Consider the following 72,089-nt stretch of genomic DNA (forward strand, 5'->3'; position numbering starts at 1 on the left):
GCAGCGACAGCGGGGGTGAAAACCAGAGAGATGTCGGCTGTGATTCAGCCATGGCCTGTGTCACATTAACCCCCTTCAATCTGAGCCCATGGAGACCCTGCCATCACGGGGTATTTGTGCGAGTGTGAGCAGTTTTGTGCTTAAGAGGAGCTGGGAGGGAGGGAATGTCAGCAAATAAGGCTCAGGTGGGGCGTTGGGGTCACTAGGGTTGCCCGGGGCGATGCAGGAAGGGCTCTGTCTCAGAGGGGCTTGCCCCAGTAACCTCTTCCCCACCACGGTACTCCGCGCTGCCTTTTCTCCGCTGGTAAAACGCCAGACCTCCAATGATGAGCCAGAAGAAGAAGTTCACCCACACCGATGCCTGAGGTAATTAACAGAAAGCACATATATTATAACATACTTAGTACATTGTAGCTCATATTTAGGTGTAATAAAAACACAGTTATGTAGTAATCCACTATTCCTTCAGGCAACACCTCATCTAAAATGATTAACCGTGTCTTAAAAAAAAAAAATTAAGAATGAACTATCAGGCATTCAGGAAGGAAGGGAAAAATGATTTAAATCTACATGATGAATTCACACAGTGGCATGTGTAAATCAGTCCTCTCCCTTTAGGAACATTATCAGAGGGTTCCAGATCTCATCAAAATTCTTTAATTTGTCATCATGATTGTACATGATCTCCTAAGTGTAGTACTTTACCATTACTCGCAGCCATGTTTCATAGGTTGATAGTCACACTTAAAGGCTTTGTATACGCATCGAAAGATCAGTCTAATAAGGACACAAGTTTGTGCAAGACCAAAAGGAATGAACAAGCATATCCTCAGCAACATTGCTTTTTTTAAACATTGGTGATACCGTTAGAGCAAACCTATTAACCTTGGTCTTTCAATAGTATAAAGATGTAGTGTTTTAAACTATCAAGTTCTGTCTGATGTCAACTGAACAGTCACTTATGTTGGCCAGCCATTGTTTCCAGAGCCATTCACTGATCTCCTTGCTCAGCTCATTGACCCATGCCTGTCTGTGGTACTGAGGATTTTTGGATTAGCGGAGTCTCGTAAAAGTATGAGACCACCCCTCGGCTAAGAGGGTTTAATCATTGACTGCATATAGTGTCAATGGGTTTAAGCTGTTGATGGTGGCCAGGGTTCTATGCCATGGGATGCTCTGGTAATTGGGTGTTAATGTGTGGTAATGTGTTTTCTTGTGAATTCACGCACTTGAAAGAGAAGAGACGGCAAGATATTAGAATTCTATGCAAACTATACATACCAAAAATATGTATAGTATGTATAGTGCATTTAAATCACAGATCCAAAGTCACTCAAGCCAGGGGAAAAGGCATGATTTTTGCATAATAGACTGTAAGTAAGGGGTGGTTAGGATGATTCCATGGGCCTAGCACTGACATCCTCAGAGAACACTAGTATTATTATAATTATCATGACCATGAAAATGATGTGGCACTCCCAGGGTCGTGCGATGTATGGGGAAGAGTTGCACTAATAAAGTGGCATTTCCTGGGGTCATGTCGTCTATTGAGCACAGGACTTGATATATGAGTGCCTGCTTCCATTCTTCTTTGCCACATGTGTGTCAGAAGTGGGATTAGTGCCCCCCTTGAGGAATAGAGGGAGAGATTCTGGACCTACAATGACCTCTGGCGGTCGAAGGCCTAGCCTGGTGGAGGACGGAGCAGCTGATAAAGATTTCTTGGACAGTCCTGATGGTTCCTGCTCACAGCGTCTTCGTGGCAACCGAGGGACCAGGGATGCTGTGATCTGCTGTCTACTGCTGCATTTGTGTCGCCAACCAGTGGCAAGGCCACTTTCCCTCGCTGCTGCTGATGTCATCGTCATCACTGGAGAAGGGGGGTTTTCAAAGCATCGTTGATAATAGCCTGGGGGTGTTCTGCGTTGCCACGGACAGCCTGGGGGCGTTCTGCATCGTTGCCACTGGCCCGAGGGGCACAGCGTTGCCACTGACAGCTCGGGGGTCTTCTGCATCGTCGCTTCTGACTTGGGGGCTATCCTTGCCGCTGCCGCCAGCTAAGTGTCATAAGCTCAGCCATATCATTTCAGAGACAATTGTTCCTGATGGGACTGTGTCCTTTTGCATCAGTGATTGCAGGGGGCAAGGGTATGATAATCGAGCGAATGTGTCAGGGAAAGTAATAATCTTGCTATATTATCACTGTGTGCATTTCACATGTTAAATCACATGCTGCGGGGTCAAGCACTGAAGTGTCAGCTATATTCTTTGGCTACATCAATCGCCTTTACACACCTGTGCAAGTCCCAGGCCCACAGTGATGGGCTATACACACAGACTGCTCTCTGAATACCCTATCTGACACTCATTGGTGTGCCCGAATGATGCTGGGAAACCTGTAGCAAAACACTTACCTGATGACATTGAGGCCCTTAGCACCGTACTCTGTTCATGGAGTCTCTCAAGTGAGGCTTTTGGTCTGAGGAAATACTTTATTTCACTTGATGCCCCTCGTCCCCCTCACCATTTGGTTGAAAGTATTGCAATGTATTGATAACAGGAATGTGACACTCCAGTCAGGGGAAATCGCATTTGAGGTGGAGGGAGCCAGTGTAAAAGCACTTTGCTCTTCTCTGAGGCCTCATCGATTGCTCATCAAATGACGGTTCCACTTCATATTAAAAAAACAACTTGGCGAGAGAAGGAGGAAGAGGTTCCATGTTCCATGATGAGACCTCTAGAGATACATTTCAGGGGTAACCTGACGTTATCATACTCATAATTCTAGTCAGAATATTAGTCTGATACTGCTCCATTGGGGTGTGATTATGGGGTGTGTTTCAACCGAACTAGGAAAACAAAATGCCTCTTCGCTCAATTGGATAGACCTACAACCATTCAGAGCAAAGTAGTCAGCTGATGAATTAAACTTTTACCAAATCCCGTAGGCCACTTTTTTTCTGTTTCTCTTTCAAAATGATTGCGCTGTCGATGTCTTCTTAAACAGACTCGATGGCAGAATCTACACATCTCAGCTCTCCAGCGCCAGCCATGTTTGTTGAAAACGAATTCAACCCAAGCGCTCTTTGATGACGTGGTTGATAACGTTACTGTTGATCAACTGTCCATCATCGTATAAAGCCCGCCCTGGCAATTTGATTGGTACGACCAGCTCTGGTGCGGGCATATTTCTACCCCAACGGAGCAATGCCAGACCGAACTTCCCGACCTCAAATGTTGTGGGCGAGGCTAAATTCGGCTGGCACCCAGGCTAGGTCAGGGGGGTTAGGGTTAGGGTTAGGAGGACACAGCGTTTTTCACTGCCATGGACTGGAGCATAAGTGACTTGGACACTCGGTCCAGAACCGAAGCTAATATTGTCGAGGAATTTGTGGCTGAACGTAAAAGGTGGGCGGTTGAGTGACAGTAACTTCTATGTGTCACAAGGGACCTCATACCTCAGAGAGTGAAATCAGGCACCTCAACTCAATAATTTCTGCCAATTCCCCTCTGACTGTACCTTTCTTTCTCTCCTAAACGCAATTTCTAAAATTCAACTCCAGAGCAATTTTGGAGGGGTTTGCATTGCCTTTAGAATGTTTTGCACCTCCCAGCAGAGAGGGTATTTAGCAAACTGAAACTGAAACTTATCAAGAGCTATATGAGGTCGGCGGTGTCTCAGGAGAGGTTGAACAACCTTGCATTGCTGTCAATCAAAAGCAAGTTTGCTTTATCTGTAGGCTTCGAGGATTTCATTCATAATTTTGCTAGCAAGAAAGTTTGGAAGATGAAAATGTAAACGATATAACTGAACTGATCTTTAAAAAATCTATTTATCTAACATGGCATCACAGTTAGAATATCTTTACTGGTAAGTGAAACTAACCACCCTTTTCTAATTTGTATTATATTGTGTCTACACCGGATGTGAACCAATCACCCTCCGTGAACTGTGTTTAATAATTATAGCTCAATAGTTCTCTGAATGCACACCACAGATAGAACCATTACTGATCTGTCAAATCGAATGTAAATGAACATCATACATTTTGACGCACGAATCTCAAATGTAACCTTGATGACACAAAGGAAAGTTGAAGGGATAGACGATAAACTCAGAAATGGAGAACTAGGAGAAGAAAGGCAGGAAGGAAGGAGGAAATAATAAGGTGGCAATAGATGAAGGAACAAAAAGAATAGAACAGGAAGGAAGAGACTGGGAGAGCCGTTGAAAGATAAAATGCCACAGTTCCTGCTCGGCCAGGTTGAGTGGCGGGCCAACAGACAGAGAAAGAACTAGTGTGGCATACCATAACATTAAACATAGTTCCTGCTCAGGCAGGGTGAGTGCAGAGAAGAGAGAACTAAAGTATAGCATACCATAACCTTAAACATAGTTCCTGCTCAGGCAGGTAGAGTGCAGAGAAGAGAGAACTAAAGTATAGCATACCATAACCTTAAACATAGTTCCTGCTCAGGCAGGGTGAGTGCAGAGAAGAGAGAACTAAAGTATAGCATACCATAACCTTAAACATAGTTCCTGCTCAGGCAGGTAGAGTGCAGAGAAGAGAGAACTAAAGTATAGCATACCATAACCTTAAACATAGTTCCTGCTCAGGCAGGTAGAGTGCAGAGAAGAGAGAACTAAAGTATAGCATACCATAACCTTAAACATAGTTCCTGCTCAGGCAGGTAGAGTGCAGAGAAGAGAGAACTAAAGTATAGCATACCATAACCTTAAACATAGTTCCTGCTCAGGCAGGGTGAGTGCAGAGAAGAGAGAACTAAAGTATAGCATACCATAACCTTAAACATAGTTCCTGCTCAGGCAGGGTGAGTGCAGAGAAGAGAGACCAAGAACTGTAGGGAGCCGTACCTCTGCACTGTGCAGACTGCTGTAGAACTTGCTCCCACTGTCAGGACTCGCCCAGGTGACGTCCTGTGCCTCTTCACACCTGCAAACATGCACATACTTACTCACGACTGGACACTTGAAGCAAAAAAGAAACTGATGGATGCAGATTCTGCATTTAGACAGATTTACCATTATGCTCAACCTTTTGTTGTATTTTTTTATTTTAAATTATGTAATTTGTTTGTTGTCAACATTTAGTTTTTCCATTGACAATGGAATTCTAAATGCATTTGTTTAACATTCTCTCTCCAAGAAAGTTGTTAAGAATGGCCTAACAGACACAAGGTGGATTTAATGTGATGGAATACTGAAACACACTCTTTTGCATTTGTCTTTGGAATAGTTTCAGTAGATATATTGTATACATATACTTTTTTTACACCCAAAACTATGTACTGCATCATTAAAGCCTAAGATTCCTGATGTGGTACATAATGTGAGTAAGTATAACCTAAGGCCCTGGCGCGATTACATTCTTTCTGTATGCACAGAAACGGTTTCCTTCTTGATATCGCCTATCAAAGGAATGCTGAGAATGAAAAAATAACATCTCTACTTTTATACACCAATATACGCCAATACACCAGTTTGGATATTTCATCCTGGCTGAGATTGGTCACTATTGCCACAAACCCCATATACTATTATTGTATAACAATCATATAACTAACTATTATCTGATGAAAATTCCAAAGTGACCAACTGTCATCTTCTGTCAACAGGGTAAATATTTGGACATTGATTAATTGCTCCATACTGCCTCCTATTAATTTTGACGCCATGGCCACTGAAATAATCCACGAAAGGAGGACAGCAGACACCCAATATAAAAAACACAGCCTCTAGTACCAAATCGTGTTCCAATCAAACCCTGCATTACAAGCATCAATCTGAACCAAACTCTTCCCAGAAATACGCTCCAAAACCAATCACATAGAGTCCTGAGTTTACCTTTTAAAGGAGGAGGGCTGAATAGATTCGCATAACTTGTCTCTTCCTATCTTCAGGATGCATCCGGTGATGAGCAGGAAGAACAGGAAGACTCCGCACATTCCCAGGGTCACGTTCAACCACAGCCGCTCTCTGATGACACACAGGTTGGGAGGAAGGTTAAACCGACATCCACCTCATTTCTGCGCTGACCCATACCCCACGTATGGACTGACTTCAGCACTTCCATGAGTTTATGTTCCAAAATATGCTGAGGATAAGGTCCAAAGATTCAACACAACTTGAATGTTACTCCTATATTGAAAGAAAAAACCTTGCTTTTGCTGGCAAACACATTACTCACAAGGAATTGACACATTCTTTATACCTTTAAAATATAAATATAACTACATACTGTCTGCAGATTACAGTTAACAACTTTCAGTGGTCCAATTGGTTAAGAAACATATACTTAGGTTAGTTTGAATTCAGTGGGCCGTTGGTGTTATGGGCATTTAACATCCAACCATAATACCAGACAACTAACAAGTTAGTTATGTTGGGCAAAGAGCCTCTGTACATAGATATACTTGAGGACACATACCAACACATGTCTGAGTATGGCAATGGGAAGGCCTTCTCACCTATTGACTTCTCCATCCACACAGCAGGAGTAGACCCAGTAGAGGGTGAGTGAGAAACAAAAGATGGCAACACACACAGAGATGGCCGACACAAAGTAGCAGAGAGATGGGGAACTAGAGGACGTTACACTGATAACCTTGAAAGTTTCATTGTACTTTAGCGTACCATACAGCAAGCACTTTCCCCCGCTGTGGCCCTACAGAGAAAGACAAGAGGGTTGTAATTTCAACATTTTCACTGTATTCATTATTATTTTCTCATGTATTAATGACATTAATTATGAGGAATGTAAGCTGTCAAACTGCTCATCTCTTAACCGCTATAGGCTATAGTTGCTTAGATCATTTGCTTTGAAGGCCAACTATGTCAGTGAAAAAAATATCCGTGGGTAGGCTACAGTCTGCAAAGACAACTGAGATGGCAGACAAAAGGGGAAAAAAACATTATGGGAAATCCCCCTCTGAAACCGTTGACGGTTCACTGCCATCCTCGCACTTTAACCACTGTCCGCGCTCCTGTTCCTGTCTCATCTGACTCCAATAAGAAAAGCTAATTGGGTAGGAGGAGGCATTTAGTCACATGATCGACCATGAGCGCAAAGTCACTTTGGGGATGGAAGTCGAAGTTAGTTCCACATTTGTATCCCTTCCTCTAACTTGTAAAAATGGCTTGTTGCACCTCATTTATCATTCAGACAGGACTTCTTTAGTCCAGGCTTCTCAGGATAAAGACGTGGAATCTTGTAGCTTTAAATCAATAAGGTAGCAAACACGACATGATAGCCCAAGCTGTCTTCTGCAATTGACAGCGTCGGTTAAATTGAATCACCTCCTCTCTCTCCTATATCAAATAGTCTATCTAATACAATTGTCAACTTCAGATAATGTGGCTCATAGATGTAGTGACTGTCTTCTTCACAGCCCACCAATAGCCTATGCAGTAAAAGTGAAACTTCATAGTAAGTTTCGGAAAACCCACCAGTGATCATTTGTGTTGTTTTCAAAGTAAATTAGGCATATTAGTGGAACGCACTGATTTTAGTTATGTCTCAATAACGTGACATCGCAAAAAGAAAAATTCAGATTTAGCCTACTGAACAGTAGTGATCATGTGCAAAAGTTGAAAGCAGTCGTCATCAAGGTAGCAAGTCTCACCAACGCATATCAACTTTCAAGGAAGCACTTATTCGAACTAAAGGATGTCGGCTAAAACTAAAGTACAGTGAAAAAAAACAATGAATTTGTCCGCCTACCTGCACAACAGTTACCAAAGCAGCTGTAACAATCCCGCAAATAAAGCAGCTAGTGTATATCGCGAGCTCCAGTAGTAGTAACAGCGGAAGCGCCATTGCAGGACAGTGGGTCACATGTACGCGCGTACTTTCTCTTTATTCACACCAAACACTCACGGCAGCGCGCTTTCGACACAGTTTGCGTAGAAGCGGTATGTTAACCCCACAAAGCCCTCCTGTAGACTAGATGGCCAAATAACTCGTGTCAAAGGCTACGTCAGGTTTTTAATTCACTTGGTTATCTTCTGCGCATACACTCGAAACAAGCCATACTGTATTATGTAGCAGTCATCTGTGTTATGAAGTGTGGCATGCTGTGGCAAGTCGTGTAACGGGTATTTCAATTCTCATTTTGTTGTTAACCAAGGCCTGAGTTCATTGGTTGTTGTTAACGTTACGCTTTAAATTAAAATAGTTAATCAAAACGTGTCAAGTCAAAGGGCACTTTCACCAGTCAGTAGGCCTAATTCAGGCCACTTCTATGCGGCTAGACGTAATTGATCTGTGTCCCATAGCCTATCCATCTGATTACAGCCGAGGGACCATGCCTTCATAGTCATACTTCAGAGTCTCGTGCTCATTGTCAGGCGGTTAGACTTAGTTCAATCTGCCCGTCACGGATAATAGTTATGGGTTAGGTCAGGTGCCCTGATTTGGGCGCTCGTTGGTGATCTTCTTAAGGAGTTTATAAAGGGTCTAGTCTCATTAGTCATGGTGTAACCTCACGTAGCATGAGTTCATCACGTTTTATTTTAATAAGACAGTGAACAGTAGCATGACGTTGTGAATGACTTGTGGACTGGACTGAGATATATGCTTATACTGTACAGGGATATATGTTTATTCATAAAAATATGTAAGTGGTAACATTGACCCATCATTACGTCGTATAGATATATATTACAATGTATGATTAGATGACATTAAAGATGTCTCCACACAAAAATGCCTAAAGAAGCCATATGCTTTTAAAATGTATGTTTATTACACAGACTTTTCACATCAAAATTCACAGAAAAAAACCAGGCTCAAAAACTTGGTATAGAAACACCCATACATATTATTTTTTTGACAAAATGACAAAATGTGCTTTTTTGAAACATACAAAGCCTGCCAAATCACAAACGATCCTTAATAAATGCAAACAATCCGACAGTCGCATTGCTGTGATGATGCAAAATAGCATACAACAATGTCTTTCCACTCCTTTCAGTGAAGGGATAGAAAGTGCAAGCTCAAATTTTGAGGACCACAACACTCAACAGCTGAAATAAGACCATTGTTGCAACACCATAACTCAACATTCAATGCCCGAGCCCTGTGTGCAGCTGTTATATAGCAGGACTGAATGAAAAAAAGTTTCACTGACTTCAGCCTAAAACTTCTTGTTTGTTCATTTATATTTAAGATGGTCATAGGAAATACTGTGTCAAGTCAGAGACAAATTCATTTTAGAATTGGGGTCTGACAAGGTGAGTATGTGAGGATGCATGCCTGTACAGTATACGTGTGTGTGTGTGTGTGTGTGTGTGTGTGTGTGTGTGTGTGTGTGTGTGTGTGTGTGTGTGTGTGTGTGTGTGTGTGTGTGTGTGTGTAATGATGCCAGAGAAGGAGAGAGAGATTGTTTTTGTGTGCTAAAACAAGTGTCATATAACAAGGCCAGGGGTTTGTGTACATTCCCACGCCTCACACGGATCGATGTGTGTCTACAGGGCACCCAGGCAGGCGGAAGCTGTCAGGAATGGGGCTGTCCAGCTTACAGATGATCTTATAGATGGATTTCTTCCAGCAGGGGTCAGTGTCACGTCCACCATGGATGGCATTGAAGAACTCCCTCAAAGCCAACTCAGACACCTCCACAAACCTCTCAGGGACCTGTGTATGTGTTTGGGGGAGAGGGATGACAACATGAGCCTAAATCAGTGGTTCCTAAACCTTTCAATTGACAATTTGACAGTTTGACCACCACCACCACCACCACCATGCAAAGATGACCTGCTATTTTATTTAAAAAAAAAACCACACAGATGCCAATCAGCTGTTGCATACCTTTTCTTAAAAATTGTTTCTACATTTGAACAGTTAACAGTTTCCTTCTAACATATAGGCTATATGGTAGGCCCTGACCACACTAAACATGTACAAAGTAGGCTATAAAGACATAACTAAATAGGTTTGTTATACGCTACTATGCTGTAATAGCGCTGCCATACAACATTTGTCCGGAAGTTGGTTGTTTCAAGGCTGCTTGTGCCCCCTGATTGCTTTTGCAAAGAAAAAATGTGGCCATTCAGACACAAAAAACATTCAATTTGCACTTAAGTTACACATAAACAAAGTAAAAAATTGCACAGGCTCACATGTACAAACACACACCTGATAGTCATTGCTCTTGTTGTAGTGCATGTTGAGGATGCGGAAGAGCTCTGAGTTGCGACCCAGACGTAGTGGACCCTCCCTGGGTGCCATCACCCCGTCTCTGACTGCCTGTCGAGCAAACCGCTCCATTTGAATGTAGAAGAACTCACGAAAGTTACTGAACCATTTGATGAGCTGGGAGGTGACGCAGCGGTTGAACTGGAAAGGTAAGAATGCAACAGGTTAGTTTTGAGTAAGATGTCTCAGTTTATTCATTAAGCAAGTTTAGGATAATGAAGTTAAGGCTAAATATGTACAACTGATGTGATAAACATTTCACAATCCTTGAATATTATTATAATAAATAACTGAAGTACAGATTCCTAAGCTCTTAATTTATTATTTTATTGTGATAACTTATGTATGCCAGGTTGTGATAGTTAAAAAAAAGTACAAGTACACATAGAAATGAGAAATTCCTACATTATAAATGTAATAATATACAGTTTTCGTGCCTTTCAAACAGATCCTAGTATTTACCACAGATGCTTATTGATGTTTGATGTTTGTATCGCAGAGGTATTTATTTATTTATTAAGTGGTATTTTGAAACTAACAGAGAGATTTTTGTAGTGTGAGGACTGTATTCACAGGGTTCATGTGAGGTACCTTGACGTCAGGAAAGTAGGTTTTGAGCGTGTTAGAGCTTGGGTAGCGAGCGTAAAAGAACATCAGCTTAGCTTTCTTGAGGTGGCATGGTGACAGGCCCTCTTGAGAGTGGAGACAGTCAAGGATTTTTAAACAGAGGTAATTTGCTTTCACAAAAGAAGTTAAATTACAACATACAAACATAGACACAATAATTTTGAATCGCAGATAAATCTAGCATGATCTTGGCCTTTTACCTAATGGTGAATTGGGTTACTCTATGGCAAGGGAGAACCAGATCCTAGATTAAACCTTTCCCTTTTAAATGTTCCATAAAGGTCTTCTGGCAATCCTATAATCATAATAAGCTCTAAACGTATCAGCACGTCCCAATATCCCATCCCGACCCCTTCCAGCAAAGGATATGGATGCAGCGCCAAGGTAAAGGGATCCGTCTCCACCATCCAACCCACCCATCCCTCCTCCGCTCCCTCCTCCTCTTATCCCTCCATCTCTCCCTCGGCCGGAAGATGAAAGAGGGGGTTCCAGCTGCCCCAGCAGTGGCAGCGGTGGAAAGTGGCCATGAGAGCGGAAGTCGAGGAAGGATTCCGAGGGGATGGAGTCCTTGTGCAGAGGCATGTTGGAGAGGGAGCGGGCGAACAGGTGCTGCATGGTGTAGTGGAGGAGTGGGAGGGGGACGCCTGGGGGGCCGGAGGGGAAAGAAGGCAGGAAGGGCTCTTTGGCGCGAGGGGGTAACAGAGCTGGTAGAGGGGGCTGAGGGAGATGGGGCAAGTTGGGGTTGGAGTGGGGTGTCATGGGCCCTCTGTGGAGGTTGGGTGGGAAGCCTGAGTGGCCGTTGTTCCTTTTCTCCTGGTGTCTGCTGGGAACCAGTGAAGAGGCCTCTGATTGCTCGAGAGCTTGACTCAAGGCTGCCCCACTTGGCCTTCGCTGTTCTTCCTCTATATTCACCAACCCCGAGCAAAACCCACCATTCCGATGGTCATGGACGACCAGTGCGGCAGAGCTGGGTGGGGTGGAGTTTTCACTGTCAGCGTAGAGGCGGATCACCCGGTCAATAACTCGTGCCACAGCACTACCCAGCTCCTGTTTGAGGGCCTGGGCAAACTTCTGCCCCCCACCTGGACCCTCCCATTCCCCATGGACCAAACCACAGCCAACCCACACACTCCCTCTGTCCAGGTCCTGGTCCAAATCAACATCCAAGTCCATAGTTTCATCTGGGGAAAGATCACCGGTTCCATTCATATTTTGCTGGGAATGTTTCTTGGAGGCGATATGGCCTGTAGGAAGAAGGTCGTCTGTGTTGAAAGCATGATCATCTTCCTCTCCCTCCTCTAAAAACATCTCTTCCATCTCATCTGCCTCCTCCAGCCCTTTTTCTCCTTCACTCTTCCCTTTATCCCTCCTTTGATCCTCTTGTGTCTGTTGCTTGTCATAAGCTTTCCACACTTTCTTCTGGAGCTCAAGAAGTTTCTCCCTGGTCTCTTGCAGCTGAAGTTTCAATTCCTGCCGTTGCCGCTTCCTCCCCTCTCGGCTTCCCTTCCGTGGCTGCCCTCCACTTCGTCCCTCTTCTTCATCCTTACGCTGTGTACTCCTTGTTCTCCCTCTTTTCTCATCCTCTCCCTCTTGTGTTTCTCCATCTCTCTTGCCCATATTTTCCATCCTCAGCCTCTTCACCTGAAGGACATCCTGGCACCATTCTTCTGGCTCAGAGACAACCCCTCTCCTCATACCCCCAGGGAAGAGGTGAGAAAGCAGGGTAGGCCCTGCCATAGCAGCTGCTTGTCCCCTCACCAGCAGATCATCCTCTTGCTCTTGATCCTCCATACCATCCTCTAGATCCTGTTCCAAGGATGGTGCCTGGAAAAGGCCTGGGCGCTGCCGGTAGCCACCCCAACTCTGAGAGGCGCTGTTGGGGTGTAGCAGAGGGGACATGAGGGGGTAGGTTGGTGGGCTACCTCCTGGGCAGCGAGGTGCTGACGGTGCGCTCCCAGAAGGACTGCGGTAAAGGCCGAAAGGGCACATTGGGGATGACTGCTGACAGAACAGATCAGAAGGGGAATCCATTGCCCCTCCACTTCTCAAATTCCTGGGGAAGTACATATTGTTTCACATTTGAAAAAGACAATAATGGTATGAGGCATGTTCAAGTTCATTGTCCTAACCATTTCAGCATTATCAGCACCATCTACCACTCTATCTGTCCTCTTTTCCTGTTATCAGGCCATGGGCAGCTGTGTCCACTGTTTATTCAGATTGTTTATTTTATCACCTTCTCCCTCCCTCTCTCTCTGCCACACACAGATGGAGGGAGTGAAGGAGAGTAAATATTTTTAATGAGATTATTGTAGTCCTAGATCACAGACCACTAGTGTACAACTGTTTGAATTTTGTATGCACTACACTCATTCTACTGAAAGTAGCCGACATATTTTCCACGTTATATATGACCGTATAAAACCGTTGAAGTGGTAATAAAAAACTACTGAAAATGCGCAACCGTGAAAAAAAGAACAGCGGTTTGGCGATTATACACCGTTGTGCATCTGCATGCAAACGAACAGCTGAGTGGTTGAGTAGGTCATTCAGATAAATGAATGGATGAGGATGGTTGGGTGACTACAGACGGACAGACGCAGGGGCAGATAGATCTCTCTTAAACTGGCTTTAAGTTAAATGCTTCAGAGATAATCATGGTGCGTTCTTTTGGCACTTGAGCAAAAGAGGAGATTTAGGCATATGGGATAATACCGTTACAAAATGAACTCAATAATCCTGCCCCAAAATAGATTAATATCAATTATTCAAACATCATCTACTTCTCATTTAATACAACACAGATGGCGTGCGATTACGAGTAGATTACCAGCAATGTCGGAGGTGAAAAAATTATCAGATGCACACACATTATGATTGACCATATAAAAAAATACGTTGGCGTATGAAAAGTTTAAACTGGGTTTTTTTAAAAGGGAAGCTGCTACCACAAAGTTGCATTAAACATATTATAGGCTTCCTCGCTCGCTCGGACATCTGCGACGGAACTCTGATGCCGTTTATCTGACGCAAGGGTATTCATAAAATGAAAGCCTATAGCCTATGTCGCAGATGGATAGATAGCCAGAGACAGATAACCCCGTTTAAGCGCACAGACAAAACAACGCACAAATCAACCTTCACATCAAATATAAAGTAGGTTTTGAAAACTCACATGTGGTCTATAGGAAACCGACAACAACTCCACTCCGAAGCTTTGTTATAAGAGCTTTATATTCCACTAACCTATACTGTCACCCTGACCCGCTCGCTGTTGGTTCCTCTCTGTGCTGGTCAACACGGAAAGCGCTGTCGAGTTTCCTGTTATTGCTATCTGTCCTATCTCTCGTTATCCATCTCCCATCCTCGTTTACTATCGCGTTGTAACTGCAAAGTGGGCGAGAACATGCGTAGAGGTGCGGACGAGGGATGTCTGTATCTGAGTGTGGCCCCATCCCACACCATACATCACAGGAACACCCTCCCTCCGAGCACACACACGCACACATTACTTTCTCTCCCTCTCTCTCTAACACACACACACACACACACACACACACACACACACACACACAAAGAGACACACGCACTCCACGTGGGGTAACAACCCGGCAATGGGAAGCCTCCTCCAATCAGAATCAACTTCATAAAAAACTGCTTGCCTTTCCCAGCGCTGCTCCGTCAGTGCACGGCTGGGTAATGTTGAATCGCGCGGCCCCGCTGGCAGTTATGCAGGCAACAGAGACAGAGCATTTCGCATAACTCTCTCACCGTTTAGTTCAGATATTAGGTCAGATATTATGATAAAATGTAGGCGCAAAATTATTATTTGCTGTTTTTTCCCGACAGGCCTAAATGCAGGGGATCATATTATGTTTGTGTGGCCTCATGTAAACGTGCACTTTGTGTGAAGGTGGCATACACGGGTTGTTTTAATTTGGGCACAGTGCGCGTCCGTCGTGCTCGCTGTCTGTCTCTCTCCCTCGCTCTCTCTCCCACTCTACAATGCCCCCTCTCTCGTTGGCACAATACCTCACTCTCTCTCTCTCCCCCACTTCGCTGAAACAGCTACCCCCTCGGAAAACAACCAACCTGCGATAGCCAAGAGGTCGTCGTTGTTATGGAAACAAGAGATGTAACAAAGCCTATTTAATAAAGCGACAGAGAGCTGACAACTGGGAATCTGGATAAACTAACATGTAAATGGACAGAGACAGTCTGAAGGTTGAACGGGCACTGCAAAATGTATCCTATCCCTTGATACAAATGTGCTCTCTCCATCTATTCGTCACTCATTCGTGTAACGGGAAACTGTGACAGGAACTTCAGCTGCTGAGAACACAAATCTTCTGTTGTCCTTTTTTGGGGGGGATGTAGCCCACTCTCTAAATCAACCTTGGCAAAACCATGGCTACGTGCAGGTGGCTTACATGCCATTCCCTGACTGGAAACCGGTTACCTTTCGAAAGAGCAGGAAACACACACTGATTATTTGCATCTGAGGATCATTTAAGAATATAAAGGCCCAATTTTGTGATCAAATAAGTAATTACTACATTCTTTATTAGTTTGTCGTGCTACTAACCATCTAAGGTTATCATCTGCATATGGCCATGACACACTGTGATGGAGCCCCAGACTGATGATACTTTCACATTTCACAAAATGTCTCATTTATATGAGTAACGATTTGGCATATTTAAGCGATTCAAAATGTGTCTGGAATTTAAAAACCTGGCACCCACGAGGGAAGGACTGAACAGTAGGGGATAAAGGGAGGGATAGGAATGGCCAGAGAAAGAGAGAGAGAGAGAGTGTTGAAGGGATCGATGGGCAGCAAAAGTGTTTGCCCATTGATTTCATGTTAGAGAAAGTGTGTGTGTGTGTGTATATGTGTGTGTGTGTGTGTGTGTGTGTATATGTGTGTAAGGGAGGGAGAGAGAGAGAGAGAGAGAGTAGGCAACTCAAACAGCCTTGGGCAAGGTGACAGAGAAAGGCAGGCAGAGAGCTATAGAGATAAAAAGTGATTGAGGCCAAGGGTGAAGAGAAGAGAATGGCAGAAAAAAGGATGGTTGATGGTTGAACAAGAGAGCGTGGAAGGCACTGTAAATACATTTTATGAGCATGCGTGCTTTGAACTCACATTACCAGAAATCAAATAAATACAACATGGGAATGGAGTCAGTTCACATCTGTGATCTGTGCAGTCAGATCTGTGTATGTTTTCAAACATATATACAGTTACATATAAGCTTGCTAACAAAAGACATACAAATAATGGCATCTCCAAATAAATATTTATGGAAATTTGGAACCTATATATATATATATTTGAAAGTGGCATATACCATGCATACAGTTGCCTCCTGTTTCTCTTAATCATTTTGTATTATTATGTATTTTGTTAGGTTGAACATTGCTACAATGCTACATTTTTCCATAGTATAGATGTGTTTAAAATGCATATAATAAACCCTTACACCTGCGATACTCCATAGGGCCTGTACTGTATGTGTATCCATTAAATAAATGTATATTGTATATTTGTATTTGATGCTGAAAGGCTTCCATTTGGGTGTGAGTTATAATGGATGGCTAGATGGATGTCATCTGTCTTGTGTTCATGCATTTAAGATTAAAAAATAAATACTTAAGGAATTTATTAGATTACCTGTGTGAAGCAGACAGAGGGAAAACGTGAAAGAAAGGGTAGTAACGAGAGAGAGAGAGAGAAAGAGAGATAGTGAGTGAGTGAGAAAGTGTAAGGTTGGTGTATGGCGTGCAGGTTTATCAGGGAGGATCCTGGAGCACTCTCACGAGGGTAAACAGCTTCTTTGAACTCTGACCAAAATGACTGTCGCCCAGGACTAGAGACCCTTAACAGCATCATACATACAATGATGTGCTCTTTCTCTCGCTTCGCATGCGCGCGCACACACACGCACACACACACACACACACACACACACACACACACACACACACACACACACACACACACACACACACACACACACACACACACACACACACACACACACACACACACACACACACACACACACAGTCTCTCACTCTCTCTCCAACACTCAGGTTGCAATTATCCTCTTTGACTGGAGTGTTTTGATGGCATAATTGCCATGGACACCGAAGAGAGGCAGCGTTAGGAGAGTGGGGGAACGAGGGATGGAGAGGGAGTGAGAGAGGGACACTGAGCACTGACACTCTCAGCATGCTAATACCATAACACTCTCCACCATCACCTCCCTTTTTCTCTCTCACTCTCCATCTCTCTGGTCGAAAAATACACACATACGCCCACAGAGCAAAACCACACACGCATATACACACACACACACACACACACACACACACTCTCTCTCTCTCTCTCTCTCTCTCTCACACACACACACACACACACACACACACACACACACACACACACACACACACACACACACACACACACACACACACACACACAGACACAACCCTTTCAGTTTCCAAACTCTTTTATCTTCCTCTGGCTGCACTCTTTCCATTTCTCTCATGCACATATACACACACAAACATGTAAGCACACACACATACATGAAAAACAAAACAAACACACAAAAAAAAAACAGTGGGAGGTGAGGAAAAAAGGGAGGGGATTTTTTTTCTCCATCTGCAGACAATAAAGAGATCATCCATGCTTATCCTCTAATCACCTCTTTTCGCTTTTTTCCCTCCCGGGCTATGGTCTGTTATCTCTCCTATCAACAGACTCCATCCATCCATCCTTCCATCTATCCACTTTCTGTGGGCCAGCATAATAGCTCAGGTGTCTAAGTACTCTCTTAAGTGTGGATTTGAAGGGCACTGAGGATTCATCCATTTCTGATGTCTTGATCACAACTGAACTAATTTGGCCTAACAGGCACTTGTTCCACAGAGACACCTTGTGGTAGATTAAAGTAACAGCAAGCACAGTACAAAGCCTCTGATAATTCCAGTCTACTTCTCTTATTTACAAAATACCTTACAGCACAGAGACAAGAACGTATTTACAATGCCATTATATACAATGTGTAGGAATTTAACGAAGGAATATAAATTAAGATTTAGATAAATTAAGACGCTGGAAAGACACTCTTAGTAAGGCATTTTCAGAGTATGGAAGTCCCAGTAAACTATTTCAGTTTTTAAAGTACTGATTCCAGTCCATTCCAAGTCTTTCTTTGTGCACAAGGAATACTCACTTGCGCTTGATGGGGCCTGCATAGTGATATTATGTTACGGAGTAGATGAGGCGAGTGTTGGTAGGTGTGTTTGAGAGGCAACGAGTGTATGGGTGTGAGAATCATGGTGTGGGTGTATGCACTTTGGTGGAGGAGCAGAACGTATCACAGATAATCTGAAGTGTGTTTAGTGACTTGTGAGTGTAAAGATATCCAAGTTGGGTGAGCTTGTTTTACGTGTGTGTGTGTGTGTGTGTGTGTGTGTGTGTGTGTGTGTGTGTGTGTGGGAAAGTGTTTTGTTTTTTCTCTTCTTGCTTAAATCTAGACATGCGTGTGTGTGTGTGACAGAGAAAGAGAAAGTGTGTGTGTGTGTGTGTGTGTGTGTGTGTGTGTGTGTGTGTGTGTGTTGGAGAGCCACGGTTGTAAGTGGGGTCTGGAGAGGAGCAGCTCTATGTGTTCTGGTCCTGAGTGTGTGTGGGAGTGTGTGTGGGGGAGTGCAGGTTGAGCAGCGTCTCCGCATGCTGCAGGTACTGAGCCGTTCTCCTCTTCACAGAATCCCTGCGCTGGGGGTCTGGGTCTCCTGTCGGGGAGAGAGAGAGAGAGAGAGAGAGAGAGAAAGATAATGGTGATAATGTTTCAGACAAGGTAAGTAGTAGCCCAATATTAGGCCAGGAACAGGCTACATTTTGAAGGGGGAACAAAACGGACAAAGGGTAATGGAAGGGTATGGATGGCAAGAGTGAAGTTGGACCCATGTAGGGAACGATGGATGGTCAGGCATGGACATGGGGTGGTGAAGAAAAGAGTACATTTGTAAAGAAACAGACTTATTTGTATGTGCCTGTGTCATTACATTTAAAATTGGAGCTAAACAAAAACTCTCTTTTCCCAACAGAATAATACATAACAAGTCCATATCTGTCCACCAGCGCAGTGGCACTACAATGAGTTCCCCTGAGAGGCCCTCCACACTCGTTTCTATTCCACGCCATCTGTTCGCCCACTCTCTCTCTCTCTCTCTCTCTCTCTCTCTCTCTCCATCAACCTCTCTCTCTCTCAACCTCTCTCTTCTCTCACTCTCACCGTGTACACCTTTGATCAGAATATCGACCGCTGTTCTGTATTGCAGGATGGCCGTGCTGAAGTCCCCTTCCTTCTCCCTCTCCAGGGCAGCTTTCAGCTCATTGGCCGCCTGGGCCAGGTATCCCGCCTCCCCGGCCTTTTCGCCGCTCTCATTGGCCACAGGTATGGAGAGAAGCTCGGAGTTGTCGACCAAACTGTAGGGTTGGTCTGTGAGGAAGAAGAGACACTTTGTCAGTGCTCTTATCAGAGATACCCCTTGAACAAAAACACTGCTGTGTCTCTTCTCTGTAAAACATAAAGAGGTTTAAAACATGGCTGCCAGGTTTCTGTCACCCATTCCCCTTCCTGTAAGATCAAAGCTTGGGCATGATGATAAACACGGCAGACAGTCATGGAAAGAGAGCAATCTCAGTGCGTAATACCAGCACCCTCCTACAAGCTATTCATCTAATCATGCCCACCATGAGAAGGCAACATCATATGGATATGTTCATGGACACATCAGATAACCTACATGCCCCCTCTACTGGCTAATAATTGGAATTGCATACTGTTGTGAGAGTTTATTGATTTGTATGATTCAATTGTCAAGAGTTGTTGTTTTGAGCAGGTATTGAACACTATTGTAATGTGAGAGATGTAATGATGACCTTGGTGTAGCCCTTAAAGCGACAACAGGAAATAGTGGAAGAATTGCACCTTCTTTGGCACACGGATCAAAGATAGCCAGGTCAGTGTCAGAGAGGGGGGGCGGGGCGTTGTCAACAGGCCCCTCCCCTGACGAGTCGAAGAGCAAATCGAATTCTTCCTGAGAATCGCCCGGCTTCTCTGTGGTCAAGGCGGGTGGTGGGGGCGAGGCCTCTGAGTAAATAACCGGGTTAGAATCATATTAATTATACAAATTGTATTTATATTACTGAGTGCAGGTGAACAATTTTGCATGAGTGAACTCTGTGGCTGAACTGGTGACATTTCTAGAGAGTGCAGGCTTAATCAGAACTAAAGCTCTGCTCTCCCTGTGCTTTGGATGTAAGTGCCCGTCAAGGGTCTCGTTACAGGGGGAGGTTTCTTGCCTTACCTCTGGCAGGTGGTGGTTCTTCCGAGCCGTTGTTCTCCAGACTGTCTGTGCGCATTTCCATCACTTCCCCAGCAGGGGAGGCTGGGAGCGAACCGCTCTCTATTTCTCCGTACGCCTCCACCCCGACCTCGGGCTCGCCAATCCCGGAGCCCAGGTCGGAGTCCAGCTCCTGGGGCTGGATGGGCGCCTCCCTGCCCTGCTCCTCCTCGGCCTCCAGTGCAGAGGAGCCCTCAGGCAGGGGGATGAGAGGCGCGGGGAGGACAGTGGAGGAGGAGACGGAGGAGGGATCCAGTGGCCTGGTCACCTCTCCACCCTGAGTGACAGATCACAGAGAGAGAGAGAGAGAAAGGGAGGGAGAAAGGAGGAGTTGTAGAAGCGATGGCACTGGTTTGAAACTCCTTTCCATGGACAGAAAATGGAAAAGTTACAAGTGGGTACGGAAAGTATTCAGACCGCTTTACATTTTTCACTCTTTGTTTCATTACAGCCATTTGCTAAAATCAAAAAGGTTCAATTTTTTTCCGCATTAATGTACACTTAGCAACCCATCTTGACAGAAAGAAAAACAGAAATGTAGACATTTTTGCAAATTTATAAAAAAAAGAAAAACTGAAATATCACATGGTCATAAGTATTCAGACCCTTTGCTGTGACACTCATATTTAACTCACATGCTGTCCATTTCTTCTGATCCTCCTTGAGATGGTTCTACTCCTTCATTGGAGTCCAGCTGTGTATAATTAAACTGATTGGACTTCATTAGGAAAGGCACACACCTGTCTTAATAAGACCTTACAGCTCACAGTGCATGTCAGAACAAATGAGAATCATGAGGTCGAAGGAACTGCCCGAGGAGCTCAGAGACAGAATTGTGGCAAGGCACAGATCTGGCCAAGGTTACAAAAGAATTTCTGCAGCACTCAAGGTTCCTAAGAGCACAGTGGCCTCCATAATCCTTAAATGGAAGAAGTATGGGATGACCAGAACTCTTCCTAGACTTGGCCGGCCAGCCAAACTGAGCAATCGTGGGAGAAGAGCCTTGGTGAGAGAGGTAAAGAAGAACCCAAAGATCACTGTGGCTGAGCTCCAGAGATGCAGTAGGGAGATGGGAGAAAGTTCCACAAAGTCAACTATCACTGCAGCCCTCCACCAGTCGGGGCTTTATGGCAGAGTGGCCAGACGGAAGCCTCTCCTCAGTGCAAGACATATGAAAGCCCGCATAGAGTTTGCCAAAAAACACATGGAGGACTCCCATACTATGAGAAATAAGATTCTCTGGTCTGATGAGACCAAGATTGAACTTTTTGGCGTTAATTCTAAGCGGTATGTGTGGAGAAAACCAGGCACTGCTCATCACCTGCCCAATACTATCCCAACAGTGAAACATGGTGGTGGCAGCATCATGCTATGGGGTTGTTTTTCAGCTGCAGGGACAGGACGACTGGTTGCAATTGAAGGAAAGATGAATGCGGCCAAGTACATGGATATCCTGGAAGAAAACCTCCACCAGAGTGCTCAGGACCTCAGACTAGGCCGAAGGTTCACCTTCCAACAAGACAATGACCCGAAGCACACAGCTAAAATAACAAAAGAGTGGCTTCGGAACAAGTCTGTGACCATTCTTGACTGGCCCAGCCAGAGCCCTGACCTAAACCCAATTGAGCATCTCTGGAGAGACCTGAAAATGGCTGTCCACCAACGTTCACCATCCAACCGGACAGAACTGGAGAGGATCTGCAAGGAAGAATGGCAGAGGATCCCCAAATCCAGGTGTGAGAAACTTGTTGCATCATTCCCAAGAAGACTCATGGCTGTACTAGCTCAAAAGGGTGCTTCTACTCAATACTGAGCAAAGGGTCTGAATACTTATTATGACCATGTGATATTTCAGTTTTTCTTTTTTAATACATTTGCAAAAATGTCTACATTTCTGTTTTTTTTTGTCAAGATGGGTTGCTGAGTGTACATTAATGCGGAAAAAAAAATGAACCTTTTCGATTTTAGCAAATGGCTGTAATGAAACAAAGAGTGAAAAATGTAAAGGGGTCTGAATACTTTCCGTACCCACTGTAATGGAGGCTGGCTGGATTCAGTATGTTGGACAGGTAGTGTGCATTTCTGCTATAATGAATTCAACCTCCTTGATGGCTTCCTGGTGACTGTGATAGAGTAGAATGTGAGTGTATATAGCAAAGGTGTATTGGAGTAGATGAGAAATGTCCTCGTGCTTGTGCCACTAAAAAGATATGTTATCTTTCGGCTGTGGCAGTGTGTGTATGTTTTCGTCACCATGAGAAAGTGTTTTAGCTGAAGGGTGTTGCATTTAGAGTCGATGTGTGCCCGTGTGTCTCAACAAGAAGGGATCTCTGAATTGAAAGGCTGAAGGCTGAGAGAAAGAGAGAGCGAGAGACAGCGAGAGAGAGAGGCTGACCCTGAAAAACTCTTTGAGCTGAGGGCTGTTGTACAGTGCTGGGATGTTGGTGGTGAAAAGCAGCACGGACTCAGCAGCCTTCCTCCTCTCCTCAATCACCGCTTCATCAAACCGCCCTGAGAGAGGGAGGGGAGATGGACAGAGAAGGAGAGAGGGAGGGGAGATGGACAGAGAAGGGGAGAGGGAGGGGAGAGGGACAGAGAAGGGGAGAGAGAGGGGGAGAGGGACATAGAGAGGAAGAGGCACAGAGAAAGAGAGGGGGGCAAGGTAAGTCAGTTCTATTTACACATCATGATTCATGCATGCAAGTTATTTTTACTGCTTCTCAATGGAAGTGTAACGAGATTCAATTATGTCCAATAATATCTAGGAGATTCAATTATCTCCAATAATCACATCAAAAAGAGAGTGGGAATGGATTAAAGCAGCACAGATGTTTGTATAATCATCTTGTCACTAAATCTCTTTTCTTTATTCATCCTCTCCATTGTCTTCCATTGTTTTTACAGCCATTCTTGCAAGCACAGTTCTAACCACTCTATCAGATACTGTAAAAAGAATCAAAGTCCATGACATTTCCTCTGTGCCAAACCTGCCAAACCTATACCATATGACTCATTTGAACCACGTGCACACAAATAGCTTTGAAGTCTAAAAAATCTAATGAAGCTAATGAGGGGAACATCTCAGGTCTCTAAAACTGGTTGACAGCAGCTTGTTATATGTTATTTTTTGTGCCAACAGCTGAACAACTTTGTCAAGAAAAACAACGTCAAGAACAAGGTAGTGTCCCTAGCTTCTCTCTAAAAACAGGTCAGACTTACCTTCCTTCTATACATCATTACGTGTTTAAATGTGGCATTACGCCCTATGTGTTGTTTTTTTGGAACAGTACATACAACTACACAACTTCACTACAACATTCTACACTATACATAAATGCGACCTCCAGCAGGGTGTACCATTTTACACTACACATATATGGGACAGCCAGTGGGGCATACCAAAAACCTGTGCGCGGGGGAAGGGGGGAAACTCCTCTTGTCGTCTGAAGAGGTTCCTGTGGGTATAAGCCAGCTCCCCGTGCAGCTTCTTCAGTTCAGAGTACCTTCTCCACACCACCACCTGCCAATCAACGCAACAGGCTATGTCATTTTCAATTCATCATCATCTTCATCAGTGTTATGGTTTTAAAACACTTTCATAACCTGAAATTAAAACCCGAAGAAAATGTAAAGCTAAAACTAAATGAATGATTGCCGGGGGAAAAAAACTACACTAAGACCTACACTAGCTAACAAATGAAAGTAGTAGTAGTTATTATTTAGTGAAGAAGTCAGATAAGTCAGAGGAAACCTGTGAATCCTGTATGGGACTATTTCTAATTTTATAGTGAAAGCGGTATAAGCGAATGGATGGTTAAAAACAGGAAACGGCAACTGTGGCTTTAAAAAAAAAGGGAAAATTCCCCCAATCTTAAAGTTTACTTTTAAAGTAACCATCAACGGGAATACACAGACAGTCTATGTGAGTGTGAGTGATGCAATGTTTTTAACGACCTGTAAGTTCACACATGAGGTTTAGGGGGTTTTTGTCGACTATACTGGTAGGGTTGACCGTGATAATGCATGTCATATTGAAGCAAATGAAATAGTGAAATATTTAATCGTGTTTCTGCCTTTTATGTGTATTGATGGTGTCATCTGCAAATCTAATCCCATACACTGTTCCTCTGTCAAATTCGGCAAACTGCTCCTCTCAGAGGTCGTTTACAGCCTAGTTTGTCAATCTGATACGGATAGCTAATACAGATAGCCCTATCATACATACGAACACTCTCTATCCGCACCTTGTTTCCGCAACGATCGCAGTCCGGGGTAGAAAGTGAGTAGATTTGAATCGGTACGGGGGCTGGTGTTCGTCTGCACGGTTTCACGCAACCTGATGACGTCACTGCCCCACGTGATCTTTTCGCCAACTCCAACCAATATATATATATAACTTGTTCTCCCTCAAAATCTCACTCGTGGTGGGCCTCGAATTCACTAACATTAACCTAGTCTTCTGATTTTTGATTAGCCCCCTATCTTGATCTAATTCTTCTTATTCAGACGTAACATAACTTTCATGACCACAAATATAAATTGGCCAGCGATTTAATTTGCTTTTTTATTCATAAATGTATGTAAAATGCTCGGAGCAATGCATCATGGGAAATGGGATGACAGACATGTCATGTTACTGTTCCAAACTCTTTATTATCAATAGAAAAAATAATTCATTTTCGCATATCCTTTAGTCTGACCACTGATATTAACTATCATAATGTAATGTTGTTAATTGGAGCTTGAATGTCTTGTGTAATGTGTTTATCCTCGTGCTGTGAAGTACCTTCTTCTAGGTTTTTCACGTTTTTTCAGTTGTGTAAATAAAGCGCTAAAGCGCCACCCACAGGCGTGAGGTATGTACTACAGTCGGTTCACCACAATCTGCTGCCTCCGTGTTTACGCAAATCTCTCGTTGCCAGCCTCCGTATTTACGAAATTAAAAGATTCGATTGGTGTGAAAATTAAATCCGATTCGGAGGCCCTAGACTTCGTGTGCATAGCACCTCAGTCCTCTAGCTGTCTGTTCAGTATTTGCATTCATTAACTCTCTGGTGTTCGTACACAGTCCTGGCTTTGTGAAAGGGAACGTCCATGAAATGAAGACTAACTAAAACTAAATGGAAATTTACATTGAATACAAACATATTATCAAAAATATTGGAAAACTATAATAACCTTATATTTAAAGAAAAGAAAAGGTTTTCAAAGGCCTAATATAACTGATATCATATTTTATGAAAAGTTTTGGCAGTATACTTAGAGGTCTGGAAGGAAAAACTGAAACAAACTGCCGAACGTAACTGTGTACTTTTCTTGTAGCCTACACACTTTTCCAAAAATATAAATATAATATAAATTCTTTAGTTTTTATAATTCAGAACATCCTTCTCTGACCTACATAGGCTGATGTGAAAGTCCTTTATGTACTGTAGTCTATCTACAGGAAATGTACTCCAGTTGCCCCTGGGTAAAGCTTGTTGACACCAGCCTTGAATTTCTAATCATCACAAGTTGACATATTGAACCTTAAGTCATAGCCGTGAATTATTTTGGATCAATGTACAAAACACTACAGACAGTTTGTGAAACAAATACAACATGCTTTTAACATACCTCTTTCACATCTTCAGGCCTTCTCTTTGACACAAACTGTGGACAGAGATGGTGAAGAGTTAGAGTGAGTGGGGGACTTCTTACCCACCCCCCAACTAAACAATAAAGGAGCAGGGGGAGGCAAACTCGAGGCATCACGAGGTGCACCGAATCATGCTAGGGAACAATGCGTTATTAAGACCGACTTACAATTTTAGCAGCAGGCTAATGTAAGGTATTAACCATGTTAATGCATGAAAAATAAAAGAAAGATGTATTATGCAAGCTGAAAGTGACAAGAGTTGAATCAGGTTCCAGGGTCATAAATCTGAGAACCTGCTTGAAAGGTTAAGTTGACCATCAACAGAAATCAGGACATGCTGCATGATTGCAGTATTTAATGTAACACTTACACCAACAAGACGTTACTGATCAGCAAGTTAACTTACTGTAGCAAAAATAATCATTGGTATCATGCATTTATGTTAGCAGTACGATGTAGCTAGGTAAACGTTAATAGACTGGACTGACCCTCGCCAAAACTTTATATTCCGTATGTCCTTTCTCGTGGGTGCGTGTATCGGTGACGGAAAAGAACCGGTGATACTCCTCCTTTGCCTTCCTGGACATTGTTCATTAATAAGTGGATGAAATAATAATAATGTAGCAGTTAGCAACGGCAGACAGACAGGCGTGCGCCGTAGCCGACTGTCACTGGTTGTGTTTGGGTTTCTGTCAGGGTTACTTCCTGTTTGGAATAACGCGTGCGCAGATCCAGAAGTTCACGCCTCCTTTACAACACAACGAGAGGTCTGGGGTGAGGTGGGTTGCAGGTTGCAAAAGATGTGGCAGCAGGCCATTTATCCAAGTTTCCTCTAAACTTTTTCTATTGTATTTAGTTGTGACAGTAGTGTTTAGTTTAATTAAGTTCATATAATTATTTTAACAATAAATGTTAGATTTCAAATGTCTAGTTGGATTTTCCACATCTAACATTAGACTATTAGCAATTTATTTAAGCCTTTTAATTTAGGTCTCCCACCCACACGCACACTTGCTAATACACAAGAGCACTGTATGTACACATAGTGTATTCATTAATATTAGTTCAGTTTTAGTATGTAAGTACAAACAGTTGGCCTCTGAGGAAGGACCATCTTGACCTTAAGCTTAACGGCCCATGCCCTTGCCATTGGCTTCCTCTGTTGTACAATGTAGCCTAAAAGACAGTAATTGCTGTTAGACTGAAGTGATGCAAAGGGATTCATAAGGGGGGGATTCATAATTCACAAATTCACAATTCACAAAACATAATTTTGCATAAAAGAAAATTCTGTGAACATGAACATGAGTCTATTGTCTCTCACACCTGGCAGAATTTGTTTGTTTACTACTGACATGTATCTTGTATCTGTACGTATCAGACTATTAAGTCTGCTGTAGGGATGATGTCACAGTTGCTGCTTCCATAATTTTACTTAATATATATGGAAACTAAAACATAAAACTATATTTAAAATATGAGAATAAAATATTAAAACGTACCAGATTGTGCACCTCGGTATTAATGTCCATGAGGAATTGTTGGCACCCTCATCTAAGTACAAAACATGCTGTATTCAAAATGGACCACAGAGGGCACCGCCGACTCTAACATTTAAATACTGTACACAAGGACCCCTTTATAGTTCAGAGGAGAGAGTGCTGAATGGGAATGGGGTGGTTTTCAGGAGGAGGGTGGGAGGAGCTCTCCACAAAAAGTGGCCCAAAAGAGGAGGAGGAAAAAGAAACAATTCATGGGCTTTCAGCAGCAGCCACCTTTCTCAGTTGATCATCAGCACATACCAACTGCTCTGCTAACACGACCCCCATAATTCCCTGATAACACGACCCCCATAATTCCCTGCTAACACCACCCCTAATAATGCTCTGCTAACACGACCCCTAATACATCGTACAGGCTGTGGTGTAGGGAGAGTTTGTAAAGAAATTGGGGACAATGTACATCCACTTAATATCTTTTTATATTTTTTTAGCATATGAAGATGATTATGATATTAAAACTAAAAGCAGTAAATATCAAGTGAATGGAAGAAACAGGGAGAGATGGAGAAATTGGCAAAATAATACTCCCCTGTCCAGCCACCCAAGTATATCCGTGACTGCATGTGTGTTTATGTGCTCAATGGATGTTTCCGTTTTTGTGTGTTTAATCTGTGTCATGAGTAATAACTGAAGTAATAACGTTTGAATTAAACTTGCAGACTAAACCGCCCTCCCGGCCCTCTATGCTAAAATAGCTGCCCGAGGGCAGTGCAGCTCCAAAGGAGAGGCGCTGATTGTAATCCCTGTGGCCCTGGTGCCCCTCAAACTATTTGAAATTCTCCTCACCGAAGTCGCCGCAGGGGCCAACATTCTGTGCTCTGTCACGCGGGAAAACACTCCTACATTGTTCCCATCCTGAGAGAGAATAGCAGAGGGAGAATGAGTGTGTGTGTGTGTGTGCGTGCGTGCGTGTGTGTGTTTGTGTCGTCTGTGTATGTGTGTGTCAATGCGTGTACGCGCGCGTGTGTGTGTGTGTGTGTGTGTGTGTGTTTGAGAGCAAAAGAGAGAGAGAGAGAGAAAGTGAGAAACAAGGGGATCGAGTGCTTCATTGCCTAGCTCCAACTGGAAATAAGAGATGAATATTCAAAGGGGGTAGCCAGGAACAGACAGACAAAACGTGAGAGGGGAGATGAGGCAAGAGTAGAGAGATAAATGCGTGAGAGGGAACAGTGCAGTGTCCAACTGTAGAGTGCAATGGTCAGTTAGTAGTGAGATGTAAGATAAAGTTGTGGGAGTGACAGTGAGAGTTCAGATTACTTACATAATCTAGCACCATACCCAACACACACACTCAGAGATAAAGACACCGGATTTCTGACACTGGGTGTGGTAAATTGTCTCTTGGCAGACTTGTTGAATGGACAGAGAGTTTTCCAATGTAAGAAGGACTTTTACTATTTTCTTATTTCGTACAATACTTAGAAAAAAGGACATTGAATCAAAAGTGCAGTCACTGATTCTGGCAAAAAGTAACATTTGAGCTCAACAGCCATACAATTACACCTGTCCCTTCTGTGCTCCTGAAGAAAGCCTTGATTGGCTGGAATTGTGGCATATATTTAAAACACTTTCATAACCTGAAATTAAAACCCGAAGAAAATGTAAAGCTAAAACTAAATGAATGATTGCTGGGGGGAAAAAAACTACACTAAGACCTACACTAGCTAACAAATGAAAGTAGTAGTAGTTATTATTTAGTGAAGAAGTCAGATAAGTCAGAGGAAACCTGTGAAGCCTGTATGGGACTATTTCTAATTTTATAGTGAAAGCGGTATAAGCGAATGGATGGTTAAAAACAGGAAACGGCAACTGTGGCTTTAAAAAAAGGGAAAATTCCCCCAATCTTAAAGTTTACTTTTAAAGTAACCATCAACGGGAATACACAGACAGTCTGTGTGAGTGATGCAATGTTTTTAACGACCTGTAAGTTCACACATGAGGTTTAGGGGGTTTTTGTCGACTATACTGGTAGGGTTGACCATGAAAATGCATGTCATATTGAAGCAAATGAAATAGTGAAATATTTAATCGTGTTTCTGCCTTTTATGTGTATTGATGGTGTCATCTGCAAATCTAATCCCATACACTGTTCCTCTGTCAAATTCGGCAAACTGCTCCTCTCAGTTCTCTAGCTGTCTGTTCAGTATTTACATTCATTAACTCTCTGGTGTTCGTACACAGTCCTGGCTTTGTGAAAGGGAACGTCCATGAAATGAAGACTAACTAAATGGAAATTTACATTGAATACAAACATATTATCAAAAAAATTGGAAAACTATAATAACCTTATATTTAAAGAAAAGAAAAGGTTTTCAAAGGCCTAATATAACTGATATCATATTTTATGAAAAGTTTTGGCAGTATACTTAGAGGTCCGGAAGGAAAAACTGGAACAAACTGCCGAACGTAACTGTGTACTTTTCTTGTAGCCTACACACTTTTCAAAAAATATAAATATAATATAAATTCTTTAGTTTTTATAATTCAGAACATCCTTCTCTGACCTACATAGGCTGATGTGAAAGTCCTTTATGTACTGTAGTCTATCTACAGGAAATGTTCTCCAGTTGCCCCTGGGTAAAGCTTGTTGACACCAGCCTTGAATTTCTAATCATCACAAGTTGACATATTGAACCTTAAGTCATAGCCGTGAATTATTTTGGATTAATGTACAAAACACTACAGACAGTTTGTGAAACAAATACAACATGCTTTTAACATACCTCTTTCACATCTTCAGGCCTTCTCTTTGACACAAACTGTGGACAGAGATGGTGAAGAGTTAGAGTGAGTGGGGGACTTCTTACCCACCCCCCAACTAAACAATAAAGGAGCAGGGGGAGGCAAACTCGAGGCATCACGAGGTGCACCGAATCATGCTAGGGAACAATGCGTTATTAAGACCGACTTACAATTTTAGCAGCAGGCTAATGTAAGGTATTAACCATGTTAATGCATGAAAAATAAAAGAAAGATGTATTATGCAAGCTGAAAGTGACAAGAGTTGAATCAGGTTCCAGGGTCATAAACCTGAGAACCTGCTTGAAAGGTTAAGTTGACCATCAACAGAAATCAGGACATGCTGCATGATTGCAGTATTTAATGTAACACTTACACCAACAAGACGTTACTGATCAGCAAGTTAACTTACTGTAGCAAAATAATCATTGGTATCATGCATTTATGTTAGCAGTACGATGTAGCTAAACGTTAATAGACTGGACTGACCCTCGCCAAAACTTTATATTCCGTATGTCCTTTCTCGTGGGTGCGTGTATCGGTGACGGAAAAGAACCGGTGATACTCCTCCTTTTCCTTCCTGGACATTGTTCATTAATAAGTGGATGAAATAATAATAATGTAGCAGTTAGCAACGGCAGACAGACAGGCGTGCGCCGTAGCCGACTGTCACTGGTTGTGTTTGGGTTTCTGTCAGGGTTACTTCCTGTTTGGAATAACGCGTGCGCAGATCCAGAAGTTCACGCCTCCTTTACAACACAACGAGAGGTCTGGGGTGAGGTGGGTTGCAGGTTGCAAAAGATGTGGCAGCAGGCCATTTATCCAAGTTTCCTCTAAACTTTTTCTATTGTATTTAGTTGTGACAGTAGTGTTTAGTTTAATTAAGTTTATATAATTATTTTAACAATAAATGTTAGATTTCAAATGTCTAGTTGGATTTTCCACATCTAACATTAGACTATTAGCAATTTATTTAAGCCTTTTAATTTAGGTCTCCCACCCACACGCACACTTGCTAATACACAAGAGCACTGTATGTACACATAGTGTATTCATTAATATTAGTTCAGTTTTAGTATGTAAGTACAAACAGTTGCCCTCTGAGGAAAGACCATCTTGACCTTAAGCTTAACGGCCCATGCCCTTGCCATTGGCTTCCTCTGTTGTACAATGTAGCCTAAAAGACAGTAATTGCTGTTAGACTGAAGTGATGCAAAGGGATTTTTAACAAAACATAATTTTGCATAAAAGAAAATTCTGTGAACATGAACATGAGTCTATTGTCTCTCACACCTGGCAGAATTTGTTTGTTTACTACTGACATGTATCTTGTATCTGTACGTATCAGACTATTAAGTCTGCTGTAGGGATGATGTCACAGTTGCTGCTTCCATAATTTTACTTAATATATATGGAAACTAAAACATAAAACTATATTTAAAATATGAGAATAAAATATTAAAACGTACCAGATTGTGCACCTCGGTATTAATGTCCATGAGGAATTGTTGGCACCCTCATCTAAGTACAAAACATGCTGTATTCAAAATGGACCACAGAGGGCACCGCCGACTCTAACATTTAAATACTGTACACAAGGACCCCTTTATAGTTCAGAGGAGAGAGTGCTGAATGGGAATGGGGTGGTTTTCAGGAGGAGGGTGGGAGGAGCTCTCCACAAAAAGTGGCCCAAAAGAGGAGGGGGAAAAAGAAACAATTCATGGGCTTTCAGCAGCAGCCACCTTTCTCAGTTGATCATCAGCACATACCAACTGCTCTGCTAACACGACCCCCATAATTCCCTGATAACACGACCCCCATAATTCCCTGCTAACACCACCCCTAATAATGCTCTGCTAACACGACCCCTAATACATCGTACAGGCTGTGGTGTAGGGAGAGTTTGTAAAGAAATTGGGGACAATGTACAGTACATCCACTTAATATCTTTTTATATTTTTTTAGCATATGAAGATGATTATGATATTAAAACTAAAAGCAGTAAATATCAAGTGAATGGAAGAAACAGGGAGAGATGGAGAAATTGGCAAAATAATACTCCCCTGTCCAGCCACCCAAGTATATCCGTGACTGCATGTGTGTTTATGTGCTCAATGGATGTTTCCGTTTTTGTGTGTTTAATCTGTGTCATGAGTAATAACTGAAGTAATAACGTTTGAATTAAACTTGCAGACTAAACCGCCCTCCCGGCCCTCTATGCTAAAATAGCTGCCCGAGGGCAGTGCAGCTCCAAAGGAGAGGCGCTGATTGTAATCCCTGTGGCCCTGGTGCCCCTCAAACTATTTGAAATTCTCCTCACCGAAGTCGCCGCAGGGGCCAACATTCTGTGCTCTGTCACGCGGGAAAACACTCCTACATTGTTCCCATCCTGAGAGAGAATAGCAGAGGGAGAATGAGTGTGTGTGTGTGTGTGTGTGTGTGTGTGTGTGTGTGTGTGTGTGTGTGTCAATGCGTGTACGCGTGTGTGTGTGTGTGTGTGTGTGTGTGTGTGTGTGTGTGTGTGTGTGTGTGTGTGTGTGTTTGAGAGCAAAAGAGAGAGAGAGAGAGAGAAAGTGAGAAACAAGGGGATCGAGTGCTTCATTGCCTAGCTCCAACTGGAAATAAGAGATGAATATTCAAAGGGGGTAGCCAGGAACAGACAGACAAAACGTGAGAGGGGAGATGAGGCAAGAGTAGAGAGATAAATGCGTGAGAGGGAACAGTGCAGTGTCCAACTGTAGAGCCAGAAGTGCAATGGTCAGTTAGTAGTGAGATGTAAGATAAAGTTGTGGGAGTGACAGTGAGAGTTCAGATTACTTACATAATCTAGCACCATACCCAACACACACACTCAGAGATAAAGACACCGGATTTCTGACACTGGGTGTGGTAAATTGTCTCTTGGCAGACTTGTTGAATGGACAGAGAGTTTTCCAATGTAAGAAGGACTTTTACTATTTTCTTATTTCGTACAATACTTAGAAAAAAGGACATTGAATCAAAAGTGCAGTCACTGATTCTGGCAAAAAGTAACATTTGAGCTCAACAGCCATACAATTACACCTGTCCCTTCTGTGCTCCTGAAGAAAGCCTTGATTGGCTGGAATTGTTCATGGCCCAGTCCGAGCCACTATGTTTCCCTTCTTCAGAACCAGGACTGTGTGCCAACACAGGACTGTAAGTGAGATTTTATGAGTGCACACTCTAAACACACAGATAGAGGACTATGAGAAGCAATTCACCGAATTTGACCAAAAAGAGATAGATCAAAAAATGAATAGATCAAAATGTTTTTGCATCATTATACTTAGTCATATAAACACAATATTACAATAGTGACATCAAGAAGGTATTGTTTTGTAAACTGATAAGCCCATGCATGAAAAGGGCGAAAACTCTCACAAAAAGACATGTTTCAAACCACCCCTCAATTCCCCCTTAGCTTTCATATTGTTTGATTTTTTTCATGTTTTTCTGTGTCCATGCTGGTCTTTGAAAATGAGTTCACAGAGGGGGATCATCCCCCTCCACCCCTAAAGCATGCTTTAGTCTCCACATAAACCCAGCAACCCCCTGCTGCACTGTGGGAAAAACAAGATGGGCCGCTTCCACTCAGAGCCTTTTGCTCTCCAAGCTGGATGGTTACTGTTGTTCGCTCAGGTCGGGTGGGGGAAGGCAGTCGTGTGTGTGTGTGTGTGTGTGTGTGTGTGTGTGTGTGTGTGTGTGTGTGTGTGTGTGTGTGTGTGTGTGTGTGTGTGTGTGTGTGTGTGTGTGTGTGTGTGTGTGTGTTTGCGTGTGTGGGGGGGAGGAGAGACAGACTGAGTGAGTAACAAGAGCGGGAGGGTTTTTGAAGTTATGGTACAGCTTCCTGAAATAAAACTACATAGCATACAAACTAAAACATAATACACTAACTAGATCTAGACTAAGAGACCACATTCATCCCTTTATGCAGGATTAGAGCTTAATTTGAGTTTGAGAAAAATCCATAATCAGTTACCACTAATCTTTTATAGATAAGAGCATAAGAATAGTTTTGTGTGTATGTGTAAGAGAGAGAGTGAGAGAGAAAGATATTCCACATATCTTTCTGCCAGCACTCCTGATGTGCATAAAGAAGAAAGCTTTTGTGTGCAAGAGTAGTAAATACCGACCACTGCTTAACACAATCACACAGCTGAGCTTAAGCATTAGACCACTTCAACTTCAACAACTGGCATTACCATTACATCATCTATCTGCCAAATCAGAAGTGCTTTTGCTCTGCTCTCCGTCATGGGTCCATGTTCTGCCAGTGCAGCTGTCTTTGCATTGACATTTGTTCAGCGAGGGCAAGAATAAACTCTCTTTCTCTCTCTCTCTCACACACACACACACACACACTTGTGTTTGTGTGTGTGTGTGTGTGTGTGTGTGTGTGTGTGTGTCATGTGGGGGACATATTCTGTAGTTCTTCTTGCCTGTTCTAGCCGGGAATAAACAATGTGCAGGTGGTGTTTTATGGATACAGCTGGAGTGGCAGGAGGCCCAAAATGGCTGCTGCTGGATGACCAAATGCCATTTTGTTAAAGACCAGAAGTATGTTTCTAGACAGACATGCAGGAATGCTGAAAATCATTAGGCTCCACTTCCATCCTGACCTAGTTACTGTAACTATACGTTGCTCCATTGATTTCTTGAGTATCACATTCATGCTATTTCATGCTTCTGGTGCAAACTTAACTCAAATCCAAAGATGATGATGAGTGTTTTCAACTGAATTGTAAGTCACGGTGTCCTTTTGGAAGTCTGGCACAGGTCAATGCAGTCTTATCTGAATAGGCTGCCGGCTTTCTCTGGCATCCTACTGTAACATCACCATGTCCAATTTTCTTTCTTTTCAGTGCATGGTGGACATAACTTATAATGACCTGATCTTAACTTAATGGAGGAGATCATGCCTTTTTCCTCATCTTTGCTCCTACCTGATCGAATACTGAACTTGACTTTGTCATATTACCTATAATTACTGACTGTATTAAGGACATATATTCCCTATTCTATTCTACAGGCATTTTTCTTTCACTACTCTCCACTACTAATGAAAACAGGTATATTATGTTTTTAATTTACAGTTTATGGCAAAGGCGATGACATGGGTCTATAGTATGCCTCTCCAGGCACACAGTTTAGCATTCTGCATCCATCTGATAAGTTTCAGTGATTGTGAAAGGTTACATGTAGATAAGGCGGTTATCACACACACAAAAAAATACAGTATATGCTGATTCAGGTTCTGTTGTTCTTGAACTTTGGCTTCGGCAAGGCATTTTATGACTGGTTACACAATGTACAGTTGTGTTTCTTGTGACAGCACAGTAATCATACAGCCATGAAAACTTTTCTCTATTCTGTTGGGCTTAAATATGGCTGTACTCAAACCAAACCTTCTTCCAAACATGGACTTGATATTTCTCTCACTTCAGTACCAGTTTCAAACATGCTCGTCTTAAGCCTTTTGCTTGTTTGAGACATTCCTGAACACTTCACGAGGATCAACCAGGGTGAAGCGACCAGTGTAGAGATCGAACACTATTGAAGCAGTCTAAGGGTCTATGCATGGCAATATGTGTGAGCTGATGAAAAATGCAGACCTATTGAAGGCTACGGAAATGAAAACATCTTACATTTTCAAGTGACTCGAGTGTGAAGTCTTTCTGCATTATAAGTCAAATGCAGTATGCCAATTCCCTTTCCTATCCCCTCATCCCATTCTGTCTGTCTGTCTGGTTGCCATTCTGTCATGAACATGATATAAGAAGGTTGTGGGGCTATACAAGTTATACGTGTGTGTGTGAATTCATTCTGACATTGTATAGGCAGAAACGTATTTCAGCACCTTAGGCTAGTTATGAGTATCGCCATAGTTCAGTAGGCGGAGCGTAAGTGTCAGAGTTCCCTGAAGTTTATAAATTGGATAGTTGCGGGGACGGGTGGTTTAACCTTGAGTTTGCAGAGGACTGACGCATTGGTAGCGGGTATTAAGTCGTCATTACGGAGACCTATATTCAAGTTATCCGTTTATAAAAAGGTAAGCGAGAATTTTGAAATAATCGTTACTTCGTGAGATGGACTGGATTATCAAAATGTTATTTTAACTAAGTAGAAAAAGATTAGGGAAGGTTCTTTGAATTGAAAGTGATGAGCAAACTGATGCATCAGTTAATAACAGTTCATTCAGTTATCCTAGATTATTGATTGCCTGCCAATTGATATTTTTTTTAGTTTGGCCAACAACAATAATACGTAGGAACATTGTCTGAAGTTATTGCCTGACGTTAGATTTGCCTGGCTAACATTACTCCCTTTCGAAACTCAAACAATTGCCAGGATTAATAAGCACATCAAAACACATAGCTAATTATCATCGCTACTGCGCAATTATTGCAAAGTTAGGTAGATAGTTATAGTTAGTAGTCTATAGATTTCAGAGTAAATTGGCTTTTATTCAACACCGTTTTGGGTGCTAATTTCACCACACCAGCACTGACGTTGGCTACCTAACATTAAGTTACAATGAATTTAACAATAACGTTGGCAACAGGTGAGAGCTCCCCGATATGACTATAGAGCGTATTTGTAATTAGCCTAAGGAGGAGGACATGGCTCATTTTGACGTGTAGGCTCAATTTTCAAGAGGATAACGAGTATTGTGTAAAGTGGTTTCATTCCAAAAATGTAATCAGCCATCATTATTCAGACTTTTCGCCATGACTAAAGACGTTGAGATGAAGGAAGTGGAGCTCAACGAGTTAGAAGAGAAACAACCGATGACCGGAGATGGTTCGGCCGAGAAAAACGGCTCCGTTAAGATTAAGGTCCCGGACTCCTCAGAAGTGAAATTCACTGGTCTGTCAAAAGACGAACTTATGCGAGTAGCAGGTACTGCAGGGTGAGTTCAAAGAAGCCTAAATCATGAAGGGATTGAAATTTACAACATAGTAGCATTAAAATGTAATGAAACCTATTATTTTCCCTTTAACCTATTATTATTTAACAGGTGGATTCGAACTCGCTGGCTCTTGCTTATTCTGTTCTGGCTCGGCTGGTTGGGCATGTTGGCCGGGGCTATCGTGATCATTATCCAGGCCCCACGTTGCAAGCCTCTGCCCGAGATGAACTGGTGGAATGAGGGCCCTCTGTACCAGATTAGAGATGTGGAAGCATTCGCAGGAGCCAAGGGCCTGGCAGGTTGGTTCATTTCCATCATTAGTCTGAATCTTCCATATGTTCAAACCTTACCAAAAGGACAGGGCAATTGTAAATGATGTGAAAAGGTAGGCTACCTGCACGCTGGTGTTAAATATGTAGCTATACATTTTGTAAGGAAAAAAGTTAAATAAGGCATTTGTTTTGTGTTGATGTGAAAGACAGCAACATATCCATCCGCCATGTTTACAGACTCTTCAATCAAATAAAATCATCAAATCAAACTTTATTTTTTACGGCGCATTTCATACCAAGAGGCAACACAATGCGCTTCTAAGGGGTTATGTGTAAATAATGACTAAAGTAGACATATAGTTAAATAAACAGAGCTGGGGGATTATAATATTTGTAATTTTACAGTACAACAAAGCATTTCCCTTGGTAAAATTTTAAGGTCAAGTATATTTTTTCCGGAACTGTAAAAAGGGAAATGTGTATAAAGCACAGCCAAGCATGTCTGTGTGCCAGCGAATCACATTGGAAGGCTGGTCAGCGCTTCAAGCCTGTCTTGTGACTGCCTCCTGCTCACATGCCACGTGCTAAGCTGACCTCTGGCGCTCATCTCCTTCCTCTTCTCCAGAGGAAGAGAGTGTGTGTGTTTGTGTGTGTGTGTGTTGGGGGCTCTCATTGGTTCGTGGCTGATTGAAAGCTGGAACTAAATGTTCTGAATGTCCTTTTATGACTAGATACTGATTTGTCCTTGGGAACCTTGCCATTAACCTGGTTTAATGATTAAAAATAATTGGCTGATGTTTTTTAACTCTTTCCCTCTCTCTCTTGTCTTTTGCTCTCTCTGTCTCTCTCTCCTTTCTCTAATTCTGTCTGTCGATCTCTTGTCTCTGTCACTCTCTCTGTCTCTGATACCGCCTTTCCTGCTTTCTTCTGCTGAGTTGCATTTTTTTTGTCTCACTTCCTTATTTTATTGTGGCAATAAAATCTGACAATTATTCTCTCTCCTGTCACCGTCTCCCCTTCTTCGCAGGAGTGGAGGAGAAACTGGACAGCCTGAATCAGTTGAAGGTCAAGGGCTTAATCTTGGGTCCTCTCCACACCGTTCAGGTCAACGAGCCAGCCACACTGGACCTGAACACCATTGACCCCAGCATTGGCACCCTGGAGGAGCTGGAGAGTCTCTTGGATCGCGCTCACAAGAAGGGTGAGGCCTCAGCCTCGGATGGCCATCCTCTGCGATGCCACGTCGTCATCTTTCACACTTTCACATAGTAATAACCATAATGATAATAATGACTTGATTTCACACACACAATCACACAGTAGTATGACAGTAGGTAGGATTGCTGGCTGTGCCCTTAGTCAGTCACTGGGAAACAATGCTTGCGATGCAGGAAAAATACATACTTATATGCCCCGACAATGACCTTGTATATAAAAATAACTTCTTGATCCTGGGTCCTGATAGTCCTAGCTAGCAAAATGCTTTCAAAAACACTATGCTAAAATAAACTCCCACACATAATAAACTACAGTATGGCACTTTTGGCACAAATTCAAATATTAACCAATGTCTAAAAACATTGACTAGCACTGACATTATGTCATATATTAAAGTTTTTTTTTTTTTTTTGTTATTTATGTTGTTGCATCTCTTTCTGTTCAGGTATGTCCATTGTTTTAGATCTGACCCCCAACTATGAAAGCAACGTCAATGAGTGGTTCAGTGGATTTGCCGATGTGGCAGACAAACTCAAGGTCAGTGCAGGCATGTAGAATTGAGCCAGGGGACAGGATGGCAATCCTGGCAGCTGTAGCAATTAATTGAGCTTGTGTCACTCCATTTCCTGTTTTTTTTTTGTGGCAGGCCGCTGCGGAATACTGGACAAGCAAAGGCCTGGATGGCATCCTGCTGCATTCACTGGATCGTGTTTACCCCGCTGACCCTGCCCAGTGGGAACCCCTGCAAGCTGCTTTTCAGGTGGAGATGATCGAAGGGGCCAAGAAAAGGTAGTTTTTTTTGTCTCTTAAGTTACATGTCTTCCCTGGACCTACACAAAAATAATCAAGCCTTCAGGCTTTCTGATTGGGAAAGTTCTGATATGAAAATAAATTAAGAGTCGGTTTGTGAAGTATTTAAATTTATCACCACAGCGCAGTTTCCACTGGTGTCCAGCTTGACTATAGTAAAATAGTTGCTAAGGGAAAATCGTGTCGTGCATCTGACACCTTGTGGTCAAATATCTATAGTCAACAGTGCCCTCTGCTGGTAATGCTTTATATGACACTCCTAATATTCAGAATAGGGGAGAATATTTTTTAGTGTATACAAGGCTGTGTTTAAATCTTTCTTTTTTTCTTTCTTTCTGCCTTTCTGTCTACTTCTCCTTCCTTCTTCCCGTCTTTCACCCTTCGTCCTGTTAGAGCTCTGATCGGTGCGGCAGACAGACTCGTGATTGGCGAGACGGAGGAGCTGCTGAATAGCACAGGCATTCACCTGCTGCTGCCCTCACTGAACCCCAGCGCCAGTGGCCAATCCTGGGCCTCCGACATCCAGTCGCTGTACTCCAGCAACCCCCAGACCAGCCTGGGCTGGTCCCTGAGCAGGGCCAACGTGGGCCACCTGGCCACCGCCGTCACACCCAAGCAGCTGCGGCTGTACGAGCTCATGCTGTTCACCCTGCCCGGCACGCCGGTCTTCAACTACGGCGACGAGATTGGCCTGGAGGACCAGGTGAGGAGAGGAGAGGGGGAGAGATTAACAGAGGGGAAAGAAAGAGAGAGAAGGGGAGGTGAGAAGGGTGTCACAGGGAGGTGAAGAGAAGTGGTAGGTGGAAACGTGTGACAGATAGCGTGTATGTGGGAGAGAAGAGAGGTTAGGGTCGAGGGGGGGGGGGGGGGGGTGCGAGCGGGCGAGATGAAAGGTTGAAAACAACGTTGTGGGCGAAAATGAAATCATGAAGTCAAGAGGTCTCTGACTGGAGCTCAAGGCTGTGAACTCTATTGCTCTGTTGGTGTGTTTGTCTTAGATAATGCCATTGGCGACAAAGCGATTCTTCCAAATGACATTCTAACATTCTCGTCATGGTGTGATGTTCTCTCTCTAGGGTTCCATTACTCCTAAAATGGTCTGGGACTATGAGGAGCCTGCGGATGAAAACAACGCCACAGCAAAGGTGCATGAGCGGCTCTGTTCTGCCATTGGAGCCAGTAACTGCCGTCACTCACATTTTAAAATACTGTGGCATTAATGATTTATGATGTTTCACTTTTATTCACTGCTGAGCCTTTCCATGTTGGCCACATTTCTAAGTCTGTATTTGGGCCATTTGCTTTCTCTCTGTCTGTTATTGAACTCCTTTTCTCTCTTTAACTGGCCCACCGTCTTTCTTTCTTTCTTTCTTTCTTTCTTTCTTTCTTTCTTTCTTTCTTTCTTTCCTTCTTACTTGCTTCCACACCCACAGGTATTAAACGCGGAGCTGAACTCTCGACGGGACTTGTTCAGGCAGCTGAGCGACCTGCGTGGCAAAGAGCGATCTCTGGCCCACGGCGACTACGTGGCCCTGCACAACGGCACCTCGTCCCTGGCGTACGTGCGCCTCTGGGACCAGAGCGAGCGCTACCTGACCGCGCTCAACTGGGGCTCTGCTGCCGTCACGCTCAAGCTGACCCACAAGGACCTGCCCGCGCAAGCCAAGGTCTGCGTCACCACCGAGCCAGACCAGCACGCCCAGGAAGCCATGGTGGAGCTGGACGCTCTGGAGCTTGGGCCAGGAGAGGCCCTACTGCTGACCTATCCCTTCTCAGGATAGGGTACAGGAGAGAAGCACACATAGGCAAACACGCATAGATGCAGGCTAGACATGTGTGAAAGGCACACAGAACTGCTAGATTCGGGAGAAGTTAAAGATATCTACTGGTGGGATCTTTTAAAGGTCTGAAATGTTACAAAAGGCTATTTTTAAATTTCAAAATGCGTAAGTTTAACTACCCCTTTAAAAAAGTTAGAGCGATTGAAGGGGAAAATGCAGCAATATTAATTTGCCGACTTTTTTACTGCCCTTGTACTTTCAACTTTGCTTTGGAACAAAGTTGGCAGGAGAAAGGCCTGTGTCACCCAATTGTACCAGAGGAAATAAAAAAAACTCACTGGCACAAATTATGTTTTTTCCGGCTTGTTTTCCTGTCATTGTTTGTCACCAGAATGCATGTTGATTTCGTGGTTTATATGTATGTGTAAGTGTGTGTGTGTGTGTGTATGTGTGTGTGTGTTTGTGTGAGTGTGTTTGTGTGTGTGTGAGTGTATGTGGGTATGTGTTCAGGCCTACAGAGGTAAGATGGTGTGTGGTACTGACTTAACGCAATGTGCCGTTATCTCTTATCCTCCCAAAGCCGGAAAAGAAGAATAGAGCTACAGGTGTGTTCAAGTGTGTCATTCACCACCACCACACACACACACACACACACCAGAGATTTTCTTTCTTTTCTACTTGAAAATCTTCAGAACTGTTTGTGTTCAGACCCAAATTTTCATCTGAACTACAATTGATTTATGGACATGTACATCTCTGTATCCCTTAAATAGTTTATAGGCTTATAAAACAGTAGAAAATGTTCTAACGCGTCTAGGTGCTGCGTAAAACCTGAAAAGAGGCACTAATTGAAATTAATATCTTCATAACTGTTCATGTTTACTAAGCATTAAGCAGTATATTTCAAACTATTTTCATCATAATTGTAATAATGCAAGCATATTGTTTTTATTCAATGGGATGTTAGATGTTCTGATTTATAAAATAATGAAAATGTAGAAGATTGTACATATTATCCTTTATCCTTTATAAACCCGAAGAAGCCAAATGTCGTAATTCAGCTATAAATGTTCATATGTACACATGCAGTTCCTGCTCGTGTGTGTGTACCACGTGTATGTGAGATCGTCGCTCTCCGCCTACCCATGCCGCTCCCGCATCTTGTCGCCTGCGTCGAGTAACGTTATGTGTGTGTGAACTTTCCCAAGTTCGGCAACAGCCCCCTTCACCACCGGTCTTACATCTGGAGGAGACAAACGACTGTGTTACAGTCACAAGAAGCCTCATTTATTATGTGTGATTAAAAAAAACAACTGAAGATTCAGATTGATGTAGTATATGTACATTTGCTGGTCAACGCCATATTATGCCAATGCCAATTAATTGTTAACTTTAACATTTCTTCCATATTTGCAAGCTTGACTGCTCCCAGTCTATGATATAAATGCTCTTTCATTAGTTTTAGACAAAGGCTCATTGATCTTTGAGGTAAACATGACACGTATCACTTTTGAAGTCGATCACCCACGACATGAAGCTGTTTATGTACATTCAACAAAATGGATGAGAAACCCAAAGCCATTTGGCTTCTATGACCCACTTAATGATAGCAGATCAAACCCTCTATTTATGTGAGTTTGTGTTTCTGTTGGGTAAATAAGATGGCAGTTTAATCGGTGTATGTGTGCCTTTGATAACCTGAAAACTCTTTTGTTCTTGATTTGCTAAAAGACGGCTCTCTGAAATTATGCATATGACTAAAAACGCAGGCCAAAGCCCTTATGAACCGCTGGATTGTTTGAAGATTCTCTTTGCAAGCAACACTTTGAGCGTCCGACAAATATTATCCCCAAATTACATTTTGCTATGACTGGTTGTAAAAACACAATATATTGATATAATACTGTTCTTCATAATATGATAGGCCTACATTTTATGCTTATAAATTGAAAAAGTTAAGATACCAGTGTTTATTGAATTACATTTAACTGAATTAAATGATTTTGGCTGTTTGACGGGAGTTTGGGATTTGCAGACATTTTCCTTCTGCCCTTCTTTTATAAAACATATTAATGTTGAATGCTTGCCTTTCTCAGTTCTTCAGATTAGTTGAATGTATCCATACGTGTCGCGTACGTTTTTGCTTAAGGTTGCCAAAGAGTTAATTAGAATGCATAGTCAACCTTGAATAAGGCAAATCTGCCAGGTTCCCACCGTCGGTTCACAATTCAGTCACTCGAAAGTCTTGACGCGTATATGCATCTTAGGCCTATAGCAGGGACGTGCAGTCATAGGAGGCAGGGGAGGCAGAGCCTCACCTGTCATTTTGAAAAGTAAAAAAAAAATATATAAAAAAAAAAAAAAAAAAATTGTATAATAATCATATATATTTATGTATTATAAAATAAATATTCATATTTCTCTAGTTATCTGTGTTACGAGTGTCATTTCTGCATGATTCCGATCATTTCGAGCATTTTTATTATCAAAATCGCTGAATTTGAGCATTTCCTGTTCCCAGTGATCAGCCAATGAACATTGGACGTGCGGTCAAGGGAGGCAGATGCATTGCAGTCTATGGGCAGGGTAGGCAGTGCCTCCCCTAGGATTGCGAAATCACTCCAAACTGGGTTTTACGCATGCGTGCGCAAGCGTAGAACCTTTTGAGATGAGCTGAAAACGCATTGAAAAATATTGCAAGGGAGGCACGCACTACCACGGATTCAAGAAGGGTGGCGAGCGAGAGGGCACTTGTTGGGTATATAATCTGACGTTGGATTTTCTTCTTCACTTCTCTACTTGAGTTTGACAGCGAAAATGGAAGATTGCATTGCTAACCTGAGGCATGTTGAATTAACTAAGAACGTTTAAGTATTTTAAGTTAACACAGTAGTATTACACATTTGCATTGGAGTATTTCACGTTTCCCAACGGGACTACATATTCATGCGCAACACGAACCTAAAGAAGCTAAAGGCTGTTGATGCAGGAAAGTTGCCTTGAAGTTGTGAGCAGACTAGGTAGGTGCTAATCCTGAGCTAAACTAGCCACTGACTGCATTCACTCAAGAAGAGGACAACGGATTTCCACTGATCTATACTGATAATCGTGAGTGGATTAATTTTGTTTCACCTCAAACTGACGGTTATGAGCTCCAACGAAAGTGCACCAACTTTAAATTATACTGGCCAGTAGAACATTTTGGTATTGTGTGCTATGTATGCGGTGTTTAACTGTTTACCTGTTAATATGTTGTGTAAATAAATATGGAATTGTTTTTTCGAAGCTGTCCGAGTTGGTTAAATGGTCATTTAAATTAGCATCCCACCACCGTAGTTATATTTTCTCCAGACAAAATGAAATGAGCCATATCATTGGTGGGAGGGCTACATACACTAGCTTGCAACTATTAATATCTTATTAATAACTCATCATAATACAATAAAAAAACAATCGTGTGAAAATAGTTCTGATCAGATGACAATTTTAAAACCATAGACATATATACATGTATATATACATTATATATATAGTTTAAACTAGAGCTCAAAATGACGTAATCACTTCCGGTTTCTGTGCCTCACCAGCTCCGAACCTCACTGCACGTCCCTGGCCTATAGGTTATCGGTCCAGTCATATGGACTATTTGGAATCAGTTATTTGGACATGTAATGATTGATTGCATTTGTAGGCCTACATTTTATTTCCTCAATAGCATTCCACAAATTATCATTTTATTTCCTCAATAGCATTCCACAAATTACCATTTCCAGACTGCAATTTTAAGTATAGGCTACAACGTGCGCATGATCTTTTGGTTTTAACAGTTAATAAATGTTGCCAATGTAATATGCTTATTCAGTGGTGTAGTGGTCCCTGGAGAAGTGGGTATACTGTACATTTTGCTATTTTTTTAAGCAGCCCATACAGCACAGGATAAACGCCCTGTTTTGAGAAGTGGGTATACTCAATGCTGACTGAAAAATAAGTGGATATACTCCGTATACCTGCGTATACCCTGGACTACACCACTGTGCTTATTTCCATCGGCGTCCAAAGGCTACAGGCTACTGAAGACTTCCTGTCTGAGTGATGGTGTCTCGGCAGGCTATAAGGAATGTATTTCCCGGATATATGTTTTATAATAAAAGCTGTTATAAATCAACTAGGCTATCTCTAATCGCCTGGGGCTGAGGTTTGGATTTTAAATGTTTTTAAGTGTAAGATATTAGAACTCAGTCTATTTCATAATGAAGTGAAATGAAGGACATTTCTTCTTGGAATTATGGATAATTGCTCATGTTCTATGTTAATCCATTAATTACGTATCAAATAGGTCCATTAAACCGTGTATAATTAAAATAAGCGGCCACAAAATTGTAAGAACAACTGTTTCTGTAATCATACTGTTGAATATTTGATCAAATGTTATAGGGGGGTGATTTACTACCGAGCGTACAGTAGAGTTCTGGTAAAACACAGCACCTCGTCTCGCTATGACAACATGTGGTCGCGGGGCGCGCTCTCTCTCCCTCGCTCGCTATCTCTATGTTATGTTGGAGTGGGTTTCAGTATGACTTGCGGCCCTTTTGACGGCAGAGAATTGTTCTTTTTGTTTGCCTAACTGAGCATGCGCTGCACCCACCATAGAAGTTACAGTGTGCAGCCAACAATATTATTATTTTTAATAGCAATACATTCTAGGCTACTCAAACCCCCACATCTACAACCACTTTATAACAGCTGTAAGCTTCAAAATATTGTCTGGAAATAAAACCTTTTTGTGACGCAGCAAACTATTCTTGGGCTCCATATATCTCTGAACCTCTTATGAGACAAATTGAAGACTTGACTTTATAAAGACTTGCCTGTACCTTTTTCTCTGAAATGGTAGGGGGTCAAACGTTGTCTTGTAGCCCAAAGTCATATTTTCACTGAGGTGTCTAAGCACAAGTTTTCTTCTTTTGAGTGACATTCACTGAATTCATTAAAGAAAGTGCTGTGTGCCTTGTTTGTTTCCCCCCATAATGGCAGCAAATGTTAAAGGAATCTTATGTTGTTTTTGTCCACTCAGTTTTAGCATAATGTAAAATGGGTCACCACATGTAAGTAGTTTCCTTGTACTAAAACCCATACAGACAGTGAATGTAGTATGATAACAGTTATATAGCCATCCACCTAACTATTAGTTCTTCTTACTTACTTAACCATGTTAGTGACATGGAGGGCTGGGAACTACTGAATGACTCTTTTTGTCAGCTAGTCAGATGTACTCAATGCACTTGCAAATGCAAAACATAGTGAAATACAATGCAAAACATTAATGTTTTATCACAAAGGGAGTGATCTAAACATCGATAGGTAGAATTGTTGTTGACATATCAATGTAAACAAAGCTTTGTTTATTCAAATCACATAGTGAAGCTTTAATCCAATCGACTAGAGTAGTTCACTATACTATAACATGAATATACTCTAATGGAGCACCACGTGCAAATGTCTTGTATTTAGATAATGCATGTCCAGATCACATTGCCCAGAATGACTTGCATTCACGTTTTAAGTGTCAGTGTTTAGTATGTTGCATTTATGTCAGCTGAGACTGTGTTTTAAGTTACAAATGTGCTAAGAAAGGTCCTGCTTTATTTTTAATCAGTTACCTCTGTATGCCCTCTGTTGCCGTGAGGAATATGATAGTCTTAGATTAAGGGTGAGGACTAGGGATAGTTGAGAGTTTTTATGACAGGAGGTTAAGAGTCAGTGGGTTGGTTCTTGATAGTTGATGATAGTAAAAAGTTAAATGATTGATTTACTGTTTCTAGAATGTCTACAATGGTTTGTGTAACAAAAGTGTCACCAAAAGCAAATTATACATTTTATATGGATAGTCTGCCTAAAGAGACTTTACAGATGGTTCGTTGAAATTCAAGTTCTGTCTTTCTTATAGTTTTTCTTTTCGAACAACAACCAAACCCAGTTCCTAACCTTAACCTTAACCAAAACATTGTAGTTTATAGTTTCAACAGATAGTCTGTTTATAATCTGAGCATCTGTAGATGTCTATAGGGGGCATCCAAAGAATGTGTGACCCAAATTGCAACCATTCATGGAATTACTCAAAAGCAATCTATTATTAGATGTCATTGTAACAGTGGCAGTTATATCCGATAGTGACCATCAACAAACTTTTCTTTGGATAAAAATGAAAATTAATGGCAAAATGGCACCTAGATCTCCACATATACCACAGATGTAAGATGTATAAAAGTGTTTTAAGATCAAGTTACGCTTTATCTTTCACCGCCCCATCTTCCCTTTTCACTTTGTCTGTCTCTCTACCCACCTCTCCAGTCCTGTCCATCTTTCTACCCCCTTTCTCTCTCTTTCTCTGCCTCTTCATTAGGAGCTCTGCTGTATGTTCACACCATCCAGATGTCTGAAGAAGATGGAGTGAATGAGTATTCACCACCCTACCCCAACCCCCCCCCCCCCCTCGCCGTCACACACACACGCTCTTCTCTTTCTCTCTGCCGGTGTGAAACTGTGCTTCCAGCGGTGCACAGTCATGCCTGTTTCTCAGTTTTACTAGGTCAAAAACACTGACATTCAGCCAGTAACCCCGTTATCAGCGTTCGCATCGCCGAGCCCATCGCCAGCTTTCACTACCACAAACGCCCCCGTCCAGCCAGGGTAAGGTTCATCACCCTTATCATCTTCATCTTTACCTCTCGAAGAGTCGGCCTCACGGAACCCTCAACCATCTCAGTCTGTTGTCTCAAGTCTGATCCTCCCATGTGACTTTCTTTCTCACCAACACTTAAACCATCATTTTTTATTTGTAATAAAAATAATAATAATAATAACAATCATCATCGTCATCATCATCACCATCACCATCAATAGTGTCAGCAACATCAGTAGCAGAAGCAGCTTCTTCTTTGTCATCATCATCATCATCGTCGTCTTTCTTGATTTCTTTATTATTTCAGTCATTGAAGTTGCTGTGATCACTGAGTGACGGAGCTGCATCTACATCTATCCTTTGGAACTGGTGTTTTTTTTTTTTTTTTCAATACTTCAATACAATTGTTCTACTTTTGCATCGTGTAACCAAAGTGACACACACAATGCACACAAAGTGTCACACAATGCACAAGTTTCTTTCTGATAGTCTAAACTGAAAGAAAGCATATGAAGCACTTGCTGAGAAGGTGAAGAAGAGAGAGGTGCCTGAAAGCAGGCGATTACTCAGAATGAAAAATGTCAGCGAGGTTTGGGTCGGAGCAGTGGTTGTGTGTGTGTTTTAATTTGCCCTTTCCCTCTGTGCTGTTTTTCTCTTCATTTTCTGTTTCCAGGATCACAATGACAGAGTGTTTGAGAGATCACAGAGACAGAGATACCGGCAGCTCCGGCAAACCAACCAACAAACCTCACCGCCCCTGCATAGTCTGTCTTTCCCTCACTCTCTGTCTCTCTCTCTCTCACACACACACATACGTACTCGTACCTTGTGGAGTCCCGTCACAGATCTATTGGCTGCTTGTGGCCTGGCCTGGACAGTCGGAAATGGTGAGTTGCAGCCACAGAGAAACATTACACATCAAAGGCCTCACGTACATGTAACTCGAGTAGAATGTTTGTGAACCAGCAGTTAGAAAAAAGTATAAAAATGCAATGTCTTAAATTTGTTAGCTAGCACTTCCTCACACTGACACCTTGCAAAAGTCTTTCTGTGTCAAGTTGTGTTTTGCTTGTTAAAAATGTAAAAATGTACATTCCTATCTACTGTAATGCATATTTGTTGCTTTTAGAACACCTTTAAACAGCTCTGGCTAGGCTCTTTCTGTTATTGGTTCATCGGAGAGGCCCATTCAGCAGCCTTGACGTTGAGGTCCAGGGTGAAACACTGTGAAACTGCAGCCTTTGCATAGCTGGCTGGACATGACAAAGGGCTTTTCTAACGTAACGTTTCAGGAAGCCGTGTGTACCTTTACAAAGTACAGATTTTCGCAACAAGTCATTTTGGTAGTCTAGTAAAGTGATGCTTAAAAAGCATTCACTATGGAAATGAAAGATATATGACACATGAATAGGAAAGACTAAGATATATCAACAACTAGCTATAGTCCAGATTACCGATGCGTTGGTTGAATTGGTAAAGTTGTTGACATTGAACCAAATGTGTCAAAACACAGGGTGAATTGTAAACAAATAGTGTTTGCCGTTTGCATGTTGGTATATGGACTGCAAGTGCAGGACATTTTATCCAGAGTCATTTTTCTACGAAGGTTCTCCATGTTGAATGAAATATGCAAACCAAACTAGTGTAATTATGTCGCCAGCATTAAGCATATTTAGGTATATTTATACAGAGCCAGACTTTATTATGCCCCAAAGTATAAGCCAAGTAAAGCCACAGTAGCGTAATTGAACACAGTAGTAAAACCAAAGTAGGGGAACATTTTTTCCCCAAAACTTGAACAATGAAATAAGGGATGCACGTTTTAGTGTAGTTCATCAAAATAGACAAAATAAAATATAATTGTATAACTTTGGGATTAGCATGGGACAGACTTTCAAATTCAGCAGACCTGTACTATACTAGATTTGGATACTAGATTTTTGATGCAGGACTGATGCGATGCTGTTTCGTATCCACATAGGCTCATTAAATGACTCAAAGACTTGTTCCTTTGCAAACCGTGAGTAAGCAACACTCCATACTGACAACAGTGAAATTACCCAATCATGTCAAATAATCAGAAAACATGAAACGCATATATTGAAAGATGACATAAAGTTCAAACACATACAAATACTGATATTGACCTGTTGAAGGCGTTTAACGGATTTCTTGATCACCCTGACCTGGATTTCTCGATCACCCTGACCCCTCTCCAACCCACACTTAATCTGCTGAAAAGATGAAAAACGCTCAACTCAGCAAAAGAGTTTTAAATTGGGAAAGAGGCGGTGTAGCAAAAACGTACTTTTATGAAAAAAACACACACGTTTTGTGAACAGAAATGTAGGCCGATTACTAAAAAGTAGGAAAAACTGGTCCATGACATACATTATTCAATATATGTACATTCTATATGTTTATAATTCATGTTGTTTAAAGTAGTCCCATCTAGGGAACTGGACCTGATAGGTTGGCTTAAAATTCTGATCAGTTTCAACAGGATAGAATTGGCCTGGCTTTTGCGTGTGTAACTTTGTTCAGGCATTTGTTTAATACAGTGCTATCAATTTTTACCACATTACAATCATACAGAACCTGTGGGATTAAAGAACCACTTATTTGGTAATAAATTGATATTCATATCAGGACAGATAATAAAAAATACTGGCAAGAAACAATTAGTTTGCACAATAATCTTAAAGTAATCCTTTATTGGTTTTTCATTCATTTTAGGGGAACTAAATAGATAAGTGAATTATTTCAACAAGACATTTCATCCATCACCTGAGAAAATGACAGGGAGTGGTAGAATTTGGATAAACAAAGTAACAGTCTACTTGCCGTCAATAAGGCCTTACCACATTTACAGATCATACATTTACGTGACTGTATGTTTTTATCACAAGTATTACAATTTTATGATTGCAGTGATTTTTAGCTATGATGTAACATTTTAGAAATGTGACCCCCTCACCTCCAATTTTAAATAGTAAAACAACCTGGTGATTATGACCAGCGGGATCACTGGCATCTCTTTTCTTAAGGCTCAGAAAACGCACAAGCGTGTAAACAGTTTGCCTTGTCGGCCAATTAGATAACCGATAACTCATTACTCAGTTCCAAGCATTTTGGGACATTAAATCCTTTGCCTGTTCTTAGCGCCATGCTCTACCAGGAAATCTGGGGGGATTTGGCTACCGGAGCAACCGGATTCAGTTTCCATGAGAAGTCATGATGAATCTGACATCCTGCTGTTTTTTTTTAAACAAGCCTTGTGTTGACAGTTGCCAGCCAGCCCATTCATTGTTTGTGTTTCCATCTCTCTGTCTTAAACGCAGCTCTGTTTGTTAAAAAAAATGAGCATGGAGACAAAAAAAGTCCTAAAGCTTCTGCTGCCGTCCCCCACCCCTGTGGTGCTTTCGTGTCTTTCACTTGCCTGACAGAAAACTAGAAACGCCGGCAGGCACCCTCCTCCACACTCCTCCACACTCCCAGTCCCCAACTTTTCCTCTCTCTTGTCTTGTCAGCCCACCTTTCTCTCTCTCTCTCTCTCTCTCTCTCTCTCACAATGGACACCTCACAGTTAAGACGCCATCTTGTTTCACCCTATCGCACACAATCAGACAATCACAGACAGACAATCAAATAGACAATACAAATATATCCATTCGTAGCTTAAATCATTGCAGCTCCATTCATCCAGCCATGAATTAAGTTTTTGACTTTAGCACACGTTTAATTCATGATAGGAGAAGTATTTGACTTTAGTAGACTTTTCATTTATAATAGGAAAAGTATTTGACTTTAGTAGTCTTGGGTGAATCTCAAGACTAGCAATCCTCGCCCGGGCCGTGGGTGATGCCTGTAGTTTATGCTAATTGTGAGGTGAATGTCTGCTCCAGCTACATTCTCATTCATACTGTGCTCACCACCAGATTAGCATGACACCTTTGTCAGACGGACTGCGTGGACACAACAGCTAGTACTCACCTGCACAGATTAAATTCAGCCAACCTTCATTCCTTTGGTCCGTAGCAGAGGTTTTACTCATGATTACTGCCATGCTTTGATTTTTTCCAAATGTCGTCTTTGAAACTGTAGTAGGCCTAGAGTGTAGCTCGTCTGCATAAGACGCAAGAGTGTTAAAACCTGGCAAAGGATCAGAGAGATGGAGGACGTGTGTGAGGAGAGTTACTGTCTGGTTAGATTTTGTGTGTTATGAACTGGTGTGTTAATACTGGAGTATGAGCAGGTTGTGGAAAGCAGAAACACAGTATAGGAGTGAGGTGCTGCAGATCATTTTTCATGGCAGCTCTGAAGTGAAGTTTTTTATCTTCCCTTTATCTTTAGTTATGTCAGCACTCCTGATGTACACTGGTTCATGGAGATAAATGCACAAACAGGTGTTTACACACTCACGTAAAAACACAAACAGGTGTTTACACACTCACGTAAAAACACAAACAGGAGTTTACACACACGTAAAAACACAAACAGGTGTTTACACACTCACGTAAAAACACAAACAGGAGTTTACATACACGTAAAAACACAAACAGGTGTTTACACACACGTAAAAACACAAACAGGTGTTTACACACACGTAAAAACACAAACAGGAGTTTACACACACGTAAAAACACAAACAGAAGTTTACATACACACGTAAAAACACATACAGGAGTTTACACACTCACGTAAAAAAAACATACAGGCGCACTCATACAGACACACACACATAGGAATGTGCACAAAATACATATCAAATCTCTTCAGAGATATTTTACAAAATATCCATCTTTTCGGTTCATTTGATATTTCTGATCATGGTGAAGATATGATAATGCCTAACGGTACCTTCCTTTATCAGCCAGTACTGAACTGACTTGAATTGGTTTTGCTCATTAGATGACTTTACTTTATAATGATAATTACATCAGCCACATTCAATAATCATTTCAACTGTCAACAATTCATATTTAATTTTTACTACAAAGACAAATGGTTTGACCCATGCATAACCCAAAACACACAGCCCATAATTGAATATGCACTTTTTAATGACTGCAGACACTAATATTGATGTGAACATGAATGGGACTGTTATTTTGGACTGAAATGTCAAAGACACTAATTATGGAGAGGGTAATTGGTACGGCAGGGAATGTTTTCGTCCAGATAAATGGAGTAGATGGACAAAAGCATACTGTATGTGTCCATGCGTGTGTATATGCATCCAATGGTGTTTATGCATCCATGCAATTGTACATGCATCCATGCGTGTGTAAATGCATCCATGCGTGCTCGATAGTCACTGTTATGAGTCAACTATATTGAGGTTGTTACTATTCAGCTATGCTCAGTATTTCTAACTGAGATAATGAAATATGGATTTCTTTATTGTTGCCAATGCTTTCGGTTGTCGGCAGGACAGTATGTTATTACCATTATGTTTCGTATAGTAAGTGTGATATTTCATTAATCTCTTTAACCAGCACTCAGTTACCATAAAATTGTGATGTATGATCACAGAGCAAAATAGTGCTATTTGTTTAAGTCATGTAGGCTATTCAGTAAACATTTTGAAAATAATTATTTCAAGACCCTTTAATTCGTCAATTTAAAGGCACATACAATAAGCTTGGGATCATTTGCCAGACAACCATATTCAGTCCTCTGTTTCATCCACTGGCATCCGACCAAACATTAGAAACCCAGAATCAGTATTCCTTCTATTATACCAAAGTATTTTGAATTGCAATTGAGTAACAAAATAATAAGAAAATATTAAAATCGTAGACCCATGATCATGTCTGTTTGCTGGAAGAGTGCAGTGTTTGTATGCATTATGCACAGATGCTAGATATAGCAAACCTCGGAAACAAACTCACATAACCTCCCCTATCAGGCAGTATCACTGTGCATGCTTTGAAATGATAATGCACACTTGTATGTCAAGGTTTCCCCCTCTGTTGTTTTCACCACTACTGTTGGAACTCTTGCCATGATGATATAATGCATAAAGTCACACGGTATATCCTTACCATGATGATATAATGCATAAAGTCACACGGTATATCCTTGCCATGATGATATAATGCATAAAGTCACACGGTCTATCCCTGCCATGATGATATAATGCATAAAGTCACACGGTATATCCTTGACATTATGATATAATGCATAAAGTCACATGGTATATCCTTGCCATGATGATATAATGCACAAGGAGTCGCCGGTATATCCTTCTCATATAGCATCTATTGGGTATTGTGTATTAAACCTTTGATATATCTATGATCTGGACTGAGGTTAGGTGTACCCTTTCAGACCTTTTGCAAAGAGACAGATAGAGTGCAGAGAGAGTGAGTGAGAGAGAGAGAAAGAGAATGAGTGATTGAGAGAGAAGGTAAAGAGGATGTAAAGAGGAATAGACCCTTGCAGAAGCGTGGGTGAAAGGAGGGTTCTTAGTTGTTGAGGCTGACAAACAAGGTGGTTAAGATGTATGGAGGAATACTCTGGGTTACATATAGAGCGTGGGCGGGAGAGATAGAGAGAAAGAAAGAAAGAGAGAGGGAGTGATGGAGGGATAGACTATGTTGTGAGTGGAGGCGGGGTACACAGAGGTTTCCCCGGTCCACTTCCTGTGCTCGGTTCTACTTCCTGTCAGCTGAAAGCAGGAAACCAGCGGCTCTAGCTTGAGTAAGCGGTGTTGTCCACCTACGCACGTATATACGCACACACACACACACGCACACACACACACACACACACACACACACACACACACACACACACACACACACACACACAAACATGTATACTAAATAAATAACAACATTCACACTTGCAGACATTCATACCAATCCTTATACACATCTGTTCACACACACAAGCACAGCCATGTCTATATACGCACATACACACACACCCACGCATTTGCTAGTACATACACAGACACACAGCTGAAAACCATCAAGGTAACACAGGAAGCCGCTCTCTACACGCAAACGCTCACGCTCATACGCGCCCGCACCCACACAGTATCTGATGGCCCAATTGTACACTCTCAAGCATTCACACACACACACACACACACACACACACACGCACACACACACACACACACACACACACACACACACACACACACACACACACACACACACCACAAGACAGTAAGATTACCTTGCCTGTGGACAAAACAGATTTAAGACACAAAGTAGTCCTCGAGCAATCTATATACATAGATAATGGGTCTCTCTCCATTTCTCAGTCAGATAAAGAAAAGTGGGCAGTCTTTTAAGCACTAATATGTTAATGATAGATGCATTATACTTTACAGAGAGAGAGGGAGAGAGAGAGAGAGAGAGGGAGAGAGAGAGGGGGGAGAGAGAGAGAGAGAGAAGTTTAAAAATAGTCAGTCTGAGATGACACAGGATAGAATTGAAGACATCAAGAGACGGTGAGAAAAAGAAAAAGAAAGGAGAAAAAGAAATGGAGAGAGACACAAAGAAAGAGAGGGAGATCCGTGACTGTTTCCTCAGGATGTGGTTATCAGTGGGGTGTTGAAGAGAAGAGAAGGGGAGTGACAACTGCCAAGAGTTACCTTTTGATCCCTAGCACCTGTCTGTGTGAGTGTGTGTGTGTGTGTGTGAGTGTGTGTGTTTGGGTTCACACATTCTGAAGCGAGCATGTGTACGAGTGTGTGCCTATGTGATCGAAAACACGCATGTGCGCATGTGTGTGTGAGAGAGAAAGAGATAGATAGAAAGAGAGAGAGAGAGAGAGAGAGAGAGAGAGAGAGAGAGAGAGAGAGAGAGAGAGAGAGAGAGAGAGAGAGTGTGTTCTTGCACGTGTGTCAGCATGAAGTTTCACTTGAGTCTAATAGAATAGGTGTGACAGTCGCTCTCACAAACCCCCCCAGATGGCAAATACTGACAAAGCGTGGAGCGCTAAAACAGACTAAGAGTGGAGGATAGGCAAACAAACTGGAGGAGAAATGAAGTGGTGAGGAATAAAGGGATGATGAATGAAGGGATGATGAAGGTGAGTGAAATAGATAAACTACACATGAGTGGACGAAGAACGAGTAGCGATTGGATCTGACGCCAATCCTTCACCCTCACTGTCGCTTTGTTTTTGTTCTTCCTCTCTCTCGTGCCGTCTATCTTTCTCTTCGTCTCCCGCTTCAATGTTTGCGTGTCACTTTGTCCGTCTTGAGCGGCTGCTTGGCCTATTTAGATCAGCGTCGGCAGCGTTACGGTTGTGGCTGTGTCGAAGAGAGAAAAGGAGGGAGGGAGAAAAATAAAGAAAAATATGAGCAGTGGGCGGTGTTTAGAGTTTATGCCTGTTTATGCTTGAAACTACAGTATTCGGCTTTGCCATGCACTTTTCCTTCTCTTAACTACGGGTGGGATGCTTTCATCAAAAAAAGAAGTAGTTCATCACGTAATCACGGAGTATGGTATGATACTTTTTTCAGTTTTTCACTGTTTTCACCTTCTCCCTCTCTCTTTTGCCTCACAGGGACTATTATGCATCTCTGACAGGCCCTCAGAGTAACCCATAGGAGGTTCCCCAGCTCTCCTCTGCTCTCTGTCTTCCTCCGTCACTCCTTCACACACACTCACACCCCTCGCTCACGCACACACACTCATTCATTTTCTCTCTGTCACTCCGTCCCGAGCCCATGAGTGACCAGTCAGTGTTCGAGCCGGCTGAGAGCCACTCCCTGCAGGCCCTCATGTCTCGAGCCCATCCTCCCAAGTCATTCAGGGACCCCTTCAACCACTACTCCAGCCTGGCCATGGGAGGGAGCCAGTTTGGGGAGGCAGAGGGGGTGGACGGTGAACCCAGCGAGGGTTACTCCATGGACGGGCTGGAACAGCAGGGGAGCCCGCTCTGCTGGGGGGGCCAGTCCTCCTCCTCTCTCATGATGCCGTCTGTACCCAGAGCCAGGGGCCAAGCGGAGGAGTACAGGGAGGAGTGGGCCTCCCTCTACCAGGCAGGGCTGGAGGGATACCGAGGAGGAGGAGGTGGTGTTGAGGGAGGTGCAGGAGGAGGTCATCAACAGAAGTTGGACTCCTTCTCTGAGGCGTTCTTCCGGCGCAGCATGGCGAGGCACCATGGCGACGCTGATGGCTTCTTTGGGATGAAAGAGGACGCGGGGGGTTCGGACTTCTCTGACATCCCTCTAACCTCCTCCTTCGCTTTCCCCCACGTCCTCAGTCCTCCCCCGACCCCCTTGCCAGCCGCCCCGGTCTCCTCCCCTCCCAGGAGGATGCACCACCCAGCCTGCCAGCCCGCGGTTCCGCCCGGCTCCCAGCACCAGCTGGATCTCTCCTGCGGCTCCGTGCAGTTCTTCCCCACGCTGCAGACCTTCTACCCCGCCAACCAATCACCGACACTCACAGCTAAATTTCCACTCCACCATTGGCTACAGCAGTCAGCCGACCTGTCTGTCAGGGGCAGGGACACGGCCCCACCGATCCTGCAGGGAAGAGAGTCCCTGCTTTACCCCGAGGAGGAGGAGTTCCATTTGAAACAGCCTGACTCCGGCCAGCACAGTGACTATGGAAGTGCAGGTAATACACTAGGCCTTTATATTTACATACTGCACTTGTCCTCAAATGGCCTTTTTGAGATGGTTGTGTTTTTAACGAGGTGACCAAAGGTTACCATGCTCTTTCACAATAGTGAATCGCACTGTACTTTACCATTAGGTATCATGGTAATTTGTTCTGTGGATAGTTCACTGTCCATTCCTTTCTAACGACACAAGTGCACTTACGCTTGCGCACGTGTGTGTGTGTGTGTGTGTGTGTGTGTGTGTGTGTGTGTATTGGTGTGTACTAATGTTTTGTCTTTACTGCACTATTTAGTTGTCTGGAGCTTTGTATTCACATCAAAGTATTTGTTCTGTTTGAGGGCTACAGTCTCGTTCCAGTTTGCTTGCTATTTTTGTCTTCATGCTCATGGTTCTAGGAATAACTTTACTCGCTAGTTAGCTTGTTAGTTTCAGACAAAAACTCTGTAATGCCTCAAGTGATCAAGTGTAGCAACTTCTGGCAGTGTTTATTTGGGATGTGTAAACAAGAGTGATTAGATATTAGGTTGTTGCTAATACCTTGACAGTTGAAAACATAAATGGAGCTTTGTGTCAAAACAAATATAGGACTTGTGAATTAGGAGGCTTGTTTTAAATGTTATGAATTTTATAATTTACCTTATAAAAATGAAAATGAACCCAAGGTCATAGTGACAATACAATTTGTGAAGTCTGAGGGGGCATGAATTAGCTTTGCTAGCTTGCATGAACTTGCTCTCTCACACCAACAATGATAGTACACTTGGAAGTAAAGAAATCTAAATATTGAATTTAATTTTTTTTAAATAGAATATTTTACAACTATTCTTTCATTCATTTTAAAGGAATATATTTAAAGTCATGTAAAGTGAAAGTTGAGTAAAGTTGTGTTTCAATATAGCGCAAGGTCATGAGCATCAAAGGATATATATTGTATTTACCACTAGCATACTTCAAAAACATATGAATTACATCACTAGTAGCCTACATTTAAATTATGTACATTGAATTCATAGATTCATCCGACAACACAAGTGTAATAATGTGTTACCAATATGGCTTATTTGCTGATAACTACTCTTGCAGAATCAGACATACAGTATACATTTGAATAACCGTTTAGTTCAACACATGGCTAAAGACAAACATGTAGGAATTTGGACTAAATCCGGGTGGAACAAGTACTGGAGCAGATTCAGATAAAAAAATTGCGAAGGTTATTAGTGCTTTTCTCAAGTTGTCAAGTTGTTTTTAGAAGAAAAGCTCTCCTTGCTGCTCTTGAGGACGTAACAAACCACAAGTGTGGTCCAGACCTCGGTCAACCTGTGAGACTTTTGTAATAGACTACATTTGATTGCAATTCCAGAATGCACTGTAATAAGATGTTACAATATACAATTTAATGTTGTTTTCCTGCTCAGCAAATTACATATTTGTATTCTCATACTGGTTGGCTGATCATTCATGCATTGCTCCTATTCAAGTGGCAGTTGTTCTTCTGTCTACTCAGCACATGCAGCCAATATGGTGTAGTCTTGTAAATACAGCATATGTTAAATATTCTATATATTTAGAATATTTTATTTAATAGCCTTTTAGTACTGAGGAGGAACAGGAAACTGAGTCAGGCGATGGTCTCCTATCCACGCGTCTCAAACTTCTGTGAAGAAGGGCGCATAGTAAGAACACTAGGCCATTGGATACAAATCCATTTCAGGGTTTACAGTGTTGTGTTGTAAACTTAGCTTTACTTAAGTCTAGCTCCACAAAAAGCTATGTTCAGAACATGTAAGTTTTAAGGGTCAATGTAAATACTACTCAAGTATTGCTACACAAGTAGAATTACGTTGTTTAAATCATACTTTTAGTTATGCTTAAGTTGTAATATTATAGCTATGATAATTGTTATACTGCACATTTAATTTCAATGCAACGGCACTGGAAATGGTTCACAGTCATGGGTGTGTCTTGTGCTTCCATAAACTGTCAGTCGTCGGGCAAACTGTCATGCAAAGCAACAAGCAAAGTCCGTGGAGCATGAATTGAAGCTACCATGAGGCGTGTGGGAACACGGCGCTGACCACCCGTGTTTGCGCTCACGATCTTGAACATGGTGTTAAATTAGCATACTGATTTTGCCAAGAATGCGCTGAGATAAGTTGTTGTTACAAACTATGATTCATTGTTGTCTGCCTGTTGATGTTGCAGCAAATTACATTTGCAGTTCAGATTTGATAAACTCATACTGTTCTGCGGATCGTCCACGCATTGCTTTTATTAATGTGGCTTTCAGATATAGTTGTTCTGCTGTGAAATAGCACATGCAACCATTATGGTGCAGTATTATACAGTAAACAGTTAAGCATAAGTATAATAATATAAATTTTTCGTACAGATTTAAGAATTAAGAATTTGAGTCAGGGGATCGTCTCTTATTCAATGATCTCAAACTGCTGTGAAGAAGGGAAAAGAGTAAGAACACTAGCCATCGTATAAGAATCCCTTTTCAAAGGATTTTCCCATATATTTTGTAGGACTAATGCGTTCATTGTAATACCATTAAAGAGAGATTTAGCGTTGATTGCCATCCAAAGTGAGCTATAGGTTGTACTTTTGAATTATACACTTAGCTATATGTAAGTGCTGCTGAAGTTACATTGTGTGAATGTAATTTAATTTTGATTTATATTTAAATTCACCAGCAGATGTGGTTCTTGGTCCTGGATGTGTGTGTGGGTGTATGTGTGTGTGTGTGTGTGTGTGTGTGTGTGTGTGTGTGTGTGTTTGTGTGTGTGTGTGTGTGTGTGTGTGTGTGTGTGTGTGTGTGTGTGTTTGTGTGTGTGTGGGTGTGTGTTTGTGTGTGTGTGTGGGTGTGTGTTTGTGTGTGTGTGGGTGTGTGTTGTGTGTGTGTGTGTGTGTGTGTGTGTGTGTGTGTGTGTGTGTGTGTGTGTGTGTGTGTGTGTGTGTGTGTGTGTGTGTGTTTGTGTGTGTATGTGGGTGTATGTGTGTGTGTGTGTGTGTGAAGTCACTTACAGTAGATTCAAATAAAGTGGGGTGCTGAAGGCAGGAGGTCACTGGATGTGCTGTTACTGGGATACCCAGGGTCGTTGAAAAGACCCAATAAGAAAAAGACTTCTATGAAATACCAGCATATCTGCTCTTATCAGCTCAAGGGAGTGCATATGGATCTGAGGTGTCCCTCTTTTGCTTTGTACATGAAATGAACTCCCTGACCCCGGGAAAGTTGAGGCTGTGGGTGTGTTCATCCTGTGTCGGGCTGAGGAACGACCCCTGGCTGACGTGATGCAACCCCGTCCCCTCATCTCATTCATCCTGCAACTTCACACTGGGGGCTGTTAAGCCACAGTGACGGGGTGGAAACGTAGCTATTAACACGAAATTATGTATGCATGCAAAATCCGTCGGAAAGTAGCTATGTTGTGTTGCCCCGCGCAAAGGTGTGAAATGTGAGTATTGTTCAACGGATGTCCTTAAACCGTCTAGACATGTATCCGTGTTGGAGTGGGTGTTTTGGGCAAATAAGACAATTAGATAGTGAGCTCAATGAGATTCTTCTAACTCATTTCTGTTGTTTTAAATGATCACGTGCTTTACTGCATGATCTGCTATAGCCCCTGCACATTTCCCGGATCCACCTATGTTCGCACCTTCTGGTGGAAACACCAATATCTAAAATGATTGATGTGGGGTTGAGATTTTGCTGCAAGCGTAGACATAGTTGCTAGTGGTCTTATTCACAATGTCTTCCGCTTTAGAAAAACAAACATTGTCCTCCGTGACCTTACTTGCCTTAAACCGAACTCCCACAGTGTGTGCTCAGCAGAGGGAGTAACGTAATTAAATAACAAAATAAATGTATTTTTTATCTGTTACAGTTACTGATAAAGAAATATGTACTTATATTACAGTTATTTATCAAAATGTCGGTGACTGCAAAGCCGTTACATCCGAAAATATCGTTTTTGGTCAAAAGCTTTAGCGCTTGTTTGTGGAATATAACATTCACCGTTGCTTTGCATCCTTTCACTGTCTAGACTGGTTCCATTCATTTAGCAGTATGCGCTTACATTTTTAGTGTACTTTGACGAAGTCATTAAATAGTTTGATGACCCATTACATTTTTATAGGGTAACTAGTAATCTGTTGCCTATTACATTTCAAAAGTAACCCCTCCAACCCAGGTGCTCAGCCATCCATCCAGACAGCACGTTGTGTATGGCAGAATTCCAGTCTCATTTAGTCCTTTGGATATAGGAGTCATCTTTGTCCAGCAAGAGTTTGTGCACTCCCATGATAACACGGCCCATTGGTTGTTGTGAAGTTTAAGAAGAACCAAGGACGTTGTTTAAGAGTACAGAGAAGGAAAATGTTTGTATTGAATGTATTGTACCAGCCTGACTACAAGACATGGTCCCATCTTCTTCTTGCGCTCATGCTGGTATTTCCCTCCCCTCAGATTGTAGCTTGCAGACTCCCATCAGCTCTCCACCGTCCCAGTATCCACAGTCCTACACAAAGCCCCAGCCTGAGCCTGAGGCAGTGTCTTCTGCCAGCCACATGAGCTGGGCTACGGTTAGTGCGCTCTATATTTTTATGATTTGAGGCATTCATGCACATAGTTTGGGCAGCAGTGGTGTAAAATGGCAGCATCATTGCGAATATGAATATGAATATGATTGCGGTGTACAGTTACAGTATTTTGGGATCAGCAGTGCCACATAAATGTGTTTGATATTCCAATGGGGTTTCTGCTGACACTCCTCTGGGTCTTCTTCTGTAGGTGGTCCCATCCTCCATCCTCTCGTCCCTGTCCCTCTGTGTGACCTCGATGGCCTCTCACCTGCCAACCAATGGCCACCGGGCGGGAGAGGAGGTCAGACCCTGTGTGGGCTCCCAAATGCTGATGAACCAGCCCATGAGCCACACAAACACTCAGGTAGATGCTCTTCAGTCACTTTACTACTGTGATGATGCTTTCCACAGCTGGGTTAAGATCAGGTGCCTACGTCCTCTAACAGAGAAAGAGGCAGTCAGATGGGAGTTTTGCACGCTGTTCATCAGGTAGTAACTGTAAGCTCGACAGTGTGCAAAACCAGTTATGGATTCCAGTTTTGCACTTGCCTAATTAAAATGAATGATCACAAAGTGGAAGTCAAGTTGTAATTCCATTGTCTGTCCTGTTTTGACTTCACAATCATTTTTCTACGGATAACTAGCCTAGGTAGGCTGTTTATTTGCAGCATCATTTTGGGGGTAATGTAGCAGTGATGTTAAAGATGTTAGAAGTTATTAGCAATTTCTGCCAGTCATTGTCTCTTTTTTTCTGAATGAGGAATGTATTGCACTGCAATAAATGGCCGTGAGGGATTCCCGTTTCTTTGATTGGTTGATACAGCTAGCCAATGTTGAGATTTTCGTTTCAGATTTCAGGGCTCAGACCCCAAGGACAAGTTCTCTGGGCATCTGTTTGCTCACTGTGATAGTTCACACATTCCAAAATAGTATCTCAGCAGCTTCCGAGAAGTGTAGTGCAACCAGCTATGCAAGGAGCTGTCAATCGAATCTGACCCCTAGTGCCTGGAGGGCTTAAATACTAGATGCGAGGAAACTGCCTTCTGAAACTAATCTCTTCTCTCCAAACCACTTCTCTCATCCCTCACCCAGCATGTGAGCCCCCAGGTCTACACAGGAACTCCTTTCCAGAGCATGCTGCAGGTCTGGAGGGAACTGGGCAGGTTCGACTGGGACGGGGCAGCTCCTGCCACCCTCTGCTACACACCTCCGCCAATGCTGAACCCCCACCGCCGTGGGACCGGCCTCTTTTGCAGCCTAGCAGTGGCCAACAGGGATCTGAGCGCAAAGGATGGGGATAGAGCCTCAATTCACAGGTAGGAGAAACAGAGTAATGGCTGAATCGATGAAGTCTGATATTAAAGTCCCTTGATCTATGGTTAGTTGATGCGTTAGTCAACAGGAATAAACTGAAGGGGAGAACATGCAGCATTACCTGTAAGAGGAGAGAGTGCGTGGGAGGACTGAATAGAAGACATTGAACAACAACACTGAATGTGCTCAGAAACACTAAACTAACTAAAACTAAACTACAAGAACCTAAAATTTCCAGACACAAGGACATAATTTGCCATTGTTGCATAACACTTGTTTTTTTTACACTGAAGGGTGACTTCTTGTGAAAACCGACAGTTTTTTTTCTTAAAGGCATTGCTGCTAATTGCACCCCTGAGAGTAAACAATCAATAAGCCACATTTATTGTTACTATTTAATGCTAAAGTGTTTATCAAATGAATCACTATCTATCTACCACTCACTACCACTCAACTGTAATTATGTTAAGGGTTCAGTGAAACCTCTCTCACTTTCTTCTCTCTTTCTCTCTGTCTCTCTCTCTTTGTCTCTCTCTCTCTCTCTCTCTCTCTCTCTCTGTCTCTCCCTCCTTCTCTCTCTCTCTGTCTCTCTCTCTCTCAGGGGCATAAACATTGGCCCAGGGTTCCAAGCTGAGCTGCCCAGTTTGTTGACAGGGGACGTTAAGGAGGATGATGATGAGGAGGAGTTATACACAGATGAACCTCTCCCAGAGCAGTTTCTATGGAAACCATGGGAGGACCTGGATAATGACACCACACTTCAGGAACAAGGCAGGGAATTATACGGGGCACACGCAATGCACATTGTCATGACATGTATTGCTAGCCTTTTTGCAGATTAAAATAACTTTACATAACACATGTAATCCTCTTTCAGTTGAGAGGGTGTTGGAGCTGTGCAGTTCCAGAGCGATACCAGGAGGGGGCACCAACGTAGAGCTTGCACTTCACTGCCTACACCATTGCCAGGGTGACATAATGGTTAGTTTGATTTCTCACTCTACATTTGCTCAATTTACCAGAATAGAAACATATAACTGCCTAATGGCACAACTACTCCTGCTTAATAGGCTTTCTAATTTAAATGACATGACATTACCAAAGAGATTACTGCCATAGTGAAGATATTTCTCCTTATTTGTGCTTATGCTCTCTGGGATGTGTATGCATGACCACACTGCTCTCTCTAGCATTTTACGTTACTGATGTTATCATGTGTTCATAAGCCCTGGCCATAATCACTGGGTTTAGTTCATGTTAAGTTTCTCATTTGTCTGGCGTCGGTTAAATCGCTCCCCTGAGTTGCCCCCCCTCTCCTCTCCTCATGTGCTTGCAGGCCGCAGTGGAGCTGCTACTCTTCTCCCATCCATTCCCTGCCGGCGACTACCATTACTCAGGTAACCCCCGCAAACCACCCACTGCCCTAAAGCCTGGGATGTCTTACTCGTGTCTCAGTCTTTTTGACTAATAATGTTTTAATTGTATAACTGTATTCAGGGCAAATCTTGGTTCATTTATATTCAGACCGATTCTTCGTACTGTGTACCGCACTGATGCTAACACTTGTGATCACTTTCCTTTCTCTTTCCCCGTTTGTTCCTCTGTAGGGAGCGATGTCTGGCATTTGAACGAGAAGAGATTGTTCTTCAAAGGCTACGCCATGTATGGCAAAGAGTTCTCTCTCATCTCAAAAATGGTAATCCCCCCTCATTCTCTTGATATTCGGCGTGATCCTATATCTTCAAGAGCTTAAATGTTACACTTGCTGATGGGAAGGTCTTTTGTTAAGCTCCTTGTTGTGTGGGTGTGTGTCTCCGTGTGTGTGTGTGTGTGTGTGTGTGTCTCTCTCTCTCTCTCTCTCTCTCTGTCTCTTTGTGTGTGTGTGTGTGTGTGTGTGTGTGTGTGTGTGTGTGTGTGTGTGTGTTTGTGTATCAGGTGAAGACAAAGCAAGTTTCCCAGTGTGTGGAGTTCTACTACCTTTCCAAAAGGCTCCCTGACAAACAGAGACGGCAGAGAGAAAGGGAGAGGGAGCAAGAGTTGGAACAGGAGGCTAGAGCAGCCACAGTCAACAGAGTGAGCAGAGAACACACACACACACCCTCTCTCTCTCACACACACACACACCCTCTCACACACACACACACACACACACACACACACACACACACACTCACACACACTCACACACACACACTTGCATGCACACACTAACGCACACACACACATTCACACGCACTCACACAAGTTGCTGAAGTTTGCAAGTTCTATATTGCGTGCTTGTTCTGGTCTCCTGTGTGAAGTCTTGCTGTTCCCTCGGCGCACTAATAACAACACAGCGAATAACAAGCGCCACACCCACAATTGACCCTTCGCTAAGCCACGCCCAAAAACTGCCCCAGGCCAATCGTAGTTTAGCAACGGGTAACTAAGCGCGGAGGACCTGACAAACATTTGGCAAAGTGAAGATTCCGAAGCACTGTGCCTATGGGTTGTGCAAAACCGACAGCCGATACCCAAAGAGTTTGGAGGGTGGGGTTGAATTTTTCCATTCCCAAAACCCAAAACTCAATATGAGAAATGCCGTGAGTGGATAAAGAAGTGTGGGAGGCCCCAATCGCAGCTGAATGTTTACAAAGAACACTTACATTTGCTTACAACAAGCTAATGTTAGCAAGCGAGCTAACTCATCTCAGTATTGCTTGCATATAATTACAGTTCTTTGTTCACAATGCACATATTTGAACGTAAAATGAGACTATAAGATACATATCTACTGTTCGCGTTTGACATACTGTTGAATGTATTTTGGCACTTTGTTAAGTCTCCAACATGAGGACAAGCTAATGTTATCAAGCTAGCGGATAGTTAACTCATCTCAGTATTGCTTGCAAATGATTACGGTTCTTTGTTTATAATGCGTACATTTTAACGTAAAATAAAATGGTAAGAGACAAGATGCAGGCTCGCTTTGACATACTGTTCAATATATTTTAGCATTTTGTTAAATGACAGCCGACACACAACTTCCCCAATCCGATTGCTGCTCTCCCTGTGTCAGTTCCTACGTGGGAGCATCAGGGGGGTTGCCGGAGGTTTTAATATGTATTTCCCCATTGTCTGACTTCGTGCAGATATCATGTATGTATCCCTCAAAAGCATACTGAAGCCCCTTTTGCCTCGTTCTTTCAGAGATCTCCCCTGAACTCCAGAAATTAGTAATTATCTCTCTGCGGACGTCAGATAACGGCACTTATCATTGAGATTGATATGCCAGGTACGAAAGCTTGTCAGGCGTAGCAACAGTAGTTAAGGTGGGCGGGGCTTAGCGAAGGGTGAATTCCACATCACAGATCACTCTCTCACTGATCTCATCAGTAACTAGGGGTGACAGAGAATGTTAGTGAGTGGTGAGTGGTGAGTAATTCAGCATCTGTACTCCAATCAGATTGCATCTTCTTAGATGTCCCCTATCTTTCAGTTGCACCAACAGAATAGATTAAATTGACGCTATTTATCAGTATTTGTTTGTGCTATTTGATTACACATGCTAACAGATAGTGAAAAGTTTTCTACTTGATTTTCCAAGCACAAGACATTTTGAAATGTAATACTGTTGAATGATCACACAATCTTTTATATTCAATATTATTTAGTAGTATGTATGAATGTGGTTTTGACACTGATTGAAAAACAGGCCTCAGGTTATTGTATTTGTTTCTGGACAATGCAGTCAGTGTTTCCTTTATGAAGGCCATGCGTCCTTTTTCATTTCAGTTTCCAGCAAATGATTGGAAATATCTGTGTTCTGTTACTAAAATGGTAGAGCGATTTCATCCGTACATGTAAGGAAATCACTAAAAGCTTTTAGAGTATGAGATGCCAATCATTATGCCGGAGATTCCTCCCTTAAAGCTTTTGACAGTCCTTCTCTCACGTGGCACAGAGTTCCTCTGTTTGAATGTATAGTAAAGGATGAATCCATCCTGACGGACGTTAGAAACTGGAGGGTTTAATGACAATTATTATTGTACAGCTGTCATGAAATTAAGTTTCAGGCTTGAAGGCTAACTATAATTGGCCCTACCTTGACATGGAAAAAAGATCAATTCATCTTTAGTTATATGCTTCTTTGTGCTTTGCAGGAGGTTTGGGTTACAAACTTCAAGTTTACTTTGAGTTAAGTGTAAGAGTTCTAAATGTTTCTAATTTCAAGCAGAGTTCGAATATTTATGGAATTACTGGAGAAAATATGGACTAGTCTACATGTCACATCAGTCAGAAAAAAGAACCATCAATGTATTTTATTGCTTAGCCTTTTTTGTGTCCCTTTTACAATTCTCTTACTAGATGTTATGAGTAACTTATCCATAGCAAGTAAATTCCGAGGTCAGCTATTCGTGCTGATAGGGCTGAGGTTGAAGTATGTAATGTATATCCCATGTAACGCTGTCAGTCATGTTTTGTAATGTCATTTACACAATTTAATTTGTTTACGTTATTAGGAAGTACCTGAATTTCATTGAAGGTCTATAAATAAAGACAAATGTAAAATATACCTTAATCAATAGATGGCAGCACGTGTACTGCAAAAATATTTCAAAGCTGTTCTTGAAAGTTGCCAAGTAAACCATTTACTGTAATCTCGGAGAAAATGTAATACTGAAAGCCAGTTTGTGTGTTTGCCAATGAGCTTATATACTTTGGGAAATTCCATTGTTTGTGATGAAATTTAAATGCCACTTATTTTTGGGAGTCACATGAAAAATATGAGAGGCCTCGTGGATCAAGTAATTCCAGTACCTCTCAGGTCTTGTTAGTACACCAGTTAAATATTTTCAACTGTCATTTTTACTTTTACATTGTCACTTTTAAAATAGCTTTTATCCACCTACTGACGGTGTTGCCCCAGCGATGGTGTTACACATGACCAGTGTGTGTCACTGTATCCATGCCTTGCTTTTAGCGTTTGAAGGAAGTTGTGGGCTGTGTGGGTCTTAAGAGTATTTTCTCTCTCGCCACAGGTTCCTCTGGCGTCTAAAACCCTGACTGGAGTGGAGGGGGTGATTCGAGCCCCAGCACTGGCTACAAGCTTCCCATGCAAACAGTGCGGAAAGTGAGTTTGATGTGATGAAATGAGAGATAATATCTGTCTCTTTAACCCTTACTTTTGATAGCCCTTTTGTGCGAGTCAAAGTTGACAGGCTTCTAATGCCCCGACGTTGGCAGATTGTAATTATGTCCTGTCATCTTCTCTTCTCCTTCTTTTCACCTTCTTCTATTATTGCTGGTTTCCAGAATGTTCTACAAGATCAAAAGCAGGAATGCTCACATGAAGATCCATCGCCAGCAGCAGCAGCAGGAGACCTGGCCTGACGGCCACGGCCAAAATAAGAATTTGACCGTGACCCAGCAGAGCCAGGTTCTGGTGCAGCCTGCACAGAACCACCCGCTACTGTCTCAGAACCTCCTGCAGAATCTGGTTCAGTCTCAGGCCTGTCTCACTTTCCTCCAGAACCCCAAGTGTGCTCCTTCCATAGTTGGTCTGGGCGGCAGCTCCAACATCGTCTCTAAATCCTCCCCCCTGTCCCTCTATCCGACCGCCCTCCCCACATGGGACTCCTTCCAGGGCCCTTCTGATTCGGAAACCCTGTACTATGACCCGGAAGGGAAAGCCATGCTGGGTGCCACCATTGGAGCAAAAGGTCAAATTCAATGGCCATAGGAGTCAAACAGTGCGATGTGTTTAACTGTAAAATTACTGGACTCATTATCATTGATAGTGTATACATTTTTGTGTAAATAATGTTTATACATTTTTTATATTTCAATGCCATATATTTTTAGGAATGCTTACCCTTGGTCAATAAAGTAAATTTTTGGTAAAAGTGGATTTTTTTGAGTGATTCAAAAGCAATAGGAGTTACACATCTCGAAACAATCTCAGTTTGCAAAATATGCAGTAACACAGACTAGACACACACACACACACACACACACACACACACACACACAGACACACACACACACACACACACACACACACACACACACACACACACACACACACACACACACACACACACACACACATACACACACACAGACACAGACACACAGTCGTGTGTGTGTGTGTATGAGTGCATGTCTGTGTGTGTGTGTGTGTTTGTGTGTGTGTGTGGTGTATGTCAGAGCTGTTAGAATGTGTCTCAGAAAAGGAAGACTTTTTTCACCTGAGGAATATAAAGTGCACAAAGGTGAGAAGGAATCCACCCAACCCATGTACTCTATCATTCTCTATGTCACACACACACACACACACACACACACACACACACACACACACACACACACACACACACACACACACACACACACACACACACACACACACACACACACACACACACACACACACACACACACACACACACACACACACACACACTTGACTGCTGATTTAACTCTTTTCCCAGGGCTGTCAGATAATCAATGGCTGCTGCTGTCATCTGTGATCCTTTTGGACATGAAGGGTGGATCTAGACAGGGGTTAATGTTAACTCGGAAAAACACTGTTTCAGAGTGGTTTAAAAGCTCTCTCTCTCTCTCTCTCTCTCTCTCTCTCTCTCTTTCTCTCTCCATCCCTCTCCATATCTCTCTCCATGTCTCCTGTTTGTGTCTCAGGTTAACAGTGCATGAATTCAAACACTTGCCAGTAGCCTGGCTCTTGCATTCAACACACTGAAAGGGATTTCTATTTTGAGGTTCAATTAATTGCAGCCTTCTGGACCTCTGAGTCTGTGGCTCACTGGGAATTGGTGTTTGTCTCTGGGGACCTGACTGCTGTTCTTTGGAAATGTTCACTGAGGCCAGCTGGAAGACATTTTCTCATTCTTTTAATTTTCTCAACAGTCTAAAGTAATAATACTGTATTAAAATAATAATACCGTTTTTCCAATCATTTAAACTCTTGTATCAATACCATGAACACCTTTCCCAAACACTTAACCAAGTGAGCTTTACAGACACACACCTCCGCATATCAGTTAACCTTTGGTGCAAAAGCCACTACAACAACCACACCACAGCCAATGATGCCGTAACTTTAACACATGTTCTGTCTCATAGTACAATGTTAAAATGATTGGAAAAAAACTGCAATAATACTTAAAAAAAAACACTACAGTAGACATTAAGCCATTTAGCAGACAGGTAGTACAAAGGACGTACAATAGACAGACAGACAGAGATAGATGCTGTAGATGTCCTGCCCCCCCTCTCTCTGTCATAGATCCAACACACATGAAGTGGTTGAAGATTAGCATGTCTGATTGATCATGTCTCTGAGCCGTGCCCAGTTTATGGGCTACCAGGAACCAGTCGCCTTTGGGTTGGTATCTCACACCCCCCTCATAATGATAACACGGACATTTGCTGGTCCAGCCAACAACTTGGACAAAGTCCACCCAACCTGAGAATTCAGCAGCTCCACCAGCTAAATACTTGCTATGGGGGGTAGGTTAAATTGGACCTGACGACCCTAATTATATTGGTTTTGTGTAAGTTAGTGCAAGCTAGGCATTCCATTGAAAGTTACATATTGGAAGAACTTGCTCCATTTGCCTTTGTTCTTACAATCTGAGGAAGTTAGTCCATGTAATGTACAGTAGTGTGTGTGTGTGTGTGTGTGTGCTTACAGAACAGCATTTATCACCGAGTGTCACATGTGCCTCCAACAGATCCAACACAGCCAGCCGCTCAGCATCTTCAGGGCTTACAATTTGTTAACACACACACACACACACACACACAGACACACACACACACACACACAGACACACACACACACACACACACACACAGACACACACACACACACACACACACACACACACACACACACACATACACACACACACACACACACACACACACACACACACACACACACAGAACACAGAAGGATATATTCTATTTCAGACATCTTTAAAGAACACAACTACCATCCACCCACAAGGCTCTAAAAAACAGAACATTTTAAAAAGCAAGCAGTGCCCCTCTTCTATATCTGAGTGCGCTGCTTGTGTAGGGTAGGAGTGTTTGAACCAGAATGGTCTCACTGGAGGCGAGCTGCACTCAGCCCACTCCGTCTACCCCTGAATTAGCATTAAGGCCCCGGGCCAGACTCTACGGCTCCACAGAGCCAGTACCGTCCATACCATATGCAACCACTCCAGTAAGGTGTGGGAGGACAAAGTATTAGGTTTCCATATTTCCTCTTGATAAGCAAACAAAAATGGCACCACCCTGGGCATCCATAATAGTTTTATATTGGGACAATAAAAACGGTTTAATCAGAGGGCTTGGCATGGAGGGAGAGGAGAGTAATGTGGCTGATATCTTGACAGCTGTGGATGAGTCAGGTGAGATGTGTGGGGGAAGAGATGGAGGCCTGTTGACTCTTCAGCATGGATCGATGCAGAACAGATGTTCTCTCCATGATGGGTGGGCCCCCAACAGAGGTCAATCACTGGGGCATTGGCCAGAAGCTGCCTTTCGTTGACGTTTCGCCACTTAACACTCCCTGCAGGCCAAGCACTTTTTCAGGGTCAGTGGTTTTAACTAGAAGAGTATCACATGACAGGGGCCAGGGTAGCCTCAGATCTGTGTCCTGTGGTGGGGTAGGTCTATAGCCTCAG

General features: G+C 42.5%; 4 protein-coding genes across 4 annotated transcripts; 1 reads left to right on the plus strand and 3 right to left on the minus strand.

The window, feature by feature from the left end:
* Window positions 1–202: 202 nt before the first annotated feature.
* On the minus strand, window positions 203–7,838 carry tmem179ba (transmembrane protein 179Ba; the record flags this gene model as incomplete). The annotated part of the gene is made up of 5 exons (XM_080838430.1): window positions 203–361; window positions 4,877–4,955; window positions 5,867–5,998; window positions 6,490–6,686; window positions 7,743–7,838. The coding sequence occupies 5 exons, from the start codon at window positions 7,836–7,838 to the stop codon at window positions 203–205; spliced, it is 663 nt and encodes a 220-aa protein (XP_080694556.1).
* A 1,629-nt stretch (window positions 7,839–9,467) lies between these two features.
* On the minus strand, window positions 9,468–14,126 carry prox3 (prospero homeobox 3; the record flags this gene model as incomplete). The annotated part of the gene is made up of 5 exons (XM_080838431.1): window positions 14,020–14,126; window positions 11,214–12,897; window positions 10,809–10,916; window positions 10,158–10,358; window positions 9,468–9,656 (listed from the first exon to the last, which is right to left on the minus strand). Coding segments are annotated over exons 1-5 (2,184 nt in total). The 5' UTR covers window positions 14,022–14,126.
* A 2,844-nt stretch (window positions 14,127–16,970) lies between these two features.
* Window positions 16,971–26,559, minus strand: snx15 (sorting nexin 15). Its single transcript, XM_080838869.1, has 8 exons — window positions 26,388–26,559; window positions 25,878–25,913; window positions 23,661–23,781; window positions 22,657–22,772; window positions 20,226–20,538; window positions 19,847–20,008; window positions 19,148–19,354; window positions 16,971–18,644 (listed from the first exon to the last, which is right to left on the minus strand). The coding sequence occupies exons 1-8, from the start codon at window positions 26,484–26,486 to the stop codon at window positions 18,514–18,516; spliced, it is 1,185 nt and encodes a 394-aa protein (XP_080694995.1). The 5' UTR covers window positions 26,487–26,559; the 3' UTR covers window positions 16,971–18,513.
* Window positions 26,560–36,194: 9,635 nt separating this feature from the next.
* On the plus strand, window positions 36,195–41,406 carry slc3a2a (solute carrier family 3 member 2a). The gene is made up of 9 exons (XM_080838695.1): window positions 36,195–36,270; window positions 36,940–37,131; window positions 37,240–37,430; window positions 38,431–38,604; window positions 39,067–39,158; window positions 39,268–39,410; window positions 39,825–40,134; window positions 40,508–40,576; window positions 40,865–41,406. Exons 2-9 carry the CDS (start codon window positions 36,950–36,952, stop codon window positions 41,210–41,212), a joined length of 1,509 nt encoding a protein of 502 aa, XP_080694821.1. The 5' UTR covers window positions 36,195–36,270; window positions 36,940–36,949; the 3' UTR covers window positions 41,213–41,406.
* Window positions 41,407–72,089: the final 30,683 nt, after the last annotated feature.

This window comes from Sprattus sprattus, assembly GCF_963457725.1.
Source record: "Sprattus sprattus genome assembly, chromosome: 5".
Lineage (NCBI taxonomy): Eukaryota > Metazoa > Chordata > Actinopteri > Clupeiformes > Clupeidae > Sprattus > Sprattus sprattus.

Excerpts from the sequence above, each read along its gene's own strand:
- slc3a2a (XM_080838695.1), top strand. The coding sequence starts at position 36,950 with ATGACTAAAGACGTTGAGATGAAGGAAGTGGAGCTCAACGAGTTAGAA. Across the intron at positions 39,411-39,824 it reads ATCGAAGGGGCCAAGAAAAG|AGCTCTGATCGGTGCGGCAG; the intron begins GTAGTTTTTTTT and ends TCGTCCTGTTAG. Across the intron at positions 40,135-40,507 it reads AGATTGGCCTGGAGGACCAG|GGTTCCATTACTCCTAAAAT; the intron begins GTGAGGAGAGGA and ends TTCTCTCTCTAG.
- snx15 (XM_080838869.1), bottom strand. The coding sequence starts at position 26,486 with ATGTCCAGGAAGGCAAAGGAGGAGTATCACCGGTTCTTTTCCGTCACC. Across the intron at positions 23,782-25,877 it reads GGCCTGAAGATGTGAAAGAG|GTGGTGGTGTGGAGAAGGTA; the intron begins GTATGTTAAAAG and ends GTTGATTGGCAG. Across the intron at positions 19,355-19,846 it reads TGATCCGTGTGCCAAAGAAG|ACCAACCCTACAGTTTGGTC; the intron begins GTGCAATTCTTC and ends TCTTCCTCACAG.